The following is a 57,309-nucleotide window of genomic DNA, read 5'->3' on the forward strand; positions in this document are numbered from 1 at the left end:
AGGTACCACTAGTACACCCTCCAATGACTTGAGCCCCTCCACTGTAGCAGTGTCTGTCATGATTGCCGAAGTCAAGGAGGAGCTGTCCACTATGAGGAGTCTTATTCAGGGTCAGTATATGAGATTCTCTGAAATTCAAGAAGCTACCAAGCAAATGCAAGACTCGGTGAGGTTTGAGCTACTGAATATGAATCAAGGAGCAGAAAGGGTAGCAAACGCAGTAATAGATAAACTTGATATAATCAACGACAGCGTAACCCAACTGACCCAAACTCAAGCTAGGACTACTTCAGAAATTATTGCGCAACTGGATAATGTCTCTAAAGGAGTTCGTTTGCTTATGGAGTGCCAGCGAAGAAATCTGTGAGCTTCATCTTCTTCTGCTAGACGTCCTTAGACTTGTATTTTGTTTTATTGTCATTTAAAGTCCTTCTGGACTTTCAATCATTGTACTCAAATTTTGTAATACTTACAATGAATTGAAAAAGTCTTTTCTAAAAACTTGTGTACATTGTGCTTTCTGTGTTATGAGTATTGTGTACTTTGACTCTTTGATACTTCACCTTTTTGCTATGATAACAAAAAGGGAGGGAACATATGATATAATTGCAAGTAAACGAAATCACTAAACAAGAAAATTTTTAAGCAAAATGTGATTTGTTCTTAGTGGATTCGATACCTCGAGGTTCATTATTCCTCCGTTGGGGCTCCTCAACGAGTAATCTCCAGAATCTATTCAAGGGATATTCGGAGATTAGTTGAATCATATTAAAGAACAAATCGTCAGATTTTTCCTTCTATAATTAAGAACTTAAGTTCAAATTTACAGCATTAAAAGAAATTTAAGAAAACTTGAACAAAGTTTAAACAAAATTGAATGCACATGTTGAGGGAGAGAATCTAAATTCTAAGAAAGCAAATTAATTAAAAGAATATAAGCCAAATAATTGATTGTATGATTTGAAGGCTTATATAATTCCAAATGAAAGGGGGAGCTTTAATTTCAAAGTATATTGACTCAAACCTTTCAATTTTGGATACACTAAATGACTAGACATTTGAATTCATTTCAAAACTTTACCTATGAATCATTCTTTGAATGGGTAATTCACTTTACAAATACTCAATGTTTTGTCATCATCAAAAAGGGGGAGATTGTGGAGTAATTGAGTATTCCCTACATTGATTTTGATGAGCACAAAGCATTTTGAGTATATTTTATGTTGTTCTAATGAATTCAATCTAGTATTTCTAAGGCAAATATGTGTCGAATTTCTGTTTAAGTGCCTCGAGCTTTTGGTTTAAAGTTATTTGGCTAAGTATTGGACTCCAATTTGAAACGCAAAGTCAGCATCACGAGTCGACTCCGGAACTTTACGAGTCGACTCCGGTGGTTTAAAGTTTCTGGTAACTTTGCGAGTCGACTCCGGCACTCTCCGAGTCGACTCCGACTGGTAACAGACAGAACGATGGATTTTAGACCCTATTCCGAGTCGACTCCAAAAGGTTGCGAGTCGACTCCGATTCTTGGCGAGTTCACTCCAGTAAGTCCGAGTCCGACTTTAAAGAGGAAAGCAGTCTAAAAAGGCAGAGAATCAGCTTTCGGAGACCCTGTGAATGAGTCGACTCCAAGTGTTTCCAGAGTCGACCCCCAAGATAGTCGAGTCGACACTAGTAAGGCTCGAGTCGACTCCAAGGCAGAAATGTTCAAAAGACAGAGAATCAATTTTTTGGTCTCTGAGAATGAGTCGTCTCCCAAAAATATCGTGTCGCCTCTCAAGTCAGCCGAGTCGACTCCAAGTAAACTCGAGTCAACACAAGGAAGAAAATAAAAAGTTGAGCTTCTGGAACGCCTGAGAACGAGCCGACCCCTAAGTGCTCGAGTCGACTCCAGTTTGGTTCAAGTCGACCCCAGGACGAGGCATACACGTTTAATTCAAATCTGGAACAACGGGCGAGTCGTCTCCAGTAAAGCGCGAGTCGACTCCATTAACAGCCGAGTCGACTCTAGATCGCACGAGTCGACTCCGATCCCCAACGGATACATTGTCAGATTGTGCAGACGGGATAAGAAACAGCTCCAAATCACTCTCTAACGGCTAGTTTTTCCGAAAGAAAATCTACTTAAATAGCCAGAGTGAACAGTAGTAGACAACAAGAGAGCTATTCCATCTGAGCATTAAAGCATTTCAACCAACCAAGAGCTTTCGTAGAGTGATCCAAAAAAAAGAAAAAAGAAGTGCATTCAACTCAAACCAAAAAGTGCTTCCTTCGCATTCAAGGCTCTACTACTGTCCCTCCATCCTTCGGTACATTCAAAGAGCAAACTCAAAAATCGAGAAGCCCCCACTTCCTCATCTAAAATCTGTTTGAGGGGCTTCTAACTCAACTTTGTTTATATTGTCCCACACTTGCTTTTTTAGAAGCTTTCCTTGTGAACTATAAACTCTTATTTTGTATACTTGATTCAATCAGAGGATTGAATCAAGGGTTATAAGGTTTGTTGGTGAGCCAAAGATAAAACCAACGGTGTAAGGTTGTGGTTGGTGAACCGGAGAAAACCAACTAGGTTTGATTGTGGACCCAAAAAAACAATCGAGTGGTTCTAGTTGGTGAGCCTGTCAAAACCGACTGAGTTCGTTGTGACCTCGTGAAAACAACAAGTTGGGTTGTGAGCTTGTAAAACAATCAGCTGTAATCCTAAGGATTATAGTGAACTCTCAAGTGCGGCTTGGCGAGTGGACGTAGAAGTAAGTGTTAGCTTTGAACCACTATAAATCTCTCTGTGTTTATATTGCACCTTGTCTCTTTCACTCTCGTCACTCATTGCATCTTGTGATCTAACTGATTTATTTGCTGTAGGTTTAGTTAATCACTCACCTTATTTTTAATTGGTCAATAATTAATTAAAACCCAATTACCCCCTCTTGGGTTGTCTCCTTGGGCACACAAAGTCTGTCCATACAAGGCTTCGCTCTGTCAGTTGATCCACCCGACGAATCGGCTCAGGAGGCCTTAAGCGAACGATCACTTCGATCTTATCATGGAGCTGGTAATAATCCTCCGTGTCATGGCCATGATCCCTATGGAAGCGGCAATATTTACCAAAATGCTTTTGTGACTTGTATGGTGGCATCTTCGGAGGAGATTGGAGGTAGCCACAACCCTCAATTTTCGTGAGGATCTTGGTCCGGGAGGACGTGAGAGGAGTGTAGTCCTCAAAACTTCGATGGGAGACAAGTCTTCCAGACTTCTGAGAGGACCTGCTCCTCGATCGATAGCGCTCCTTACGGAGTTCCGCAACATGATCCCAAAGCATTTGGATTTGTCGCCCTACTTCCTCAACTTTCCTGTCGAGTCCAGCAATTGATGAAACTCCAGCCAGATGAAGGGTTTGAATAACCACAGCCAGATTTTGGACTTGCTGGGCGAGCAAATAAAACTATTCTGGCTAAATTTGAGAAGTTTGGTCTGTCGGCACATGCGGTGTAGGTGGTGGATGTTAGGGATCAACCCTACGATTGCGGAATATAAAGGATAGTAGGAGAAAGAAGAACACGGCAAAAACAATAGAAAATGCACAAGACACTCAAGTTTATATGGTTCGGAGTCTCTTGCTTTTACATCCACAGCCGCATAGATCAATATTTCACTATATAATCAAAGAAAATTACAGAGATTCAAGAGAAGAGAACAAACTCTCTTTCTCGCAGCAAACAATCTCTCTCAAGACGAGCAACACGTCATCTTCCTAATGCACACAAAATATCTCCTTTTGGAACCTCTCGTTGATGAGTTATAGGGTTTCTCTAGGTTGCCACCCACCTCTCGTGTCCCTCAAGAAGTCTATATATCCCTCCCAATCTTTTACTTTGATTAGGGCTCAAAAAACCTTGACTTGGACCCGGTTCATAACTCAGCCTCGCGTGAAAATCATGCTCGAGTCGACTCCCGCAATTCTGCAAGTCGACTCGGCAATAGTCCATAGAAAATGCCTCTCTGTCTGCCTATGGGAGTCGACTCCTGCAGTTCTCGAGTCGACTCCAACACCAGGGAGTCGACTCCTATGGATCTGGAGTCGACTCCAAAAAATTGTGACAAGTCTGCCTGCATGCCAGAGTCGACTCCAAGTCTGCTGGAGTCGACTCTGAACCTTTCTGAAGGTTTTTTCTTTGCTGATTCAACTCTGAATCTTCTCGAACTCTTTTTGGCTTGTCTTTCCTTGATCCTCCACCACCATAGTGCACATAGGGGTCTTGAAAAAGGGAATGGATCAGGCTCCGCAACCCAACAACTCTCCCACTTGGAGACTGATACATCCAGTCGTGCATCTATCTGAAAATAAACAAACTTCCATATCTTGATCTATATTTTCTGTGCGGCACCTCCATTCAACTATCTTTGGAGGCCAATTGAGGCCATGCATCGCCTCAATTTCTCTGTAGTGACTGTCTTAGTCAACATATCAGCTGAATTCTTTGCTCCTTGAATCTTCTCAAGTAACAAACTGCCATCTTCTAGCAACTTCCTGATGAAGTGATATCTCAGCTGTATGTGCTTCGTTCTCGCATGAAACATTGGGTTCTTGGTTAAGTGAATAGCACTCTGACTGTCGTAGAATAGTACAATACAGTTCTGTTCTCTGCCCAGCACTTTCATAAGGTTCTGCAGCCAAATCATCTCCTTGCTGGCTTCTGTAATGGCAACATATTCTGCCTTAGTTGTCGAAAGAGCAACGATCTTTTACAGCTGTGAGAACCAGCTCACTGTTGTTCCGCCTATGGTATAAACATACCCTGTGGTGCTTCTTCTAGTGTCAGCATCACCTCCCAGGTCTGCATCCACAAAATCTTGTAGTGTTTGACTGCCTTTTCTATAACACAAGCCTACATTTCTGGTACCTTTCAAATATCTTAGGATCTACTTGACAGCCTCCCAATATTGTCTACCCGGATTGGCCATGTTTCTGCTCACAGCTCCCACTGCATGTGCAATATCGGATCTCGTGCATATCATAGCATACATCAAGCTGCCTACAGCTGAAGCATATGGTATCCTTGACATCTTCTTCAGCTCCTCATCATCCTTGGATGATTGATCTTTTGAAAGTTTGAAGTGGCTCGCCAAAGGTGTCTTCACAGGATCTGCATCTGTCATATTGAATCTATTCAGCACCTTATCAATGTAGTTAGCTTGAAAAAGATTCAGTGTTCCAGCCACCTTATCCCTTTCAATCCTCAGCCCAAGCATCTGTTTTGCTACACCCATGTCTTTCATTGCAAACTCCCTTGATAGCTCTTTCTTTCATCTTTCAATATCTTGTAGGTTCGGTTCAGCTATCAATATGTTGTCAACATACAAGAGTAAGATGATAAAACTGCCATCAAGTACCTTAAGATAACAGCAATGATCTTCTTGACATCTTGCAAAACCATTATTGATCATGAATCCATCGAACTTTTTGTGCCACAACCGCGGAGCCTGTTTCAAACCGTACAAACTTCTCTTCAGCTTGCATACAAGGTTCTCCTTGCCAGGGACTGCAAAGCCGACAGGTTGCTGCATGTAGATGACTTCATCAATCTCTCCATGGAGAAATGCAGTTGTAACATCCAACTGCTCCAAATATAGATTTTCTGCTGCCACAATACTCAAAATCACTCTGATTGTTGAATATTTGACTACCGGAGAGAAAATCTTAGTGTAGTCGATATCTTCCTTCTGTTGGAAGCCTTTCACAACCAACCTTCCTTTGTACCTCTTGCTGTCATCATGTTCTTCTTTAACTTTGTAGACCCACTTGTTCTGAAAAGCCTTCTTGCCTTCTGGTAGTGAACTGAGCTCCCAAGTCTGATTTCTATCCAAGGACTTCATCTCGTCCTTCATGGCTAACTCCCACTTCACCGAATCTTCGCTTTCCATGGCTTCTTCATAACACTCGGGTTCACCTCCATCTGCGATAAGTGCTGAATAATTTATAACTTAGTTATCTTTCTATAGCACTTATCAATGTTCTTCGACTGATAAATACGTATTTTACCAGAAAAATGAATAATCATTGAAATAAATTTAAAATATGGTAAGAAGTAAATAATTCTTTTCTTAAACCAGACTCTGAACTTGTCTCTCTCTTGGTTGCAATCTTTCATGAAAACTACAGGAAAACATATAAGGAGGAGATTGTGTTGATCCGGTTTGGTAACCTAATGGAGTTGTAATTAAGCTAAGGTTATAATTAAATGGGTTTTGGTCTTGATTAGATTGAAAATTATAATTACTTATTTTGTATAGGGAAAATGTTTGATTAACCCTTTTTATTAAGTCACGGTCTTATTGTTAGTCTTGTTTATCTGGTCGAGTTCGGTCTGAAGCAGTTTAGCAAGAATTAAATTTAAATGACATTGGGCTCGAGGACAAGTCAACGATCATGACCCACCTTAAATCTAAAGCCAATTCCCAACCAATCCCATTCCTTTCCCGCGACCACTATCCAAGCCAATCCAAGCTTCCCAGTGCTGAAACAGGGGACCTCTTCCCAAATCGGCCAGCTATTGAGTTCTTTTCACCATGCGTGCAACCAGCGACCAGCTCCTCCACGATCACCGTGTGTGCAGCCAGCTCTCAGCTCATCTCCCCACCAGCCGTCTCCAATGTAGCACTGAAACAGGGGAGATTCCCAAATCGACCCAGCCACCCGATTCTCGCCGTCACCGTCCGTGTCTCCTCCAAATTCAAGATCCCAAATCTTAGATGACCCCGCCTCTTCCTCTTCTCCCGCGATGCAATCCTCCCAGCGTTCGCGAGTTAAGCACCATCTTCCCAAAGAGTTCCTCCCCGCATCTTTCGAGATCCCTCTCTTAGCTGTAAACACCAACATGCCAGCCGTTCCCAGCATCCTACTGATTTGCAAGGAGAATCATCCGCATGAGTCCAACATCCACGGATCTTGTCCAGCAATCAACCACGTTCGTGATCAGTATTTCCGGATTTCCTCCCAGGTTCTTCCAATCCAGTTGCAGCCAGCGATCATTCCAAGCAAGCAAAATCCCAGATTTAGCGTGTCCAGCTCCTTCCCTTCCCTCCCCACGCCCAAAATAGGGGAAGATCTGATTTCATTCCATGCTGAATCGGCACACAAAGGGCTGGTGAGGCTATAAAAAGAGGAGAAAGCGGGGTGGAGAGGGGAGGAAAAAGAGCCGAGAGAAAGCCAAGAATAGGGGAGGCTCTGTTCTTGGAAAGAAGATTATATAAAAAAATAGAGAGATACGGGAGCGGAAGAGTATTTTTTTCATGAAGATGGGAAGTCATCAGGAAGCCATGCATGGCTGAACATCTAGTCTAGGGCTAGATGAAGCCCTAGCAATGTAATAGGGCATTTGTAGTTCTTAATCTTTTAATTTTTTTGGAGCTCGTTTAAATTCTTATTATCAATGAAAAAATTCTTTTATGATGTTTAAACTTATTCATGTTTGCTAAAGTAGTCTAAGATGATCCATGCCTAGGAAGATGAGGTGTATTGCACTCTAGGTTAGCATAATTAGGTAGAGACTTTTTGCTATACCTAAGATGAATCTTCCTAAAACTCTTTATGCTTTTATTTTAAAAGGCTTGTAGCTAATTTGCATGCCTCTCCAAAAGATAAAAAAATTAAGAAGACAGACCCTGATGCAATGCTATGTGGTGGACTCCAAACCTTAGATCCATTTACTCTGATAAATTCTAGTTCGTACTCATAGATTAATTTAGTTAAATCAAGTTAGCAAATTCTTCTTCTTGATTTATTTTTAAAGAAAAATAACTTATTCTCCAATCTCTATGGACCGACATCCGTAATCATTATCCTACAGGATACGTGCTATTGCGTGGTTTATTTTTAAAATTGAAAGAACCGATCAATCTGTCAATAGTAGATAATGTAAAGAGGATGAATATCTATCTAGTTGTCTCGAGATTCTTGTAGATCTTCTCAGTTGCGGTATACTTGGTTGAGGTTGTGCCGCAATAGTTTCTGAATTTTCAAAATTTTTCTAAACTCTTTTGGCAACGTCTTCTTGTTAGAAGTATGCCCTATAAGCCAACGTGGCTGATGCATATTTGTAATCTGGGGCACAAATTTGTAATTTGACACTTATTAATAAATAAGATTGGGCAATTTGTTTTTCCATTCATGTTTCTATGTATCCATAAATCGTCCAAAAAATTAATAGATGATGACACATATTCTCAAGAAGTTGAGAATTTAAGGCATGTGTCATTAGGGATTAATTTCTAAATGCTCCTGATCGATGGATCTATCATGAGGGACGGTGATTGATCCATTGAGATTAGTGCACAGATCACTTAGTCAGATGGATGAGTCTCAAGTCCATGGTGTAGAGACACTGGAGTGATTATACGAGTACTTGTTAGAGAATAAGGTACTGAGCGTGACCAAATATCGTAGTCACATGGATGTCTATCCATTCGTCAGTGACTACTTATGCTGTAGTTGTATGACTGGTCCTTTGACCTGTGATGCCTCAGCTATTCACTATGAGGTTGCTGTAGTTTGATAAGCATGTGAACTTGGGCCCTAGCTATTCGGATCCTTGTAGTGCGAATTGGCTGCAGTAGGTTCATTTTGGAATAGGATTGCATCTAGATGGGATCTATCGACCTTGATAGATTAGGAGGAATCCTATGGGATTTATAAGACTGAGTTCGATAAATTTCTGACCATTGGAAAAAGAGTTTTCCAGATCTCGAACTGGAAGTCGTATAAATCTGACATATGACGGACGATTGGGTTTGACGAGATATCCATAACCTCCATCACGTCGGGATCCATGATAGAGGGATTGTATCATACGCTAACTGCACCTAGAGGTTCAAACATTCCATTCTGCTGGGTTGCTACCACATACTGCTAGGTGTCACTAGTGGATTGTGAGACTCGAATGTTGGTTACCCAGGTGGTCGCATGCATATATTTTTAAAAATTTTACAGCAGAAGCATGAATTAAAATATTTAATTTCTATGCATGCTAGAGATTATATCTCTACAATAAAAATAGATCCAAGACTTTAAACATTTATCCTAAACAAGTAGGCATGATTCTATGTCTAACATGTAATCATGCAGAATTTCAGCAACCTAGTTGATTTCTAATCTTAATTTTTAATGAGATCAGATCTCATATCTTTTTTCTTTGAAAACTTTGATGATACTTTGATCACCTTGTATAGCCGCACACGTATCCGGCCTCTATGGATAGTCCACGCGAAGCTCTAGGAAGATCCACAACTGTAGGAGTGCTGGCTCGTGTAGAGGTGCTGCAGTGGCTGAACTTTTCTCCCTCGAAGCACTCAACTTTTGATTCTTCTTCGAGAGGATGAAGGATGGAGATGAAGAAGAAGAAAGAGGAGAGAAGGTGGCTGGCTCTCAAAAAATTTTCAGAATTTAGAACCCTTTCTAAAGACCATCTCAATAAACCCTAAGTGTGGGGGTCCTTTTATAGCCAAAAGATCCCCCATGCCTCACACCTCTTTTGGCCAATGAATTTGGCTGATAAAATTTCCAAAAAAATTTGATGAATTGGCAGCTAAGAGATGAACAAATTCTCTTTTAATCTTGTACCAAAAATTCCTAAAAATCAGAAGGTTATTACACCCCAAACTTCAGCTGCACGCCACCCTACTTGATGCATCATGCAGTCCCTACAAATTAGGGATTTGATTCCTATCTTTTTAGGAAGATTTTGAAAGTGAATCCTATGTTCTTCGGTGTTTAGCATGCTGTTTTTTTTTTTTTTGAAACCATGGCTGAAGCTGATCGGGTTGCCTACGTACCCCTTCATAAGGGGGATCAAGTCATACATAGTTCTTTTTAAGTTTCAAAAATGCAGCGAAAAAACCAAATCAAACAATTTAATTCATACATGCTTACAAAATCAAATCTATAAATCAGCACCTTAAGAACACATAGGATTATGCCGGAATCGTTTAAACAATTATGCTAAAACTTTCATGCATAATTAACTATCAGATCTGAAACTTAAGAACTCTATTCCAATTAATTTTTGAATATCCATCGAATGGATTCTGGAGATATCTCCGTGAGGAGCCCCAAAGGAGGGTAAAACCTCGGGAAATCAGACCTAGATCCTAACTCCAAAATAAAATATTGATGTGGGATTAATACCTTTTATGATAGAAGAAACTTATGGATCTGATCATTGACTTCGCAGCCACGCACATGAATGGCCTCTATGAGAAGTACATGCGAAGCCCTAGGTAGATCGTCTTCCGCGGAGTGCTAGCTCGTGCAGGAACGTTACAATGGCTGAAGCTATCTCCTTCTAAACACTCAACCTTTGATTGTTCTTTAAGGATATGGAGGATGGACGTGAGGAAGAAGGAGAAGAAGGGATGGAGGCCCTCAGGGAATTTTTTTAGAATTTTTTGAAAATTTTAAATATTGTATATTTTGAACACAAGGCATGGGGGTCTTTTATATCCAAAAGACCACCCCACACCTCACACCTAATTTAGCCAATTAATTTGGTTGATAAAATCTTCAAAAAATTCTGATGGTTTGGCAGCTAAGAGAAGATAAACATATCCAAATTTTGTGCATTTTGGATCCTTAAAAGATAGGAATTTATGCGTCCAAAGTTCAGCTGCAGACCACCCTATTTCATGCACCATGCAATCCCTACAAATTAGGAAATTCATCTAAATCTTTCTAGGAAGATTTAAGGTGCCATTTTTATAGAACCACGCCTCCTCTCTTCTCATGCAAATTTTTGGCCAAAAATAAGGAGGATAGGCATGGAAAATATTGGGGATAAATCAAGATGTCATTCTTCTCCAAGAAGATAAGGATGGGTTCCTAAAATTTAGGGATTCTTCTTCTTATCCAATTCTGATTATTTGGACTCATAATCCTCATCAAATAAGGTCTTCTAATTGATTTGGATCAAGCCAATCCAATTGGATCAAGTCCCATCAATTTGGTCAAGCTCAATCTACTTGGGTTGAACCCAATCCAATTAGGTCAAACCCTGATGCAGCCCAAATTGAATCATATTCAATTGGCTCAATCTAAGCCCAATTACTCAATCAAATTGAGTTCATTAGCAATCTTGCTAATTAATTCTCCAATAATTCAATAATTATTTTAATACAACTTTTGCTTAGGATAATTTGTCAATCGAATTGACCAAATTATCCCTGAATGATTCTTAATCATCAATCAGCCATTTGATCAACCTAGAAACTTCTATGCGTGTGACCTCATAGGTTCGAACCTAAACCGGTAGTATAGGAACATATTCCTATACTAATCGATGCGACCATCTAGCAATGGTACCCGACGTCCGGATAGGCCGAATATATGCAAAGCAAATATTCTGAAACCCTGGACTATGGTTACTGTATAATTCAATCTGTTTGACTCCTAATGCCAGGATGACTTAGAGCTCACTGTCAACCCTATAATTAGTACATCCATTATGTGATTAACTTTAGATATCCCGTGACTCCTTACTGGGATTACCCTGGCCAAGGTTTTGCTAAATTAATCACAAGACATTATCTCCTGTTTTCAGGAGGGGTCAATTTCATCTTGACTCACAACTGACTACGCAAGTACTTGACTATACCCAGTGACCTTCCGTCACTGAATTAGAAATTCAGGTAGTCCGGTACCAAAGTACAGTGAGTTGCTTGCTAGTCACAGGTTGCGGTCTCAGGTCAGAGGGCCAAACTTATACCCATATCTACTCGGAACATCTCTCGATAGTAGAGCATTCCGGAATTGGTCACGTTCGGTGAAATGTACTCCTATACTTCACCTGTGTGGCATACCAGTGTCTCCACACTCCTTGGTTAAGAGGACAACCAACGTATATGTCACATAGCGACCTAATCTCGGTAATGTTGTCGTCCTAGTAACAACATATCATTTGGTCGCGAACAAGTTTAATGACTCAAAGATAAATCCTCCTTAAATATAAGAGTTCATTTAAAGATGAAATGATGAATAATACCAAATAATACTTTATTAATTTGTCAATTTATTTATAAAATTCAATCATCAATATGCTGACGATTGATATTTAGGATACAAATCCCAACAATAGTAATACAACTTCAAACAATAAAATTACCTTGCTCATCATTTTTAAACTCTACAATATGGGGTCATAGATATACCTTTCTTCATGCCAAACTTCTGTAAGAATATTCTTGTGAACTTACTTTGGCCAATGAAGATCTCCTTTCGTATTTGTCTTAGTTTGGAGTTCGAGAGGAAAAGTTAGTTCATCCATTTTACTCATTTCGAACTCACGCTGCATGAGCTTAGTAAAAACTTTACATAAAGCTTCATTAGTAGCACCACAAATAATGTCATCAATATATATTTGAGCAATTATGATATCAGAATTTTTTCTTTTTGATACATAGTTTTATCACTATTACTTTCTATCAAAAAGTTACTTAATCTTTCATATCATGCTCTTGGTGCTTGTTCCAAATCAAATAGTGTTTTATCATATTTGTAATGAATGTTTTTCAAATATAGATGGTTATTTTTACATAAAAATTTTAATGACATAACCACACAGAAGTTCATTCTACACGTTTATTTGACAAAATACAAGTCTCATAAAATAATCAAATGAAAGTGGTTATCTTTGGCTTCTAATCATGCAAAGATTTCATTAAGATCTATTTCATCTTTTCTGATTAATTCTTTTAGTAATCACCAATTCTTCTTAATTAAGTGTGTTTCTGAAAAACTCAATTTGTTCCAAATATAAAAGGTTTTCATATTCTTCAACAAGATTTCAAATTTTATCCCTTTCAAAATGATTTAGTTTAACTTAACCAATTATCATCTTGTTTATTCTTCTTAATGTCTTTTAAATAGAAGCAAAATGACAAACTATATTCTCAATAAAAGATCTAGTTTTAATAAGAATAATATGAATTGATATTTATACAACTAGTATCTTTTCATTGAATATTCTATATGCATTGCTTAAAGAGTAATATTCAAAGAAATACTTGTTTTATCATATTTGGCATATATTTCATTCTTGAGAATATAGCATGTATAATTGAAAAACATGAAGGTATGCACCATTTGATTTTCTGTTTTTCGTGAGTTCACATGGGGTTTTCTTCAAAAATAGATTTAATAGAAACCTTATAATATGACAAGCTGTGATGATAGCATTAATCAACTGCTATCACAAAGTATTGTCCTTACACAACAAAGGTTCTATTTTTATATTTTTTATAACCCCTATATGCAATAGTATTCTTGGTACAAAAATAATTGTATTCAATACCATTTTCTGTGCAAACCTTATTAACAAATTGATTTTCAAAATTGTGCCATGATACTTTCACAGTTTGCAAATCTTTTTCATTTGAAACCTTTTGTAAGTTTGTGCTAATGCAGAAAATATTTCAATTTAAGTGCCAAAAACAAAACCAATGTTAGCTTTGAGAAATTATCCACAATTATAAAATCAGAAAGCTTATCTCCTAGGTTCACAAAGATCCAAATAAGTTCTTATGGAGAATTTTCAAAGGCTAAAAGGTGAAAACAATGTTTTCATATTTAGAAATGATTCTAGTTTGTTTTTCTAGATGACATACATAACAAACTTTGACCTTGCAAAAGTTAATCTAAGTGAACCAATGACAAGATCTTTTGAGATTAAGTTGATACTAGTATGAGTTGATTTTATATGCCAAAACTAGTCTCTTTAATCTTGGTATTCTTAATGCATATATATATTTAAAAATATACCAAGTAGACATTCTTATGTTTATAATCAATAGAAGATAATGCCATGGATAAGAACTCTCAATCAAGCATATAGAGAATTCAAAGAGTTATTCTAAAGGTATTGATTAAGCAAATTATCCATCAATAACTGAAGCATAATATAGGAAGATGGAGTAATTTGGATATATTTTCTTTTCATACCAAAAGTATCACTTATATCACAGAAATGATTAATACTAGTTACAATTTCAATATGAGAGGATGCAAGGATTACTAATTTCATTATTTCTTCAATTTTAATCACTCTTCTTAATTACATTTTAAGTTCCATTCTTTAACACATGTCTAGAGAACCCATTGTCCAGATAACATCTTTCATTGGAATCTTGGGTAGCTAGACACACCTGCTAAAAAATGATCAGGTTTTCAACTTAGAAACCCAAGTTCTTTTGGGTCCTTGCAGGTTAGCTATAATTGTTCCTTTTGGAACCCATATTCTCTTAATAGCTATTTTATTTATTAGTTTGCAGGTTTTAGGATTATAAGGAATATATTTTTGCATACTCTTATTAAATTTAACAAACATAGATTTAACATAAGTAGATGATGGATTTTTAATTTTCTATTTTTATTCATTAGGTTCATCAGATATATTAGAGTCTATTTTAGGATAGATAGTGGAGGATTTAACACATATATCATTAAGGAATTTTTGTGTGTACCAAGATTGATATCCTAATCCAGCCTTTTCAAATTCAGCTCTTTGATTATTTATCAATAAGTTCAGCTTTTCAGAGCTGATAGTAAATTTTTCAACTATAGACTTAAATTTGTTAACTTCTTTAGTTAACCTTTCATTGTCTTCTGAAAGCAATTTATTATTTTTCTGAATTATATCATACCTTTCAGCAAGAGATAGATTTTTCTGATTTAGCGTTTTATTCTTTAAACTAAGCTTCTTATATTCTAAGTATAGATCAGAAAAAGCATCATGAAGTTCATCAAATGTAAAATCAGATTGAGTTTCAGCATGTACTTCATCTTGGAATGAGAAATCACTTTGTGTTCCAGTACATACCTTATCTTCATGTGCCATAAAGCATAGATTTTTAATTTTAGTTTGCTGCTCTTCTTCTTCAGAGCTAGTTTCAGATTCACTAAAAATTTTAGTGCATTCATATTTACCTTCAAGCATATGCCAGATTTTCTTAGCAGTTATGCAAAAAGATATGCTATTAAGTTCACTATCATCTAATGCACAATATAGAATATTCATGGCTTTGGTATTTTACTGAGCCATTTTCTTATTATGATTAATATTTGTGTGTAGCCCGTTGACTATGATACTCCATAAATTATAGTCATGTGCTTGAATGAAAATGCGCATTCGTGCTTTCCAATGTGTATAGTTTATGCCATTAAATAGTGGAGGTCGATCAATTAATTGTTCCTCTCCTAGGAAACTTGTTGGGATTTGTATCCTAAATGTTAATCGTCAGCATATTGATGATTGAATTTTGTAAATGAATTGACAAATTAATAAAGTGTTATTTGGAATTATTCATCATTTCATCTTCAAATGAACTCTTATATGATGAAGTCCTTAGGACTTATGTTACGATAAAGGAGGATTTATCTTTGAGTCCTTAAACTTGTTCGCGACCAAATGATATGTTGTTACTAGGACGACAGCATTATCGAGATTAGGTCGTTGTGTGATATATACGTTGGTTGTCCTCTTAACTAAGGAGTGTGGAGACACTGGCATGCCACACAGGTGAAGTGTAGGAGTACATTTCACTGAACGTGACCAATTCCGGAATGCTCTACTGTCAAGAGATGTTCTGAGTGGATATGGGTATAAGTTTGGCCCTCTGACCTGAGATTGCAACCTGTGACTAGCAAGCAACTCACTGTACTTTGGTACCGGACTACCTGAATTTCTAATTCAGTGACGGAAGGTCACTAGGTGCAGTCAAGTACTTGCGTAGTCAGTTGTGAGTCAAGATGGAATTGACCCCTCTTGAAAACAGAAGAATATGTCTTGCGATTAATTTAGCAAAATCTTGGCCAGGGTAATCCCAGTGAGGAGTCACGGGATATCTAAAGTTAATCACATAACGGATATACTAATTATAGGGTTGACAGTGAGCTCTAAGTCATCATGGCATTAGGAGTCAAAGGGATTGAATTATACAGTAACCATAGTCCAGGGTTCCAGAATATTTGCTTCGCATATATTCGGCCTATCCGGACGTCGGGTACCATTGCTAGATGGTCATGTCAATTAGTGTAGGAAGTCGTTCCTATACTACCGGCCTAGGTTCGAACCTATGAGGTCACACGCATAGAAGATTCCTGATTGATCAGGAAGCCTGATAAATGATTAAGAATCATTTAGGGATAATTTGGTCAGTTTGATTGGCAAATTATCTTATAAAATAATTAAAGTAATTATTGAAGAATTAATTAGTAATTAAATTACTAATAAACTCAATTTGATTGAGTAATTGTGCTAAGGATGAGCCAAATTGAATTGGATTCAACTTTGGGCTCAATCAGGGTTTTGACCTGATTGGATTAGGTCAGAACCAAAAGGACTTAAGCTGATCAAATTAATTTTAAATTAATTTGTTCTTAATTGGGGATTGACCTAATTGGATTAGGTCCAACACAAAGTAATTAATTCAATTTGATTGAGTTTGGATGATCCAAAAATTGAATTGGATTCAATTTGAGCTCAATCAGGGTCTGACCTGATTAGATTGGGTTTAACCAAATTGCTTTGTTTTAATCCGGATTTGACCAAATTTGATTAGGTGCAACCCAAGAGGATTAGGCTCAGATGATGTGGCAATTAGTGGTGACATGGAATTGGATTTCATGAATTTTAAATAAACCAAAATTATTGCATGGCGCATGAACCCATTGCTTGACACATGGCGACATTGTTTGTTGTTTGAATTTGAATTCAAACATTAAGCAATATATTAAATGATTTAATACATCAAATAACTTTCCTAGCTGGCGTGTGAACCTCTGAATCATTTAAATTTGAATTTCAAATGAAATATATGCGACAAAAGGAAGGAAAATTCTGCTGCATGGATTTCAAATTCCTCCCCTCTTGCACATGTGTTTAAAATTTGAATTTAAATCAGATTTGGTTGAGATCTGATTTGGGTTGTTTCTATTTCTTTGCATGCGCCAACTAAAGAAGATTTTCTGAAAATAAATTTTAAATTTTGAATGAAAATTCGGAGGCCATTAAAAGGGGTCAAACATGGGCACCGAAAACACATCCATTGCAGCCTTCTTCCTCACACACCTCCTCCTCCTCTTCTTCTCCATTTTAGATATTGTTTTCATGGTGAATATCTAGAAGATTCAAGATCAGATCTGAGTCCTCTACTTCCCTTACAAACCTCATCTCCATCTGCTTCAAGACGATTGATCAAGAGTTGATTGAATCCCGGCAAGTAGATTTCAGCTTTCAAGTGTTCTGCAGCTGCTAGCACTGTTGCGGAAGAAGATCCTTCAGGGCTTCGCGTGTACTTCTCGTAGAGGCCGTTCGTGTGCGTGGCTGCGAAGTCAAGGATCAGATCCACAACTTTCATCCATCATAAAAGGTATTAATCTAGCATTAATCATTTATTATGGTGTCAAGGTCTAGGTCCGATTTTCCGAGGTTTTACCCTCTTTTGGAGCTCCTCACAAAGATATCTCCAGAATCCATTCGATGGATATTCAGAGATTAATTGGAATAGAGTTCTTAAGTTTCAGATCTGATAGTTAATCATACATAAAAGTTTTAGCATAATTGTTTAAATGATTCCGGCATAATCCTATGTGTTCTTAATGTGCTGATTTTTAGATTTGATCTTGTAAGCATGCATGAATTAAATTGTTTGATTCATTCTTCCGCTGCATTTTTGAAACTTAAAAAGAACTACGTGTGGCTTGATCTCCCTTGTGAAGGGGTACGTAGGCAACCCGATCAGGTTCAGCCTTGGTTTTCAAAAACAAAAAAAAATTCAGCATGCTAAACACCGAAGAACCTAGGACTCTTCTCTTCTTTTCCAAGGTTGCTTCACTCTTCAATGAATTGGTTGAGGTCTTGAAGGCACTTGAATTCAGCTCAACACACTTCTTTTGGGTTTGAACTTGAAGCAATAACCTTAACTTTCTTGGATTTCCTCTTTCTCTTGAATGCACACTTAGATTCCCACCAAGATCCCTTCCTTTGATGAATAGTGGCTCTTAAATACTTCTCCAACCTCCAAAGATGACTTCCTAGCCGTTGGAATGGAAAAACTAGCCGTTTATAGCCGTTGGAAGCTTAAAAAGTACTTCTGCAGTACTAGCCATTATGCTGTCAGCCATGCTAGGGTCGACCCGAGCAAATCTGGGGTCGGCTCAAGTTACTGTTCATCAGGCTGGGGTCGGCTCAAGGTTTTCTGGGGTCGGCTCAAGTTATTGTTCATCAGGTTAGGGTCGGCTCAAGCTTTTCTAGGGTCGGCCCTCTCAGTCAATTCCAGAAAGCTATTTTTGCAGCGGCTGAAGCTGGGGTCGGCCCAAGCTTTTTTGAGGTCGATCCGAGCTAGGGTCGGCCCGAGCTTTTCTGGGGTCAACCCGAGATCTGTGCCATTTGTGCCACAATGTGCCAAAGTGTGCCAAATTGTGCCAGGATCGACTCCATCTCTTCTGGGGTCGACTCTAACCCTGTTTTTCTGCATCTTTAGGTTAGATTTGCACATTAAACATATAAAAGAAGTAACAACATTGTAAATCATTTCTTTCTCCTTAGGATGCTTGGCATATTAAAGTTTAAGCTCATTAAGCATGTAAATGACAGAGTTAAGCTTCAATCAAAAGAACTTGACTCTAAGGTATATTAAACTCTAAATTAGTTCTTTCCTCAAGTTCTTCCAATATAATTTGTTTTAGATGTGTTCTTGAAAGTTCTTTTAAATATATCAAGCAACACATATCAAGGATGTATTAAATCTTTCTTCCTTACTTACTTATGTATTACATCAATTAAATTGAAAGCATTAGTATTTCCATTTGACCTCAATGGCTTTGTAAACATCAAAATCACACTAGGATCCTCAGTATTAGAAAAAAATGAAAGCCGAAATACAATGTTATTAATGGTTAGTAACAAAAGGAACAAAATTCAATATCACAGTTCTTATGGCCTGCCTTTAGATTATCAGAGCTCGACTGTTCAGCACTCTTCTCATCCGGTGATCGCGATATTTTTGGATCTGGTCCTTCTGCTCAGAACTCCTGATCATCAACCTTCTCTTGCTGCAATTCCTCCACAAATAGAGGCGATCACCCTAGCAAGTGGCTTGCTATTGTCCTGCCTATCTAGCGTTCATCTATTGTTCCTGCTACTCTCTCTCTAGTCATCAATGCAATGGTGAAGAGGCCTTCATTGGATAAGGGCTTCAGTTTCGTCCTTTAGCTGGAGGCATTCCTCGATGTCATGTCCGTGGTCTCTATGGAACCAACAGTATCTATTTGGGTCCCTCTTATTAGTAGGAACCCTCATCTTCTAAGGCTGACTGAGGTATCCTTTGTCATGGATCTCCATCAAGATCTTAGCTCTTAGAGCGTTGAGAGGGGTATACCACTCGAAATTCCAAGGTAAACCTTTAGGTCATATAGCACTCCTTTCTTCTCAGCCATGCTTTCTCCTCAGTTGGTCCCTTCCTTGCAGCTTGGTGCTTTTTGACATTCCATCCTCCAGTTGCCTCTTTCATGGTAGCTATGTCTTCCTCAGTGAAAATGTATGTCTCCATTTGAGACAAAAGTTTAGCTAAATCCTTAGCGGGGGCTCATCTTCCATCTGCTTGACAGGGAATAGACTAGTTGAAATCTTTTTCTACCTTCAATTGCGGATGAATTAGTAGCTGAGCTAATCGAAGTAGCTGATTGAGACTAGCCGAAGGCTTGCGTACCAAAGTGAGCAACCTTCTTAAGAGTGGCTGGGAAAGCCCAACACAACAAAGTGTCATTGGCTCCTTGTGTAGCTTAAGAGCTTTGAATCTCTTGAGATGGTCCATCAGATTTGTAATGCCATCGTAGTGCTCGAACTGTAGCATCTTAAACCTCTTCGACAAGGGCTCCTCCACAATTGTTTGGTAAAGGGAGGCTCGCTCATCATCTCTAGATCATGTCTGGGTTCATCTTTCTTCCGTTGTAGGACCTAATCTCATTATGCATCTCCTCAATCTTGCAATCAAGGTCAGCCTCTCATCTAAAGACTTTTTCTAGCGGCCAGGGAGAAGAGTGTCTAGAACTAGAACTTGTTTTGGAGGGCAAATTGAAGTGAACGCTTCTCCAACCCCTCTCAAGGCTCTCGTGGTGAAGATGGTTGCTTCTTTGCACCAGGCCATCTTGGTGGTTCAGCTAGCTAGGAGGGCGATTGATGAGCCATTACTACAGATCCTGCATTACAGTCATGACATCTTGCACTTGCTAGACAAGCAAGTTGAAATGCCCAACATCAATAGCGTCCAAGATTAGTTGATGGGGCTGAGGTCTCGGGAGGCTATGCAATGAGTCATTAGGCTCTAGTTGAGCAGCTCCTACATGGTTGCTCCTTTTGAGTTTTATGGCTTCTCTTTCTTCTTCCAACAAATAGCACCAATCTGTTACCACCGATTTAGGCTGCTCCTATGGATCTACAAAGCAATAAATATAAGATCAAAGAGCTCATCGGATTGGCTTATGTCGGGCCATTCGATTGAGATTTAACTGTTGTTGAATGATTAGCTTCTGTGGAGGATCTCCGAGTTTATTTATAACTGCAAGATTTCTAATCTCTTGCAAATCGTATCTCAACAGCCTCAAATTACGCTTATAACCATTTGGGATTGCACTGTAACTATACGAAGATTTCGTGTAACCTTTGGAGTCTGTTATGGTAATTCATTTTAGGCTTGATGGATGGATAATCGTTCCATCCAAGGCGGACAAACCAGTTGTTAAGGTTAGAGGGTTCAAGTCAACTAAGGAATGTCCACCTTAATTATAGTGCTTCTCATTGAATGACGTGATCTAAAAGATCTTCCGGTCTGCTCATCCTATTTTTTGGCTTGATCGAAGTAGACTTGGTCCAATTACATGAGACACCACATTAGTTTTGAGCCGGACTAATCTGGTTGCACCATGTCATCAAGCTTATTTTCCACCATCACACGAGTTATAATCCACTCCGATCGCTAAAAATCCAAGCCAAGTATCCGAGGTTGAAAACACTAAAGCTACACGTATTTGTAGAATAGATACAATTTCAAGTAAATTACATATCTATGTATTTAAATATTAAGAAATATTATTTGTTAAGATCATTCAGTGTACATATTTTTATTCAAAACTACCCAATTAACTTAACTATATGAAAAATAATATCTTATAAAATTATTTAAATACCTCATCCTTAATCAAACTTTAAAAGAACAAAAGAACAAGTACTTACTACCACAAAAATAGAAGATCAAAGTTATTGCTCAAATAGTTCGACTGTCCTCAAATTTTTAAAAATAGCTACTGAAGAACTATATAAGTATTCAAGTATGCAATACATATCCAATTCAAATACATAATTGATGCGGATTTTTGGAGTTGGATGCAAGTATCCAAATAACATGGCTTCCATCTCACAAAAAAAAAAATGTAACATAATATATACTTTACCCTCTTGATTACAAACCCAAGGATTATCTCAAACAGAAAAAATAAATCTTACAAAAGATAACCAACCTAACAACAGATACTAAATGAAACCCTGGTTAAGCCTGCAATTTTTTGATTCTCTTGATAGTTTTTATCAAAACATCCTAACAGCTCTTAATGGAGAAGAATATCAGCCTATGCTAGCACTTCATGAACAAAAAGGAAAAAGAAGTCTCTGGCATTTAAATTTCCACATGAAATTCCGGTAAAGCTTGGTCTGATGACACCGGGCAGACCCAGAGAACTATACAACCGTCCACGGAGACTGATTTTCTTCTCACTCAATACTACCAAAAGATTTGTGATACGGCTATTTTAAATACTTAAATGCTTTTCCTTTCCCATGACAATGGTATGTTGGGTTTGCTTAAACTCCTGTTTCTGTCGAAAGACTTGATTGGACCTATATTTTTTTTTCTTGTACCAAACAAAAAAAACTATATATATTTTTTTTAACAAACATTTGAGTTTCAGAAATCTGGAGTGTCAGATTCAGGAATGGATAACACAACTAATTTTTATTTAAGGGTAAAATACATTATTTTGAAAAAGAGGTTATTTTGAAAAGGGTAAGTAGACGCATAGGCTCTACCCCCTGATACTTTTTGTTGCATGCAAGGCCACAATATTCAAAAGTAGATACGAAAGTATCATCAACTAGAGTAGGATTACCAACTTGGGGAAAGGATTCATCCTCAACAATGGATTAGGATTTCAATTTTCCATTTGCAGCCTGGGAAAAAGATGTGAGCTACATACCATGTTAAGGTGCTTAACAATCAAGGCATGACCAAAATGTTGACTACTTTTTATACAACCATGAACTTCCAAGGCCTACCATGTGCTTCAGGCAAATTTTCACCAGTAACTCTTTCTAACCATCAGCCATCTAGATACTCCTGCAATCACCAAAGGAAACAGAATACAGCCACCTACAAGAAATACAAGAACAAAAGAACCAAAAAAAGAAAGTTAGAGCTTGTAATGTCAGCCCATAATACAAGCACAAAAGAAAGATAATATTTTCTCTGTTAATGAAAAGCACAGAAATCTCTTCGTCATGGTAAAAAGGTTATAAAAATCAAAAGGGCCACCACTTGCCTGCTAACAAGAGACTTCATACCGAAAGCTGCAGTTTACACGAGTTCAGAAAAAAAAACAAAAATAAAAGCAGACCAAGAGCATGTTATATATATAGATTATGCACATGCAAGAACCGACACTGCACAAAGATTGCATTGAAAAGAAAAACACATACAAGGCAGCTAGTGAAATGTCTTCTTTCGAAGTAACAATCCTGAACTTTCTTTGTAGGTCGATTGCTAGGCTGACAGATGTTATATACCAGCCATAAGTCTTACATGACCATTGGTGCATACCAAAGCCAAGAAATAACAAATATCCGCAATACTAACATGCAACAGTAACTACTAAATATGCTTGGTTTATCCCGAAAGCTTGAACTTCATTTTTTTAAAAAAAGAGTCTGATCACATTCTAAGTGTTGTATTGTAATCATGATCTGCAGAAGGTTGGGAAAAAAATGAACTCATAAACTGAAGTCGCAGCAGTAAGAGACAAGCTAACAACGAACAGGAAGCCAGGGGCTTGAGCAACATTATGCTGAAGTAAACCATGTCCTAGCCACTGGCTTGATAAAGACGACACTTGTTACAAATTATGAGCCCTTTAACGTCAAGTCTGTCATGAGACAATTGAAAGAAATTCCTAGGTAGAGAGAATGGATACCCACCTACAGACAAATCAAAGTGAAAATCAAATATTACATATGGGTATAGATCAAGGAGACTCATTCCTAGAAGAATATATTAGAAACATACATTCTTTAAGAATTTGCTGTCCAAGAATTTCTCAAATGTTTATATAATAGAAACTATGCGAAAGGTTTCCTTCAGTTTGGAAACCCCACGGATCCACCCACCCCCATAAATCATAACTGTCAAGAATTTCCCCTACTGATGAAGTCGGCTTCAAGAAAAATTGTTAACCAGTCACTCCCATTAATGTACATTTCTGTCATTGCTACAAGCACTTCTGAATTCTTTCTCATGACTTATGTATGTTATTTTAGGTTGTCTTCTCCACATTGTAGATCCTTCGAATACAAATATGAGCACCTCTCCTTAATGAAATCTGCTCTGCCACCTGAACAACTTGTACAGCTTCAGTCTGTAAATGCTTTAAGGTTTCATTATTTTTCCAATGTCTGTTACGCTTATATTGAATCCTAAAGATTAATCATATAACAACCTTGAATTACTAGTTATAACATTGTAAAAGCCACCAAATAATTTCACTCAAGGTTGGATGAAACCATGACCCTCGACAAATATGGAACACCCTGACTTTTTCTGACACCAAAAATTTAAATAGTTTAAAACATTCAAAGATACAACTATGATAAATTCTCTTTCGAGAGAATATTCAATTCCCATTGGAATGTTGTATGTTATATAAAAAGAGGATATGGGCCGAGTTTGGGGAAACAACAAATCAGTGAACACTCCTGACATTGTAAATTTCTGAACTTGTCTCATTTCTAACTTTATAAGGGTAGTATCATTCATCATATTTCTCCTCTCTTGCATACGTTAGATTCACATAATTTGCTATACATCTAATTCAACATACAGCAACTACTAGAACACGAAACAAACAATATGTAAAACTGAACACAGAAATTTCCTTGATGAAAGGCTGATTCTGGAATCACCCCAACGAGTCAGCATGAGAAACATTGGTTCTACAGATGCCTGTTGTTGCTGGAGGTCCAAACCGAGAACGATTGGCACAGCGGTATGAACGGGGTTCCCTTGGAATTACTTCAGTTGCGCTCCACCTTCCGCCGGGAAACCTGCAAGCAAGCCTCGCACCACCACCGGGGTAGTGGGGGCCCTCCGATGATCAAGTTAGGGGAGATCGAAGGAGAAGAAGAGGTAGCAGGTAAGATAATATTCTGGAAAATCTTGCTTACCCTCCCCTTCCCCCCCCAGCCGCATATATATCAGGCTGGGGGGTTTTTCTGGAGATTGGTCATCGTGTGGCACGATGGGGTTGCCACTGACATGGTCGTTACAGGGCGTCGTGGGGCGGCACTGGGTACGGCCATGGCAGGGCGTAGTGGAGCTCCGCTTTGTACGGCTGTTACAGGGGATCGTGGGGCAGCGCCGGATACGGCCGTTGCAGGGAGTAGTGGAGCAGGGGGCCGCGGCGTGCCTCAGGGGAACAGTCTGTTGTTGTCAAGAGATTGCCGACTTGGGGTCGGATTGCTGGATCAAGGGGCACCCGACTCGGGGTCGGGCTGCGGAGCCAAAGATATCCGACCCGAGGTCGGATTGCTGGATCAAGGGGCAGCCGACCCGGGGTCGGGCTGCGGAGCCGAAGATATCCGACCCGAGGTCGGATTGCTGGATCAAGGGGCAGCCGTAGTCTTCCTGGGCGCGCGTGCCGGTCACGTGGGGCATGGTGGCTAAGTTCCTCCGTAACAGTAGCCCCCCACTTCCGAGCCTGGAACCAGGAGGGGAACGGGTGAAGGGAGTGACGCTTCGAGATTGCCGCCATCCTTCGGAAAGGCGCGCGCGCTCCGAGCTCCCCGCCTTCTTTATGGCGTATGGCGGTTGTCGCTGATCTGGCAGTCTGCGGATTTCGGCGGACATCCTTCCTTAATGGCGTCGATTCGCCTTTGGGGCGCGAACGATCCTTCGGCAGCCGGGCGTCCTCTGGCGTCACCGAGGCGTCACCCGTCTTTCCGCCTATTTGACCGGGGGCCCTCCCCCGTCCGCCTTTCTCTTCACAGGCGTCCTCGAGTTTCTCCCTTGTGCTGCTGTCGTTGCCGTCGGACTGTTCGTTCGCTCCTCCTTTGACGCTCTTAGTAGCGTCTCGCCGACTCCTGACTCTTGAAGTTCATCCGAGGGTTAGGCCTCGGAAAATTCTTCCGGCGCCAGGCCGGGCATCCGAGGGTTAGGCCTCGGAAAATTCTTCCGGCGCCAGGCCAAGCATCCGAGGGTTAGGCCTCGGGAAATTCTTCCGCTGGTCGGCGAAGGCTGGCGCAAGCCGAGGCGACCGGTCGGGGCTTCAGGCTAGTCTGCTCCCGGGATGATCATCGGGTTAGCCTGGCATCCGAGGGCCGAGCCTCGGGGAATTCCGCTCGTTGGTCGGCCAAGGCTGGCGCAAGCCGAGGCGACCGGTCGGAGCTTCAGGCTAGTCTGCTCCCGGGATGATCATCGGGTTAGCCTGGCATCCGAGGGCCGAGCCTCGGGGAATTCCGCTCGTTGGTCGGCCAAGGCTGGCGCGAGCCGAGGCGACCGGTCGGGGCTTCAGGCTAGTCTGCTCCCGGGATGATCATCGGGTTAGCCTGGCATCCGAGGGCCGAGCCTCGGGAAATTCCGCTCGTTGGTCGCGCGCCTATCACTTGCCGCTCGACGGGGTTTCTCCGTGGCCAGCTGCGATCGTGTTTCTCCTCCTCTCGAAGTGTCACCTGGGGAACACCAGAAGGCCATTAAATGCTAATTGAGGCGTTACCTGAGAAATCGGACCGGCCAGTTGCTGCTTGCGAGGAGTGCCAGTTAAGCGGCCGCGATACGCGCGTTCTTCGAGGCGGATGCGGCCTGGGCGCATGCGGAGATACGGGGGCCGCGGGATACACGCCGCCCGGAGTGTCCTGCACGAAGAATACGATTAAGGAGAACGACGCTTAGGAGATCGTGGGGGGATAAGCCTTAATATCGGGCCACCCTCCGCTGATACATCGCCATCCGGACCTGCGCCATTTCCCTCGCTTCTTCCAAGAGGTCCAGGTTCCCTCGGAGTTGCTCCGAATTGGCCTCGGGTCGGTGCGCGGCCACCCAGGGGCGAGGGGAGTCCGAGCTCCACGGGGACAACCGCTTCCGTGCCATAGGTTAGGCTGAAAGGCGTCTCCCCGGTAGGGGTCCGATGCGTGGTCCGATACGCCCAAATGACGTTCTCGAGTTCTTCGACCCAAGCTTGCCCCGTCCGACCGATTCGCGCCTTAATTCCTTGGAGGATTGTCCGATTTGTCACCTCGGCCTCGCCGTTGGTTTGGGGATGCGACACAGATGTGAACCGATGCTCGATCCCGAACTCCTCGCAGAAGTCACGGAAATGCTTGTTGTCGAACTGTCGACCATTATCCGAGATGAGGACCCGGGGTACCCCAAATCGGACAATGATGTTTTTCTTCACGAACTTCCGGACTTGCGCCTCCGTGATAGTAGCCAGCGGCTCTGCCTCCACCCACTTGGTGAAGTAGTCGATTGCAACAATCAAGAATTTCCGCTGGGCGGAAGCGACGGGGAATGGTCCGAGCAAGGTCCGCCGTACCGGTACCGGTCGGCGTACCGGTGGCCGGCCGGACCGGTACGGTACCGGTCCGGTCCGGTACGTACTGGCTGGTACCGGTCCCGTACCGGCCGGTACGCGGTGGTTTCAAAAACCACAGCGCGCGGCGCTGTGGTTCTATAAAAAAAAAAAAAAATCGTACCGGTGCAAACCGGCCGGTTCGCACCGGTACGAGGCCGGTACCGGCCGGTACGGGCTCCGAACCGGCCGGTACGGGCCCGAACCGGCCGGTACGCACCCGTACCGGCCGGTTCGGATAAAAAACCGGGAAATACCGGTTTTTTATCCGTTCCGGTACCGGTCCACGGCCGGACCGGTACGTACCGGCCCGTACCGGCCGGTACGGGCCGGTACGGCATTCCATGGGTCCGAGGATATCCATTCCCCATTGTGCGAAGGGCCAGGGTGCGGTGATTGGTGCCAAGGGGACAGAAGGGACTCTCTGGACGTTGGCGTGGCGCTGGCAGGCGTCGCATTTCCGTACGTGACCCTTTGAGTCCTCCAACAAGGTAGGCCAATAATAGCCTTGCCTCATGATCTTGTGCGCCAAGGACCTAGCCCCCGAGTGCGATCCGCAGACGCCCTCGTGGACTTCGCCGAGGACGTAGGCCGCCTCCGAGGGGCGGAGGCACCTTAAGAGGGGGGCGGTAAACGAGGTCCGATACAGCCTCCCTTCATAGAGTACGTAGTGGGCGGACTTCCTGACAAGTCGCCAAGCTTGATCTTCGTCTTCAGGGAGGATCCCTTCGGCGAGGTAGGCGACGAGCGGGTCCATCCAATACGGCTCCGGATCAATCGCCATCACCGCTCCAGCCTCGCCGATGCTTGGGGCATCCAGGGTCTCCAGGTAGATTGCCCTCGACAAGTTGTGCGCCTCTGCGCCCACCAAGCGGGACAACCTGTCGGCCCTGGCATTTTCGCTTCTGGGGACCTGCTGGAGGTCGACGCTGCCGAGGTCGGGAATGAGTGCTTGCACCTTCCGGATGTAGTTCTGCATGGTCGGGCTCCGGGCCTCGAACTCCCCACGGACCTGCCCGACCACCAGCTGGGAGTCGGTGAAAACCTTCAAACGCCGGATGCCGAGCTCCCCGGTGAGTTTGAGTCCCGCGACTAGGGCCTCGTACTCCGCCTCGTTGTTGGTCACTGGAAATCCAAACCTCAAGGCATACTCAGCTATCACTCTATCAGGACTGGTAAGGACCAGCCCGGCTCCTCCACCCTCAGGGTTCGACGACCCATCGATGTGAAGCGTCCAGGTCGGGAGGTCGAGGCTGGGCATTTCCGACGGTCTAGGCTCCGCCTCCTGCACCGTGCACTCAGCGAGGAAGTCCGCGAGCACCTGGGCCTTGATGGCGGGTCGAGGCTGGTAGCGGATGTCGAACTCACCGAGTTCTACTGCCCACTTCACCAGCCGTCCCGCATTCTCGGGGTTGCTGAGGATCTGTCGTAGTGGTTGATCAGTTAAGAGGGTGACAGAATGGGCCTGGAAATAGGGGCGGAGCCTCCTGGTCGCGGTCAGCAGCGCGAAGGCGATCTTTTCAGCCTTCGTATACCGCGTCTCGGCATCCCGTAGGACCCGGCTGATGTAGTACACGGGCTTCTGGAGCTTTGCCTCTTCCCGAACCAGCACCGCACTGACCGCGGTTGGGGAGACCGCCAGATAGAGGTAGAGCATCTCCCCTTCTTGCGGCTTGGACAGCAGGGGAGGAGACGCCAGGTATTCCTTGAGCTGGTCGAATGCTGCTTGACATTCGGCCATCCAAAGGAAGTCTTTCGGGCGTTTTAACACCTTGAAGAATGGTTGGCAGCGTTCGGCCGATTTTGCCACAAATCGTCCGAGCGCGGCGACCCTTCCAGCGAGCTCCTGAACCTCCTTCACTTTGGTCGGAGGGGACATACCTTGGATGGCCTTGATTTTATCCGGGTTGGCTTCGATACCCCGCTGGTTGACAATGAAACCGAGGAACCTCCCGGCCGAAGCGCCAAAGGCGCACTTCGCTGGGTTCAGCTTCATGCGAAACTTCCGTAAGGTGGTGAAAGTCTCCTCCAGATCCACGATGTGCTGGTCTGCCTGGCGGCTCTTCACCAGCATATCGTCCACGTACACCTCCATGTTCCGGCCGATTTGCTCTTTGAAGATTTTGTTGACGAGGCGCTGGTAAGTGGCGCCAGCATTTTTCAGACCGAAGGGCATTACCTTGTAGCAGTACAGCCCCCGGTCTGTTATAAAGGCAGTTTTCTCCTCGTCCTGTGGGGCCATCATTATCTGGTTGTAACCGGAGAAGGCGTCCATGAAAGACAGCAGCTGATATCCGGAAGTCGCGTCGACCAGTTGGTCTATCCGCGGAAGCGGAAAGCTATCCTTAGGGCACGCCTTGTTCAGGTCGGTATAGTCAACGCACATCCTCCACTTCCCGCTCGCCTTCCGGACAAGTACGACATTTGCCAGCCACTCGGGGTAACTCACCTCCCTTATGAATCCTGCCTCCAAGAGCTTGTCTACCTCCTGGTCGACCACCCGGATCCGATCCGGGGCACAGTGTCTCTTCTTCTGCTTCACTAGCCGGTGGGTCGGGTCGACGTTGAGGGCGTGAGAAATGACCTCCGGGTCGATCCCAGGTACATCGGCCGCCGACCAGGCAAACACATCGGCACTGACTCGGAGGAATTCCACCAACCGGGCCCGAGCTCCCGGGTCGAGATTGGCGCCGACCCGGACCGCCCAGTCCCGGCGGCCTTCCTCGAGGGGAACTCCGACCACACCCTCGGCCGGCTCCCCCTGCCGCAAGGCCACCTCGTCTCTGGCATCAAGGGACTCGACGTTGAGGGCTTCTGCGGGCTTCTTCCCTTTGAGGGTCGCTAAGAAACATTGCCGTGCGGTCGGTTGGTCACCTCGGACCTCCCCGATCCCGACCGTCGTGGGGAACCGCATGAGCAAGTGGTACGTGGAGACCACCGCGCGAAGGGCGTTCAGCCCGGGTCGTCCGAGGATAGCGTTGTAGGCCGAGGGAACACGGACGACCAAGAACCCGAGTCGCACCGTGGCTTCTGCGGGTGCGACGCCCGCAGTCACAGGCAGCTCAACGACACCTTCCACCGGGACAGCGTCGCCGGTGAATCCTACTAGGGGGGTGGATATTTTGCGCAACGATTGTCTGGACAAGCCCAGCTTTTGGAAGGCCTCGTAAAACAAGATATCAGCTAAGCTTCCACTATCCACAAGAACATGCCTTACATCATAGTTTGCCATAGTGAGGGAGATTACCATGGCGTCATCGTAGGGGGTCTGAACCCCCTTTACATCCTCATCACAAAAGGTGATTACATTGCCGACCCTCTGCCTCTTTGCGACGGCCGCACCTGACGCCTCCGTCGAGCCCCCTGCGTTCCTCACGGGCCGGGGGCAGCCCCCAGTGATAGTGTGGATCACGCCCGCAACGGGTCGATTCTGCTCCCGAGGCTCGAGAGGAGCCGGGTCGGCCGGACGCGGGTCTGCGGGGGGACGTCGGTCGCTCACATATCGACCGAGACGCCCCCGGCGGATGAGAGCCTCGATCTCGTCCCGAAGCTGGAAGCAGTCTTCTGTGTCGTGGCCGTGGTCTCGGTGGTACTCACAGTACGCCCGAGAGGGCCTCTTCCCAGGGATCTTCCGCATCTGTCTCGGGGCCGGGAGGTCCTCCCGCCCCTTGATCTCCATAAGGATCTGGGCCCGGGGAGTCAGGAGAGGGGTGTACCGGTTGAAACGTCGGGGCGGAGAACGAGGGCGTGGGGCGCCGTGGTTCTTCGCCGGCGACGGGCTTCTGCGCCGACGCTGGGCGTCGGGCTCCTCCTCTGGCGTGCCTCTTTCCGCCTTTTCTTCCCAAGCTTTGGAGGGATCTCGGCGGCCTCCTTGCTCCGGTGGGCGGCCGCCTCCTCGGCGTCCGCATACTGGTTCGCCCAGGACAACAGCTCTGGGAAGCTCCGCGGCAGGCGTTTGTCCAGGGAGAAGGTGAGTCTGCCCTTCCGGAAGCCACGCTTCAGGGCTGAAAGAGCTACTTCCTGACTCAGGTTCCGGACCTCCAGCGTAGCCCTGTTGAAGCGGGTAAGATAATCCCGCAGGCTTTCTCCCTCGTTTTGCCGGACATCGAAGAGGGAGTCGGAGACCAGTCGCCGCCGGCTACTGACGGCGAAATGAGTGACGAAGAGGCGAGTGAACTGGTCGAAGGACCGGATTGAGTCAGCCTCCAACCCGGCGAACCACGCCCTCGCCGGGCCACGGAGGGTTGCCGGGAAAGCCTTGCAGAGAAGGGGATCTGATGCTCCGTGGAGGAGCATAAGGGTCCTGAAACTCTCGACGTGATCCCGCGGGTCCGCCGCCCCGTCATAGGGCTCGATCGCCGACATTTTGAACCCCGGCGGATTCGGGGTCCGCAGGATCCTCGAGGCGAGCGCCGGCTGGGAGGAGATCTCTAAGTCGGCGAAGGGATCTTTGGAATGGCCCTTCAGGACCTGGAGTTGTCGGTGGAGATCGTCCACCCGCCGGTCCAGGGAGCGCGACCGGTGGGTGGGAGACAAGGAGCGGCGAGAGGGGGACCGACTGGAGCGCGGGTTCCTCGAGGACTGGGGGGTCTGGGAACGCGCCCGGGCCCGCCTCTCGGACCCCGCGCAGCTCCGGTGGAAAGGTCCCGGCAGAATGGAGCGTGCTCGAGAATCCTCCTCGCGCCGGCGCTCCTCCCCATGGGAGAGGAAGGAGCGCGGGTTGAGGACAGGCGAACGCTCAGGCAGTGGCGGCTCCTGAACCCGCTGCGGCGCCCGGGACATCGCACCCTGCAGATTCTGCACCGCCTCCGCGAGGGTGCGAACCTGCTGGGTTAGCTGGTCGAACTGGGCGGCTTCGACCGTCTGAGCGGGCGGTGGGGAGGTGGAGTGTTGCTGAGAGCGTGTTGGAGATGCAGCGGCCCTCCGGCCAGAGGCGCGAGAGGCCCCGCGACCGGAAGCATTGGAAGCTCCGCGACCACCTCGCCGTGCCATTACGATCGCTCTGAGATCCGGTCCCTTCCTCTAGCGCCAACTGTTGCTGGGGGTCCAAACCGAGAACGATTGGCACAGCGGTATGAACGGGGTTCCCTTGGAATTACTTCAGTCGCGCTCCACCTTCCGCCGGGAAACCTGCAAGCAAGCCTCGCACCACCACCGGGGTAGTGGGGGCCCTCCGACGATCAAGTTAGGGGAGATCGAAGGAGAAGAAGAGGTAGCAGGTAAGATAATATTCTGGAAAATCTTGCTTACCCTCCCCTTCCCCCCCAGCCGCATATATATCAGGCTGGGGGGTTTTTCTGGGGATTGGTCATCGTGTGGCACGATGGGGTTGCCACTGACATGGTCGTTACAGGGCGTCGTGGGGCGGCGCTGGGTACGGCCATGGCAGGGTGTAGTGGAGCTCCGCTTTGTACGGCTGTTACAGGGGATCGTGGGGCAGCGCCGGATACGGCCGTTGCAGCGAGTAGTGGAGCAGGGGGCCGCGGCGTGCCTCAGGGGAACAGTCTGTTGTTGTCAAGAGATTGCCGACTTGGGGTCGGATTGCTGGATCAAGGGGCACCCGACTCGGGGTCGGGCTGCGGAGCCGAAGATATCCGACCCGAGGTCGGATTGCTGGATCAAGGGGCAGCCGACCCGGGGTCGGGCTGCGGAGCCGAAGATATCCGACCCGAGGTCGGATTGCTGGATCAAGGGGCAGCCGTAGTCTTCCTGGGCGCGCGTGCCGGTCACGTGGGGCTAAGTTCCCCCGTAACACCTGTCAATGCTAAAATTTTGAACAAGCTCGTTAACACATATTTAATGGTCAACATTATATGATTTATAATGATCAAAGGTGAAGAAAACATTGGGGTTTCACAGAATTATCTGCGGATCTTTTTATGCATTTTCAATTGTCAACCTTACATAATTTACTCAATAATATGGATTATAGGTCGTTACGCTCTATATAAGAGCATAAATTAAGATTCACAGTGCATGATGATTTTGAATAAGACAGTAGTTTTTTTTTTCTCTTTTATTCTTTATGATTTTTTATTTTGATTGTCTATCACCCCAATGCATGACTTAACATCATTTTATCAGATTTGGGTTACTGTGGGTTCAACAAGGACAATCTATAGAGTTTTTGGATGTCAGGTGAAGAGACTTAAATCTCTCAAACAAATATAAATTATTAACTAAAATCATTTAACCAAAATTTAAATGTTTTTTAAAATTATTATGGATATTACACTTGGAAACAAATTAATATAGTTGAAAATATCTTATGGTAACATTTTCATCTTATCATTGACAATATAGGTTATGGAACATTAAGTATCTTTTTTTAATCAGCTTGATCTTTTGAAGAGTCATAATTTGTCATATACCCTACTAGTTAGTTTAGTATATGATGTAATCAAAACAATACATAAAAAATATGACTCGAGTAATCTTTGAGAAACAAAGATAGATCTATAACTTTGTATCCGAAAAGTTCTTATGGTGCCAGCCCCATTTTAGAATCTCTTTGGAATATTGCTTCCGCAACCGCTTCCTAAAAGCTGACAACTCAACCTCCATGCTCTCTGTTAAGGTAACAAAGGTCTAGAGGGAAACAAGCTACAATAAGTACCTTCACTTTTATTACAGGAAGCCGGCCAGTCCAATAGCTTGCTTTTCCACTTCCAAGAGCATAGTATATCCCATTTCCTTTCATTTGGAGGCTTTGTTATAGGGATGACAATGAAGAAGCTTCTGGGTTATAAAATAGTTTTTTGTCGAACCATGGTAAAATAAAAAAAATAGTATCTTCCTAGACTATTACTGACTAAAGTTCCTAGGCCATATAATATGCTTTCATCTGGCATTTGTACTTGATTTATAGCAAGCTGAAATGCCATTTATGCATAAACAGTTTTAGTGAGGCTGACTTCCACTTTCAAAGGAACATACTGGTTTCCCAAGTTTTTTTCCTAAAATAAAAGGATGACCACATCCGATAAGTTCAAGGTACTTATCTTCAGTCAAATCTTATCATAGGTAGAATAATGGGAAAAAATCTAATGACAAATATTTATATTCCCTCAAGCAACCTAGAAATTTGCTACTGCCATATGCCAGTCCTTTTAGAGAGAGTTGGATTCTTTTCTTTAGGGTGGTGGTGATGGTGGTCCATTGGGCTTATTTGGACAGCTAGTTGCGAGAGACTATGTATTAGATGTCCCCATCATATTTTCTAAAACCAATAAGAAAACTTATAGAGATCTAGGAGGATCATCGGATTTGATATGAACCACTTTGACTACTGCAAGTAAGGCAAGACAGGATCCAAAAGTGAGATTTTCCACATTAGGAAGCTGAATCGTGCACCAAATTTTCGAAGCTCATAATTTGGTCATATGATACCCGATTAAGATTTTTTATTTTTTCCAAAATTGGGAAGCCTTCCAAGATCCTCGATGTAGCGTCAACCCCTTTGGTGTTTGAAATGGGCCAAAATTCCATCATTTGGTCCTTGAAACGGGCCGATCAAACGGAAAATTTTCTTTTCGGAAAGATTTTAATCGGGGCCTATCTCCTAATCCAGAGAGTATTAGTTAGAGCGACAAAAGACAGTTAATGTAGGAGTCGAGATCTACCCCTTGTAGGATTTTAGCTTTTTTTTTCGTGTTTATTTATACTAATCATGTTTATTTTTAGCAAACTAGTCCCGTTCACACTAGGAGAGAAATTCGACCCGAATGGTGCAAGGGTGAACCTTACTATTATAAATAAAGGTTATGCACTTCAATTTTTTAATCAATAACCAATGAATGAAAAGGAGACCTAAACCCTAATTTCACCATTTTTTTCATCTTTTCCAAAAAAAAATTGAGAGATTCGTGTTAAGCGGATTGAGGTAATTCTTCCTTCTCCCCCATCAGATCATATGTAGATATAAGACAAATGAGCAACTAACAAGGAGGATCACCATGGAATGAAAGGAGAGTGAGTTGAAACCTAAAAGCCAAATGCTAGCCCTATCTTAGGGTATTATACTTGCTTTGGAAACTCTCTAGAAGCCTAAATCCCCACCCAATTCCTAAGCACTTGTTTCCTTCAATGTTCTTAAAATATTTGCTTCATCGTACTAGCACACTACATGCTCTTGCAACTGCTCGAGATTCGACAACTATGGTTTTAAGTACTCGTTACTCTAATTTTATATAACTCTAGAGGCTTCACATGAAGGTGTTTATATTAGTTCTTAGTTATTTTGGTATTTCAAGTATAACTTAGCCCAAATATAACTTGAGAAATTTTTCTAGTTAATGCATACATGATTTTTTAGGTGCTACAGTAAGACATCACTTGTTATAGAAAAAGGCTTGTATTGACCAGGTTATCATGCCTTTGAAGGGCTTAAAGACCAGAGCAGCATTCAAAATACAGACATCCTTTTCTTTTTCCTTTTTCTTTTCTGTAGTCATAAGTATGGTTCAAGGTCACTCCTGGTTTAGTTCAAATAGTGGGCTAGATTAAGTCTAGGTAATTCGGAGTTAAGAAAAGAAAAAATTGGTGTAAAAGCGAAATACAAACAACTACATAGAAATTTGAATTCTTCTTACTCATTGATCTCTAATTTTGGTCGATCTCTTCAACCCCTTTCAGTGTCTCCAAACGTGATTGTGCTCCTTAATGCTGAAAACAAAATATTATAAAATCATAGGTTTTCTACGAGTTGACTGACTAAGAATAACTTATTGCAAAAGCCCCATACTGTACAAGAAACAACTTCTACACATTTGCAGAGAGAAAACATCTATTGTAAAATAAAGCAGTGTTGGATATTGTCGAGAAACAATTACAAGATCATCAAGCTGAGAATATACTCAGTCCGACGGTCTTGAAAACCAACTTCAAAAGTTGATTGTGACAATAAAGGCAACATGATTGCAATTAGACGCTACATTAAAATTCATACTAACAAATCCATTTTCTTCCATAAACATTGGAAAAATAAGTAGCCAAAACTTCCCAAAATGATTGAACTGGCAGTCTACCTAAAGTAAGATCAGCCTTGGGCAGATTTTATGAATCAAGAACAATGGTTTGCTAAATTTTTGATCAAGGGTAAGAATGGGTGTTTCCTCCAATCCTGGATTTTCCATCATGTCATTGCTGATCTTAGTTATAGATGGGTTGTCATTTTAATCATTCTATCTAAGTTTTAAGGTCCTTCTAATCAACATATATGGAAGAAGATGAATCAGATAGCATTTTGTTAAATGGCTTTATGGTTGCAGTTCTTTTTCCTTCTTTCAGTTTTTTATTTAGATAAGAGGGAGGAGCTAAGCACCAGTATGTACGAGTATATACACAAGCATTCATCTTTGAAGGTTAGGTCCCTCAACAGGCAGCTCATCTCCAAAGTCCTCAATAGAACAAATATGGCTTCCTCAACTAGCCAACCAATCATCGCGCCAATTTCCTTCCCTGAATGTACTGGAACATCTAACAACAATGGCAGAGTGATTGTATTCCATTAAAAAGCAGCAGCAAGATCATCAATTTTAAGATGATGCTTAGTTTGACCATATCAAGAATAAAATCACGGACATATTGAATGACCATAATAGGAAGGAAGGCAAGTCAAAGGTAGAAGGGTCAATCTATCATCTTCTTCCATAGTTTTTGGGAAAGGAAACCCTAGAAATCCCTAAAATGATCAAATTGGCAGTCCACCTATAACCTAGTTAAGTCACATGCTGATTTGATGAAGCAAGAACAACTGTCTGCTGAATTTTATGACCAGCGATAGAAAGATGGGATGTGTGCGTTGAGGAAGTGATGGCTAAGATGATACCATGCAGGTCTTTTCTTCGAAAAATGGGACGATATGGTCTCACCTTTGCAACTTTACCAAGAGGCCTGCCGGATAGAGAAGAATCTATGCCACGTTGTTGAGACCCAAAAGGCACCTTTTTCGGGCTTGTAATGTCCTCACCAGAACAAAATGTAAAAATATATGTTCTTTGAGGCTTCTAACACCTTGAAATTACTTTCTTCTTACAATTGTGTCATACCCTGTGAATGGCTACATGGTTGGAGAGGATGGAAGAAAGTGGTTGAGGTATATGATGATGTCCCTACGAAAGATAATGTGGTGCTGAAGATCACTCGTAGAGGGCAGCAGGCAGACACGCCTTCTCATAGATATCAAAATCTTAACAATAACAGTCAGATAAAGATTAGCAATGTGGGACAAGTTTTGAATTAGGAATATTTGTTGTGAATGTTAAACACTTGGCATCAAGGAGAGGCACCATAAATATCATTTCCCACAATTTATGTAGAAATTAGATAATCATTGACCCAAGACTCTACGGCTATACTCAATCTTGTGGCCAAGCGACAATAGTAGTGTGATGGTATGATTGTTATGTTAACTGCGGTCACTGTTGGAGACCTGGTAGACAATTGGCATGGTATCATGTATTAATGATGACTACACAAATCTTAGTTCACCATGGATTTTCCAAAACAGAGGCATGGATTCTGTAAGAGAGAGTATTTATACCTAATTCTAGAGGCATGAGCAAACTCAGACGGAAGTAGAAAGACAGCTATAGATAGAAGTATGTAATAAAAATAGTTTGGCCAAGTCTTTTTGAAGCCAAATTCTTTTTATCCAGGGAAAGTTGATGCAGCATGAGTGAAAGATTGAGCTTATGAAGTAAGCAGATGGTGGAATTGGATGTTGGAAAGCCAACTGCTGGTCCTGACTTTATTTTTTCTATTGTATTTTTTATTGAGTTCTAGGGAGTTAGTTTTAGCCTTTAGCTATTTTAGAGGTTTGTTAACTTCTAAGTGAGTTTTATTTAAGTTTTAGAAATAGTGGTTGTTAAAGGCTTGCTAAGGTTTTAGATAAGTTTTATTTAAGTTTTTAGAAAAGTTTTAACATTTGCCACATTTTGAGTATAATTACAGCCCTAACTATTCAGGCCTACAACTTGTGATTAAGAAGTTCATTGTAGCTAACTAAACACATTTCAAGGTGTACAAGGAAACACAACTTTTTTGAACAGCAAATAGATACATATTGACCAATTTATCATGGCCTGGTAGGTCTAAAACCAGATTAGAGATATAGATATCATTTTTCTACATACATAAGCAATCATGAGTTGTTCAGTTAAATCAACTGAGTAGATCAAGTCTCATTTTTAAGGATTTTAAAAGGAACCAGAGGGATAGTTATACATTGATTAAGAAAAAGAAATCTAATAGTATTCATCTTTCACTCTCATCTTCCAATCTTCTTTAATGTTGGTAAATCTTCTCCAACTCAAAGCTGGTTAGAAAGGTATTGCTTTCATAACGATGTTTCATTTCTTACCACTGGAAAGTACAAACAAAATCAGATTTGAAAATATATTTTCAATAAGCAAGTGATTTAACTTTTCTGCAGGAGGGAAAATTGAGAACATTACCCTATCAACATATCGCCGTCTTAGAGATATAATTCCCCATTTACACACAGAGAGAGATCGAGAGTGAGTGAGAGAGAGAGAGAGAGAGAGAGAGCTTCTCATCTCCTCACGTAAAGAGAAAATTTAGGCAAACTTTCCAAAGTTCCTTTAGTTTAAAGTATATAAGCCAAAAATGACATGTCTATAAACTATATTCAAATTGATTTCTAGGCAGATTATGGAACCATTTTGAGAGGAGCTCATGGATTAGATCACCCTATCATAGGACCTTCAAATAGCAACAAACTTTGATGGGCTGTTTGGTTGGGAAGGTCTACTAAAACAGACATGCAAAAGACTCAAAATGAATGAGTTTTACAAACTTAGTTGTTTGGCTGTTTGCCATAAAATCTGCTTTATCATATCTTGGAAGTCGTAAAATCTAAAATATGAGTTCCGTCATAAACAGGTTCCCTCCTGTTTTTCATAAAAGCTGTTTTATAGAAAATCTAACCAAATAGCCCCTCTGTCCTAAGCATTCATCATTCTTAGTTGACTTCCAAAGGAGGAAGACAAAGTCAGACTACTTGTTTGAGAGGATTAAGTAGACAGCACTAAGATTCACCGTCTTAGTACCGGACTTTATACCGGTACTTGCCTATTACAGTGTCGGTACGCTCAATATGGAGGCCAGTTCTACGTACCCAGTATTGGTAAACCCTCCATACCATCCATACTGCGTATCAGTTCAGTACCAAAACAGTATGGTGCAGTCAGTACATGCCAATACCGATCAATACAGCAAACCTTGGATAGCACGAAAATATGAATGTCCTTTGAAACATTTGTGTTGGTATATCTATTATCTACTCTATTATATCTATTTTGTATTTCATTTAGGAATAGTTAGAGAAAAAAGAAAAAACTGCACCCCACGCATTGAGCAAGTTATATGCTAGTATATATACATTATATATATACATATATATTAAAACAGAGGCTCTGCGTTGGCAGAGCTCTCTGTTCGCCATTTGTATTAATACTATTCTACCACGTGTTCAAATAACTTACAGACTTTGGCCTAAGCAGTAAAACCTGCTTCTCACATGCCTATTATGGGAGACTTTTTACTTTGCAGCGAAGACATTGCATCAAGATAAAGAGTCAACTCCCAAGGCAAGCTATCCATCCGCCAAAACATGCCATTTGTATTAATACTATTTCACCATGTGTCCCAATAACTTACGAATCTTGGTCTAAGCGCTAAAACCTGTTTCTCATGTGCCTACTACAAATACTTTTTACTTCGCTGCGAAGTCACCCCAACAAAAAAAAAGTCATAACTACAAGACAAGCTATCCATTCAGCAACACACCACGATTCCTTAGCTTACACCCTTAATGAGCCATTCAATGCTTTCCACATTAAATGGGCCATCTCCTGTGATAAAAGTCGACATGGCGGAGATCAAGAGGAGCGCACATTATTCAAAGAGGAAGAGAGAAAAAAACACTGACTCCTAAGCATGAAATTCTATGTCCATGAAGTCATCCACGTGTTTATTCCAACGTTAATATCCCCCACCAACCAAATACTACGGATCGGTAAATTGCCCTCTTTACATAAAAGCTACCAAGGGATAATATAAGTGATTCCTTGGCCTGGCCATTTTTAATTGTCCGTCAAAAACTCATTAACATGGGGAAGAAGGAAAAACCCATTAATGTACGTGTACCTTGACCTAATCCTCTTTTTACTTTTTATCTAATATTTTATTTTCCCTTTTTTCTCTTTTCTTCTCTATTCCAGCAAGGGAGCTCAAACCATGAGAACTAAAAAGGAAATAAGAAGGAAGGCTAAGGTGAGAGGTGTAAACATTTAACGGTGAGTCAATGAACTCCATCATCTTCTGGATAGGAAACATAATAAGTTTAATCCAAATATTGAAAATCTAAAGGTCAAATTAATTTTAATAACATAGAAGCACAAAAAATTACACTTAATTTAGCAAGTTACTAAGAGAAATTAAATTTATTTAACAGGGAGGTATTAGCCAATTAATGATTGACACACGTTTCGATTAACTGAGAGATTTGGAAGAGGCAGGTTTATTTACCAATACATGATTATAGGTAGATAGGTCTCAAACGAAAGCATTTTAAGAATGGTAATAAAGAAGACGGATTTGTTGCTCCTTGCAATAGCAGCTCCTAATCTTAGAGATAAAGTCTCAAGTAATGTATCAAAAGTGTATAAAGTCGCAGGTAATCTTAGTGTATAGCGCATTGCACAGGTAACATGCTAGTTTAACCTGAATTTGGGAGCTCAAGCCTCAATAATATGAATAAGTGACATGTTTAACAATTTTATTCATTTTTAATAGAAGTAAAAGGCATAAAACCATACTTTCAAAATTCTTAATATCCTATTACTTTATTTTCTAAGACATTCGAGCTGAGTAGGTTGGAGAAAATTCTTCCTTCTCCCTAATTGGATCAAGTTGGTAGCATAGCTTCGATACTCTAATTAGTGGGAGCCCTAGTGTACAATCCAAACTTATGCACAATACAAATAGACAAGAAAACTTTCAGTACTCGAAGTACATTGAAGGACGGAGGCAAAGATGATGGTCTCTATCTTAGAAGATGATGGCGTGAGGGCTCGTCTCACCTAATTGGAGGAAAAGATTGTGCAACCAACAAAGCTTCTAACTCAACTGAAGCCTTCGGCTCCCACACCTAGTACCTATTGTGAAGCCATCTCCAATGTCTAGTACTAATAATAAATCCTACGGCAAAGGGCAGGATCAATATTTACTTGTGATTTAGTAGGAGCTAAATACCCAAAACAAGGGGAGCAATGATCCAGGAGGATCGGCAGACCTATTATGGACCAATTTTGCCACTCCAGGTAGATCTGGATAGGATATAAAAGCAAGATCTACCAGATCTAGGACACGGCTACATATCGAAACTTTGGAAAGCCATAGCTTCTGATCCAAAAGGAATTTGGTGATGCGATATATGACGAATTGATGTAGGAGTCAAGATAACTCGTAACTAAATTTGAAAATTTTTGCAATATGTTTCTGTTTTAAAAAAATTTGGCCCTAACTAGGACAGAAATCCGACCCAAATTTTTAAAAGGGTAAACTCATTAGTAGGTCGAGTACCATATTTTTATACACATTGTGTAATACCGCCCCTAACTCGTCCTTAGAATCAGGCAGCTCATTCTGACTCGGCCTCGACTCAATCGAGTCAGCCGAGTCAACCAAGCACCAAAACTCACTAGCTGGTAACTGAAGGCCTACCGAGTGAGATCTCCGCTCAACTTCTTGGAGAGGCCGAAGCCCTCACTTTTGCTTGTAAAAACCTGGTGTGACCTTCGAGAGGATCTTGGGCCAGTCGTTATTTGCATGAAACAACCAGACAGAGTGGGCAATAATGCCTAAAACCCTCGCCCCTTTTTTTAGCTAATCTCTCCTCAAATCCTCTCTACCATCGCCTTCATCTCTTAGCACCTTCCATATTTTCTGTGCCTTCAACCAATCATCAGAGCCCTCTCGTCGCCGATTCCATCGACTAAACGGTGATCGGTTTCTTCTCTCCTATTTCAAGCCAAGGTAAGGACTTCATCGATCCCCTCATATGTTGCCAAAATCCCTCCTCTTTTGCTCCTTTTTCGTTCCTGACGGAGGCTCAAAGGGCTAACTTGCTAGCCGAATCTCGCCGCTACGCCAACAGTCGATATTGAGCTCAATTAAGGGACAGCACTATTTTGAGACAAGGCATCCCCTGTCTCTACGGCCTAAGCCCCTCAGATCCACTTTTCCTCTAGCCTCCAATCCCCTTCCCGCTACCACCCGAATCATCGGCATGGTGGCTGGGCTTGGCGTCCAACCAAGAAATCAAGCCCAACAGAGTTGGAATTAATCTCACTTGTCTTGGAAATACAAGCCATTTGAACCCCTATTAACCCGAACACACTAGCACCGAATCCTCTATTCTTGATCAATTCTTTTCCCTATCTTGAGAGGCTCGAACCCCTCTTCTTTCACCTTTTTCCCTCCACCCTGCTGCAGTGGATGTTGTCTCCCCTATTACTGAAACTAATCCTCTCTCCTCCTCTTCACTGCCTCCCCATCTTGAATCACCCTATCCAAGAGGCCGCTGCCGCAGACAAGCACCCCGCACCACCTGTTAGTGGATCCGAGTCAAGCACAAATCTTCCGGTCTTCCCCCCCTCACCCGTGAACCCTATCCTTCTTTCCCTTTCTCTCTCTCCTGCTATTTCTCTCTTCTTATCTCTCTCTAACCTATTTTGTGATTCTCACAAATCAAAGAGAGATTGAAATAACTAATCTTCAAGGCACCTCTGACTCTAGGGACAGACCCCACACCCAAGGTATCATGAACCCTTTGCCTTAGTTCAAGGGATAGATGCTTCCCATTGGGGGCTAGTTTGGGCTACCGTGCACCCAAATCTTGGCTGCTAGTGGGTAGATCTAATGTCATAACCCTTGATATGGAAGGATCGTGGGTTGTGGAGCCCTAGGTTGACTTCTACAAAGCAGGGGGCCCTTCATATGCCTAAGACTTTAAAATGATATCCTCGTCTGCTTTGGAAAATAATTAAAAAAATTGAATCAAGATGACATAAATTATGCATCATAGCATATGTTTATTTAGTCGAATATGATGTTTGTTCTCAAGTCTTATTATGATCATACGGGTTTAGGACCTAGCCGGTGGAGAAATCACTAGCACATGCTATTTTGTGGGCATGTTTTTTGAGTGAACTAGATCTACTTTCCTTTCGGGCCACACTAGTGGGGCAATCAGTAGCACATGTTGATAAATAGCATGTTTCTCATGAGCAAGTTTCTTCCAGGCCATACCAACGTGGGATCATTGCCACAATTAAAAGGATAAGAGAGACCAGATGGTTTATATATATTGATCTAGAAATTGATTTTTTGCTCTAATGCATCATATATTTTATAAGTAATGCTACTAAATATGCTTTATGAATGTTATCATATATTTATCAAAATATTTTATTCACAATTGCAAATTATCCTATGAGAAACATGTGGGATTATGGGATTATGGGACTGATATTTTTATCAAATTATGCTTGATCCAACTAGAAGTAAAGCTAACTTACTAGGCTATTAGCTCTCTTTTTATTTTTATTGCTCTTTTCAAATGTCAATGATTAACTTAGATGGGATTATGGGACTGATATTTTTATCAGGTCCATCATATATGTTTGTAATGTGAACTTTTATTACTTTAAAACTTTTTCTAAGTACTTTACTTTGACCTTGATTGATATTATGAAGGAAATATTTTTTACAAGATTCGCCGTCTTAGTACCAGACCACGTACCGGTGCAACACTAGCACAGTGTCTGTACGGTATGATACAGAATTTTTTTCGGCATACCAAGTATCGATACGCCACCCGTATCGGCTACCAGTATCGAACTGATACGGTACGGTACGCTCCGTACCGCCCGATTCAGGCTAATACGGCATACCATGATTTTGTACAATAATTCCGAGAGGCCTTGCATGTCTTGAGGGTCAAACCTTGAAGGATATATGGCGATCTATCACATGCCCGCTCGTGCCTGTAGGACAAGACGTGACAGATTTAATGGTCTCAGAGCTTAAGCTTTAGATCCTTAGAGTTTAGACTAGCTAGTCGAGAGTGGGTAGAAATTTAGGACATGATGGAATGCCTTCAAATAATTTTGCCTAAAAAAATCCATTATTACTAAAAATTGTCTAAATCATTAATAACATTGAATCTTATTCCTGTGGACATAGGTTGAAATGGCCAAAACCATGACCCTAGCCAACCTTGCTGAGGGATCCCGAGCGACCAGCACTTGCCACATAGTAGGCACCTCCCGAGTAGGAAACAACCTCCACTCTTCTTCTACCTCTCGGATAGTTGATAGCTTGTCAGAAGGTGGGACAACTAGACGGTATATTAGTTCTACCCACCATCAAGGTGATACTCCCAAAATCACTAGCACTCAAGGCATTGGTGGAGTTTCGAGGAATCAAGGCTAGATTGCTAATTATATTTTGGTGCAGACTGGCTTTTTGCAGCAGATAGGGCAGCAAAAAAACCAAGGTTGGCCAACCATTAGGGGCAGAAAAGGGATTGTCAAAATTAAGAAAATGGCACCACCCATCTCCTGGGATCCTAAAATGGCTGAAAGAGATAAAGAAGGCTTTTACAGCCATGAATTGCACAGACTAGGAAAAGGTTTGTTTTGCCACCTACCAACTACAAGGTGAAGCCTAGGAGTGGTGGGAGGTTGTAAAGAGGCAACATGAGAATGACCCACAGCCTATCACTTAGAGCATATTTTATCAGGAGTTCTTAGACGCACTACGCTGAGAACGTTCGATACCAAGAGGAAAAGTTTATCAAGTTGATCCAAGGCAACATGATACTAACCCATGATGAAGCTAAGTTCATAGAACTGTCCCGTTTTTCCCTAGACTTGGTGATAACTAAAGCTCACGAAGTTCGAAGATTTGAAAGAGGATTGAGGCCAAAGATCAAGGCTGGTGTAAGCCAATGGGGCTAACCACTAATAGAGAAGTGGCCAACAAGTCAAAGGTGTAGAACAGGAAGTGAAAATTATGGCACGGGCAAGGGGGTCGTAACTTGGAAGAGTCCCAAGCCAAATGGACCACAGGGTGGTCAACCTCAAATGATTGTCTCAAAAGGCGGGCACCTTTCAAAAAAAACTATAGGATCCAACAAGAGAAAAGGCCTCAGCATACCAGGTGCAGAGGCTTCTATGCTGAGAAGGATGGTTCTTAGGAGCTTACTTTGAGCGGGGTCAATAGAGCCATAAAGCAGCGAATTACCCTGCCGCTAGAATATCAAGTATAGATATCCCTCTCAAAATGCACCAAGACCGCCACCCACTTGTACTCCTCCAGCTAGACAAGCTTCCTATCAGGGTCAGGTAGCATCTTCGAGCATAATAAGGAAAGAGTCAGAAACCAATGAACCAAGCTTGAATTTATCCTCAAACCCAGCAAGATGCCTAAGCATCCAACGATGTGGTAACTGGTACTCTAATTTTTTCTTGTACTTAATGAAATTAAGTCTATATAATTTTGCATTCTTGTGAATCATGTTTACTAATTTAGTAAAAATTATTAGTAATAGTAAAATTTTAATTTGTCATAGGTATGATTAGAGTATCTTTTGCATATACTTATGTTTGACCCTGGAGCTACCTATTCCATCTCTATCAATTTTACTAAAACGGATGGCATTGTACTCGCGCTCCTAAACTCTAAGTTATACATGTCTACCCTGAACGAGAGTGTCATCATAGTTGACATAGTATGCAAGTCTTGCACAGTGAGCATCTAAGATCATGAGCTATTAGCTAATTTAATGGTCTTGGACTCTTGGATATGAAGAACCTTGATATCATCTTATAAATAGATTTGTTGGCTGCTTACCACATGAAAGTGGATTGTTTTGGGAAGAAGATAACTTTTCAGATCTCAGGGCAACCAGAAATCAGTTTCATATGTAGTGGAGTAAATAACCCTATTCGGGTGATATTTCTTATGCATGCTTTTTGGCTGCTGTGAAAAGGATGTACAAGATATCCGGCTGCTGTAATCAACACTTAACAAGAAGAATCAAAGTTGGAAAACATCCCTATAGTAAGAGAGTTTCGTAATATTTTTCTAGAGAATCTACTGGAACTGTCACCAAACAGGAATACAGAATTCTCCAAAGATCTAGTGCCTAGCGTTGGAAAAATTTTCAAGGCTCCCTACTGAATGGCTCCAGCCGAACTAAAGGAACTAAAACAACGATTCAAGTAGCTACTTGATAAGGCTTTATCAAATCTAGTCTCTTCATAGTGTATTTATATACATTTTATCAAAATGATGGGAGTATACAACTATTAAATAGAGTATAGGGTGCCAAATAAAGTGATAGTTCGGAACAAAAATCCTCTGCCAAGGATCAATGCTTTTTTATCAACCTCAAGGTGACCAAGTCTTTTCCAAGATTGATTTTTGGTTTGGCCATTTTCAATTAAAGAGCAAGACTGAAGATGCCCTTAATGTACGGTTCTAACATGTCATGTGGGGGCAGCGGAAGCTAGAAATTTTAAATTTTTCTTAATAAAATCCCTTTACATGAAACCCTATTAAGCCAAAATCACCTTAATGGTAACAATCAAATAATATAACATAAATGCAGAAATTAAAAAATACCTCTAACGCTAATCCAATGTGCAGAATTTTCACTAGATGCCCAAATGTTCACCCTCCAACATTGATCCACACGGAAAAATTGATTTGAGACTTTAGCTTTAAAGACTTTGATCCTTGATGCAGAATTCTTCCAAAGAACTCTAATGGCTTGCTTTCCTTCCTTTCTAATTTTCTTCTACCTTCTAAAATCACTTCTAATTCTTTTGTCCTAAAGAAGACCACCTTGTCTTGGCTTAGGACACACTAGAAGCAATGTAGAAAAGAGAAGAAGCTATGTAAGAAAGAAGGGATAAGAGAGAGAGAGAGAGTTGGATTGGAATCGAGATGGATGAAAACACCGGGAGCAACTCCCTTTTATAGATGGCCTACGGATGTGAGGGCTTGGCGCTTCATGAGGCAAGAGGCGCCTCATCAAGGGGTGCCATCCAATCATGAATCAAGGGACATATCAAATGAAGGGTTGTGATAAGGAGTTAGTATTGTTTCATCCTTATCCAACCAAGAGATGCTTTCATGATATGTCTCTTCATTCATGTGCCGTACTCCTCCCTATTTTCTTTTCTTCTCACGCATGAAAAGTAGGAGCCAACCTCATCCATTCATCAATGCTTGATGATGATCCAAAGGCCATAATTAGTGGCGCCATAATCCCCTTAGGCGTGAGGATGAGAGAGAGATTTAAGTGGATAAGATCGAAAGGATGTTTCATCCTTATCCACTTATAATCTTCACGTATTCTCTCTCCCTTCATATCTCACGCCCCAATGAAGCCCATCACGCCTCCAATGAAAGCCCCTTGATCACGCCATGCAATCTTTCATCACAAGATTATGTGATCTAATGGCTAGGAATGCATGCGTCATCATCTTTATCCATCTCATCATCTAATGATGATCCAACAGTCAAAAATGAATGATTTATCAAATCTAATCTAATTAGACTCAAAACAAGCTAATTAGGTGCCAACTCTTGGCTAACCCATATAAGGATATGATCTAATCAAATTAGATCAATCAAGAATTAGATTTGAATCCAATTCGAATCAGGAACTAAGGTTTGCAACACGTGCTAGCATGTTCATCTTGCAAACATGATCTAATCTAATTAGACCCTTGATCAGTTTTCTTGTGTGACCCATTGGGTTCCATACTTAGCCAGCAATAGGTGTAGGTTCGAGTTGACCTAATTTGATTAGAACTCTTCTAATTAATTTAGGTCCAAACTGCGCAAACCCGATCTTAACAATTAGAACTCTTTCTAATTGGTGATCGAATTAAACTCTTTAATTCGATCAAACCTACAAGACAAGATTGACGTCTTGCAACGTGTCATGTCTACCCAGAAAATATGGAATTTGGTAAAAATACCAAAAATACCCTTCAGTGGCAAGTTACCGTGCAATTCAATCCTTTAATCAAACTGCATCCTGAATATGTATATGAGTATGGATCTATGTCAAACTCAATTACATATTCATGTTTCTCTCAATCTTTTAATAATAATTCGAATAATGAAATATTAGAAACTCTTTCTAATTTTCATTCTACTTTGATCAAAGATTTTCTGAATTATCATATGATTAGAATAAATAAGATACGGTCTTCTCTTACTAAAAGTGATTGATTCCTTGTCAACCTACTCAACCTTCGTACACAATTCACCATATCCGAAAGATCCCGTGCACAACATATTGTCATGAATAAGAGTAAACCAAAACATAGATTCATGTGCACAAGATACCATGGTGATCTCAGGTCCCGCTAAGAGAATCATCTTTAGACATGTAAGTAAGACTCCATAAGATATTCTCTTGACAGGTCAATTCAGTGAACTCATTCCTCTAATGAGCACCCACATCTTTGTATTAATGTCTCCACACAAGTGATTGTGAGATCAATCACCCTCTGCATCGAGCATACATAAAATGTGCCAGTCTTGCCGGTAGCATTGATCCCCGACTCAATGTACCAATGATTGGGAATACTTAAGATTAGGATTTTAGGTCTCACTAGTATGATCTCATCATAGCCCTAAAACAATTGCCCTAATCTAACGGGTTCATCACAAATATAAGAAACAGCATATGATGAAACACAATGCCTTTATTTATAATCAAATGTCACATACATGATTTGCAAAATCAAAAGAAAATCCTTCGCAATACAAATTGTGATTGGCTCGTAGGGCATCTATTCTTTCACTTAAAACAGCCCTCCGGACTAGATATGGGCACTATGAATTTTTGGTGCCAGACTAAGAAATGCCCCATTAGCTTTCATATAAACAAAGTATTCAAACCTTATTTAGATCAATATGTGGTATTTTTTATAGATGGTATTCTGGTTTATCCTAAGAGACATGAGGAGTATAAAAAACATTTGAGAATAATGTTGCAAACACTAAGAGAGTAGAGACTATATGCCAAGCTAAAAAGTGTCAATTCTAGCTTGAAAGCATCCATTTTCTAGAATACATAATCTATAAAGAAGGCATCTTTGTGGATCCAGGGAAATTGAAGGTAATTGTGGATTAGAGCGGACCGACCAATGTGCCCGAGGTCTATGGCTTCCTTCGGCTAGCTGAATATTACAGAAGATCTATTGAAATGCTTTCTTACAAAGTAGTGCCTCTAACCCGATTAACTTGGGCCCTAAGACCAGATTGCTAAGCCCCTGGTCCTCGGACTCACCTGCTTAGCTCGACTCAGCATTAACTTAGTCAAGTCAGCCTATTAAGGGCAGCTTGACCCTGACGGAAAGTTTATCCACTTGGAGGCGTTTGAGTGTGTGGTGGTCTCGGTGCATTCTAAGAGGGTTGTCAATACCTGATATTCTGATAGCAAGGCAATCCACTGCTTTATGGCCCTACTAACCATACTCGAAGTAAGCCTCTAAGAACCAACACCAATTCTTCCCAGCATAGCACCTAATACACCAAGGCTCTTTCGCCTGTTGGGTTTTACAGTTTTTTTTAAAGGAGCCTACCACTTAAGACAATCAATTGAGGGTTGACATCCCTATTATCTACCAGGCCTAAGCCTCTTTCTAGGGTTATGACCCCTTTCCTACTCCATATTTTCCACTTGCTATTCTACTACTTTTGTCTTGTTGGCTATTTCTCCTTAAGTGATCAGCCCTATTGGTCGTACGCTAGCCATAATCTCTGACCTCAATCCTCTCTCGAATCCCGAAGCTTTACGGGCTTCAGTGGTCACTAGATTTGAATACCTCATTCATTAGGTCAAGAAAGTTGCTGGGGCATTTGTCAAACTGAAGAGTCACCAAAAATTCATAATGCCCATATCTAGTTAGGAAGGCTATTTTAAGGGCATCTTCAGCTTGGCTCTTTAATTGACGATAACCAAACCAAAGATCAATCTTGCAAAAAAATTGGGCACCTTGAAGCTGATCAAAAAGATCATCAAAGCTTGGCAAAGGATATTTGTTCCGAACTACTTTTTCAAATTACAAAACCAATATTTATTATGGACTCAATCAAATATCATTTTTTTTGAAATAGAAGAGGGCAGCGGCTAGATCTTAATTCTCCTGCCCTTAGTCCCTTAGTCCGATCCACTCTAATTGTCAGCATGTAAAAAGAATAAGAGAAACAAAAAGTAAGCTAATAGCTCAATAAGTCACTCAGTCCCTCAATCCCTTACCAACTAACAAGTTTTGCCACTAGGTCAACTCGAGTGAGTCAAGCTAAGCCGGGCAAGTCTAAGAATGAGTTAATAGGGGTATTACACATTGACTAGAAAAAGATAAAAAGAGCTCTACCCTGCTTTTCGTCCAATTTCTCTGTTAACTAAAAAAGAAATTTGGCTGCATAAATAAAAGACCTATGTATAACTTTATTTATTTTTAATGAAAGTAGAGAGCATAGAATAACAATTTTGAAAGTATTCTATTACTTTATTTTCTGATAGATTCAAGTTAAGCAAGTTGAAGAAAATTCTTTCTTCTCCCTAATTGGATCATAAACTAAATATAATTATGTCACTTTTCAAGACTCCTAAATTGGAGAAGGATGCCTAATAATCACAACAATTTATGGAAATCGCACTTTGACCAACAATAGGATGCCAAAAGCCTATAAATAAACTTACAAAGTAACATAAAAATAGCATAAAATTAGATAATAAAATCCTATGAAAAATTGAAAATAAATTCTACTATAACCCTAAATTTTTAAGTGCATCAATTTCTCACTTTAAGTCCTAAATAACTCATCTGATTACTTATATCTATAGAGAGAGAGACAGAGAGAAGGGGGAGGAGAGAGATTAATTGATCTTTGCATGTAAATTCAAATTAGATATACAACCAAATCCAGATTGACCATCTTTTATCCAACATATTGGAAGTCAGGTAGATTTGCTAGCCAATGAAGAAGTCAAAAAATTGCATAAACATTATAAGGTGTGATAGCATCGACTAAAGGTGGATGCATGTGTCTAGAGATGAAGGAATCTCAAACCATGCTTGAACAATTATGATAAAAGGTGGATACAATGTCATGTAACATTGACAAAATATTTCCCAATTCAAGAAGTCCGTGTGACATCAATAATCAATCCAACCATCTTCAAAAAATTGTTTATGTTTGATGAATATTGGTGTTTACAACACATCCCAACTGATGGTAGTAGGTCAGCTGATTGACGGCCACCTGACGCAGTCAAAGGCCAAAGAATGATAGGAAACCCCAGCAATGGAAAGTAGGCTAAGGAGTCTATGGAGCAGCCATGTCACCCAGTGAGGGTCGGTACTCAGCTAACATGGCGACATGCTGTCAGTAATAGGCAGGTCAAACTACCAAAAGGTACCACGCAGGTCTCACAGAACAATAATTAAATAAATCCGGTTGAGTGGTCATCTAAGGCATAGGCCAACTAATAGAAGTCACAAGTACAGGCCAATTGCCTATAGGAAGGATAGATATCAATCAAGTTTGACAACATCAGGCCATCGGCCAAGTACAAGGCAGGGGTTGCAAGTAGAACGTGGAGTGGTCCCTGGTATGACTGATCATGGAAAGTGGGATAAATGGGCGAACCTGATTACTATAACCACCAAAAGGAGGAAAAGTAGCAGTTATCAGTTGGGTAGTGATGCAGGAGCAAGAGCCCGAGTCATCCTAGATATGTGTCGTGTTTGAATCGTCACTTGGGTGTGCCCGAATTACATTGGGTTCAATATTTTCAGCACCTAGTTATAATCCTTAATTTAGGTTTGTAATTTGCTTATTTGTGTTTGATAATTGTGTCCATATAATTGAATGCCAAGTGGCATCAAAGCGCCCAAGTCATGTAAGCGTGAGAAGAGGAATTGACTTGGTCAAAGTCGAGTTGTCTTAGATGTCCTAGTTTATTTGGAGTCCAAGAATTCTAGATTGTTTGGAGTCTTATTTATTGAATCCATGTGTCATTTGAAAGAGTCCTAGCTTATTTGAACTCTTAGTCCATATGTCTTTAAAGAGTTCCTACTTATTTGGAAGTCTTAGCTGGTTTAGTGGATTTCGTCAACCGATTTGGTCAGCTGATTTCGTCAGTTGATTTCATCAGTTGATCTCGTCAGTTGATTTCGTCAGTTGACGTCAGCCGATTCCTAGTTTATTTGGAGTCCAAGAGTCCTAGATTGCTTGGACTCTTATTTATTGAGTCCATGTGTTGTTTGAAAGAGTCCTAGCTTATTTGAACTCGTAGTCCATGTGTCTTTAAAGAATCCTACTTATTTGGGAGTCTTAGCTAGTTTAGTGGATTTCGTCAATCGATTTGGTCAGTCAATTTCGTCAGCTGATTTCGTTAGCTGATTTCGTCAGCTGATTTCGTTAGCTGATTTGATTTAAAAGAGTCAATGTTTAGTTGGAATCCTAAAATTCTGATTGTAAGAGTCCATATTTTTCCAACCTCTTACTCTATATAAAAAGAAGGTTGAAGAATAAAATTAAATAATTAATTTTGGTTTTCAATTGCTCTTGAAATTAAGAGGCGTGACGCATTTTTTTCATCCTTTGGTGAGACTCCAAAGGTTCCTTCCTAGGTGAGACGCCTTGAAAATCCTTAGTGAGACGCCGAGATTCTTCATTGGTAAAAGCTGGAAAGATGAGACTCCTCCTTCTTCATGCCAACCCCGGATTCTTGAGCGAAGGTGAGACTCATTCAATCAAGACCTAGTTATCTTTCTTACATCTTCCTTACATCTATCATTACCACGCCCTAACTCTAGCCCTAGTCCAATTATTCGCCACTTTCTTAACTTCGCAGCCATACATAGAACCCAATCTCTTCATCATCATCATCTTCTTCTTCCTTCATCCTTCCATCAATCAAAAACCCTAATCGCAACTTAAGAAAAACAAAAGAAAAAGCAAAGTCAGCCCTTCCGTCCGAGTCCACCACATAAACCCCATCCCCGTACTGCGTCAATTAGGATCAGAGCGACCATCCTACCTCTGTTCTGCGTCAAGTGGTATCAAAGCATCCATCCCACCTCCCGACTACGTCAATTGGTTTCAGAGCATCCATCCCACCTTCCAACTGTGTCAACTGCTATTAGAGCAAATCGATCCACATAAGTACAAGAAGAAGTCGTCTTTACTATTATGATTCCTACTATGATGATTCTTACTATTATGATCCCTACTACGATGATCCCTACTATAACAATCAATACTATCCCTACAACATCGAACGGCAACAAGATAATATGATGAGTGAAGTTCAAAATCAAATGGCTGCACTAGCATAGAAGATGGATGTTGTGGAGGCAGAACTACGACGTCGTAGCTATGTCAAACCACAAGTTGGACGACGACCTTCAGAACGCAGCAACAAAGGTACCCCTTCTCCTCGAGATATTTTTTTATCCATAAAATCTGAAATTTTTGCAAATATGGGTACATATTTGGAGCGAGGAACAACAAAATTATGCAGAAAAACAATGAGTCCCATGTCGCAAAGAAGAGGCAAACCCGATTGCTCTAAGTGCGGTGGCCGAGGGCACCTCGCCGACATTTGTCCCACTAAAGATCAGCAGAATTTCAAAGAAGATCTTAGCGCTAGTCTTGAAAATTCAGAAGCATCGTCTGATGATGTCCCCGCCACTAAGTTCCCTTCCCCTTCTCCTGAAGTCTCTCCTAAGCCCGCTGAGGTTGTGGACAAGGAGAAAGACAACGTGGAAAAACAAATTTCAAAGGTGATACTATCTGAATCTGAGCCTATTTTAGTTATTATTTCTGATGTAACTCCAGAAGAATTGCCCAAGGAAAACAGTTCAAAAAATTCAGCGGAGATCAAACATGAAGATGGAACTGTATTCGCATTCGATGGTTCTGAAATTTCAGAAAAGATGCCAACAGATTTTGAGGTGAATAATCTAATTTTTAGTCAAAAGCCGAGAGGAGCACAAGCATGATCTTCAGGTTCTTCGATCGGAAGAGTTTTATGTAAGTCTGAAAAGGTATTTGTTTGTTGATTTCTAAGATCTCTTCCTAGAATTCATAAATTCAGATCAAGGCGATCAACGAATTACGGCACGCATTAGCCCATATCAGCATGCCTCTTCAGTTGGCAGCCCAGATCAATTTGTGCACATCAGCCTCGCGTGCACCAGCCGTGCGCATGCACCCACAGCAGGGTGCGCAGCAGATCAGCACACATGGTGCTTTTCCATGCAGCTTTGTTTTACTTACCGACTACCTAGGGGTCCACCTCGATCGCTTGATTTGCATGAGCTTCTCAGCCCCAACTCGACAGAGTCAAGTTTCTTCTCAGCCGGAGAGAATTGATGCAGGAGCAAAAACCCGAAGCATCCTAGATATGCGTCGTGTTTGGATTGTCGCTTGGGTGTACCCGAATTACAGTGGGTCCAATATTTTCAGCACCTAGTTACACTGATCCTTAAATTTGGGTTGTAATTTGCTGATTTGTGTTTGATAATTATGTCCATGTAATTGAATGCCAAGTGGCATCAAAGCGTTCACGTCATGTAAGCATGAGAAGAGCAATTGACTTGGTCAAAATCGAGTTGTCCTAGAAGTCCTAGTTTATTTGGAGTCCAAGAGTCCTAGATTGTTTAAAATCTTATTTATTGAGTCCATGTGTCGTTTGAAAGAGTCCTAGCTTATTTAGACTCTTAGTCCTTGTGTCTTTAAAGAGTCCTAGTTATTTGGAAGTCTTAGTTGGTTTAGTGGATTTCGTCGGTCGATTTGATCAGTCGATTTGGTCCGATCGATTTCGTTGGTCGATTTCGTCGGCCGATTTCCTCGGGCCGATTTCGTCGGCCGATTTCCTCGGCCGATTTCGTCGGCCGATTTTCTCGGCCGATTTCGTAACTGATTTCGTGAGTTGATTTGATTTAAAAGAGTCCATGTTTAGTTGGAGTCCTAAAATTCTGATTGTAAGAGTCCATATTTTTCCAACCTCTTACTCTATATAAAGGAGAGATTGAAGAATAAAATTAGAGAATAAATTTTGGCTTTCAATTGCTCTTGAAATTAAGAGGCGTGAGGCTTCTTCTTCCTCCTTTGGTGAGACTCCAAAGGTTCCTTCTTCCTAGGTGAGACACCTTGAAAACCTTTGGAGATTCTTCATTGGTAGAAGCTAGAAAGGTAAGACTCCTTCTTCATGCCAACCCCGGATTCTTTGAGCGAAGGTAAGACTCTTTCAATCAAGAACCTAATTATCTTTCTTACATCTTTCTTGCATCGATCATCACCACGCCCTAACTCTAGCCCTAGTCCAATTATTCGCCACTTCCTTAACTTGGCCGACATACATAGAAACCAATCTCTTCATCATCATCATCTTCTTCTTCCTCATCCTTCCATCAATCAAAACCCTAACCGCAACTTGAGAATAACAAAAAAGAAAGCAAAGATCAGCCCTTCCATCGAGTCTACCACATAAACTCCACCACCGTACTGCGTCAATTGTATCAGAGCGACCATCCCACCTCTGTTCTGCATCAATGGTATCAGAATGACCACCCCCCCCCGACTGCATCAATTGGTATCAGAAGCAACCATCCCACCTTCGTTCTGCGTCAATTGGTATCAGAGCATCCATCCCAACCTTCCGACTGCGTCAATTGGTATCAGAGCATCCATCTTACCTTCCGACTACGTCAGGTAAGTAGTAGCATTGAGAGAAAATAGCTATCCAGCAATTAGACAAAGCATGTACAAATATAAAATTGTAATGCTAGAATGAGGCCCTTCAGTCAATCACTGAATCAATTACCAATTTACCTTTGTCAATTTATCTTTCAATTTGTCTTTATCATTAACCTTAGCCCATAGTTTGTAGCTCATATGTCTTAGTCAGTGCTCCCTTCGACGAGTAAGTGGCGTCTTAGTAGCGAAAATCCTTGAAGGTCAAGAAAGTAAGACCTACTGCCATCTATGCCTCTTTCTGGTTTGGACATAGGTGCCATGCCTATGCATCTATCCAACAAGACTCCACGGCCTGCTCTCCTTCCCGTCCCCATCCCAAGGAGAAGGAAGAAAAGAGTGCCAACACTTGGCTAATAGAAAAATCATTCCAATTTTCATCATAAATTGTATGCTTCTGGTCTCTCAATCTGAACAACATCTACCAAAATGAATAATTATTTGAGGCCTTATCTAAATTCAAGGTCCATGAAAGCATCAACAGACTCAGATACACAGTCATGTGTTTTCTCTCATCTTTCATTCAAGTAAGCAAACTTCGGAGAAAAATCCACATACTTAAGGAGACCAATGTTTGAAATATTTAGTCTAATGGTTTCTTCCCACATTGTAAACACTATAAAAGATATTACTGCATTCACATATATAAAATAATAAAAATGGAAAGCAATGACAAGAATACAGATAATCGAAAGAACGACAGCTAAGAGGAAAACTGAAGGACAGCGGAATGACTAACCATGAAGCAGCACAGAGTAGGACTTCAAGAAAAAACAAAATTCACTAAATATAACACATTCAAGCAGAACTAGAATAGGAAAAAAAAGTATCAGAAATCAGTAACAACAGTCGCAATGGTAACCAGGCAATTAACAGGTCCTAGAATAAATAAAAATCAGCAAACAAAATGGAAACACCAACCAGACTTGAAAAGCAAAACCAAATAGATGGATGTCAGCATCCAGCCAATTGAAACTATTATCTACTCAAACAAATTTTCTGACAAATTACCACAAGACCGCCATGGAACTTTTTGCTTTCTTGCAGCTTTTTAATCCTCATGCACCACATAAAGTCAAAACTGTTATCAGGACAGCTAACTTAGGAAGGATTCTTGTTGGAGACGACTTTGCCAAAGAAGTGTAACATCAAAAAGAAGGGAATTCCCTCTTATGGTGGATGATCTAATTCCTATTTTATTACTCTACCATAGCTTCACCAAGATGCCTGGTTTGATTTTACTAATTTGTGAGCTGGGAACATGGAAAGGGGAGCGATCAATTCTTGCAAATAACACCTTATTATAAGATCCTATGGCTCAAAAGAAATTGGAGCATCTACCTAGATGTGTTCATTGAGAAAGATGGAAAGAATGAGGCCTGTCTTTTCTATAGAAGAAAGAATATTGGAAATTGTGTTTTCTTGGAATTTCATAAGGTTGATCATCCACTTATGGAATGAAGAAGAAAATATTTATGTCAAAAGAATTA

At 41.6% G+C, this 57,309-nt stretch overlaps 2 long non-coding RNA genes across 2 annotated transcripts; both read right to left on the reverse strand.

Moving 5' to 3' along the window:
* Positions 1–22,180: 22,180 nt before the first annotated feature.
* LOC120109269 lies at positions 22,181–39,787 on the reverse strand. The gene is made up of 2 exons (XR_005510215.1): positions 35,521–39,787; positions 22,181–22,464 (listed from the first exon to the last, which is right to left on the reverse strand). It is a non-coding gene; the product is annotated as an uncharacterized LOC120109269 (long non-coding RNA).
* Positions 24,066–35,514, reverse strand: LOC120109270. The gene is made up of 2 exons (XR_005510216.1): positions 32,685–35,514; positions 24,066–24,306 (listed from the first exon to the last, which is right to left on the reverse strand). It is a non-coding gene; the product is annotated as an uncharacterized LOC120109270 (long non-coding RNA).
* Positions 39,788–57,309: the final 17,522 nt, after the last annotated feature.

This window comes from Phoenix dactylifera, unplaced genomic scaffold (assembly GCF_009389715.1).
Source record: "Phoenix dactylifera cultivar Barhee BC4 unplaced genomic scaffold, palm_55x_up_171113_PBpolish2nd_filt_p 001971F, whole genome shotgun sequence".
NCBI classification, from domain to species: domain Eukaryota; kingdom Viridiplantae; phylum Streptophyta; class Magnoliopsida; order Arecales; family Arecaceae; genus Phoenix; species Phoenix dactylifera.